A 72089-nucleotide genomic window follows, 5' to 3' on the forward strand; every position below is an offset into this window, starting at 1 on the left:
TTAATGTAACTTCCTAGTCTAATAACCATAGACACTGTCAATATATTTTCGAATTTAGACGCATAGTTTGTCATGGTTCTGCTTTTCGGTTTGTTTGCAACCCAATTTGTTTAACCAATTTTTTCATTCATAAGCGATATGAGATGTATATACATTATCCTACATCTCTCCTATATTTTGTCGATGTGAGATTTTACTAAGAGTGTTACATTTAACGTCAAGGCAAATAAAGAAAGCATGTAAAGGCTGGCAGTGGGCTACATATCACAGTTCTTATGCCATGTTTCACATTGTAGACCTTTACCACTTTGAAAGACAAGTGAAACTAGCAACATGGTGAAGAAATCCAATCCTAGTTTTGCATTCTGTTACCTGAGGACTGTGAAATACAGCAAAGCTAGAGCAACTCCAGGGAGTACAACAGTTTGCTGCATATAGGCTCTCCATGCCCCAATGAAAGGGGCATTTGAAAGCCAATCAGCTATTTTCCTTCTCAAGCTTCTTTCTGTGATTGCTCTATTATCTCCACCATGAGAAAGTAAGTTTTCTGTTTCCTGAGAAGTGGAGCTGCTCTCTTCTGGATCAGTCAGCAAACTTGTAGTTGTCATCTTCGTTTGGCTTCTTTCGCTTAAAGCTGGAATGCCATTATAAACAGACATAAAAAGCCAAAATTCCAACCAAACAGTTGTACAAGTCCATATGGCCAAAGCCATTGCAGATGCCTTTAGTGATACAAAGCTGATAATGAAGCCACTTATAACAGGAGCTATTAACTTGCAGATTAAATCAATCCGTCTGATAATTGAATTTATCTTTGTCAAAACTTCTGGAGCATGGCTTTCTGATATTACCACCACCCTGTTCTTTGAAAATAACGATACCAAAATTAGAGTTGCTGAAAATTTTAAAGTCAGTTTTTTCTGCTTAATATGTCAGGATTACCATTCTCTTTCAATCAGGATGGTACCAGCAAGAGTAGAAAGCGCACCAACAGCTCCAGAGATGTCAGTTAGTAACAACAGTAAGATGAATGCTCCGAAATTTGTGGACTTCAAGGTTGAGAAAACCAGTAAGGCAATCACTGAAACTCCAGCAATGATAAAGGAAAGATTCTGAGACACTAACCAAATTCTGAGAGCCTGCCAATAGGAATTCAACAAGTGAATTTAAAGGATCAAAATTTATCATCAGGATCCAGCACCTCAAGCTGCCCAATTAAATAAAAGCACTAACCTTTTTATAGGTCAACCGCTCAACCCACTGGCCAATGATGGAACCAAACAATGCAGTGGAGGCAGATTCAATGGCACCATAAATAGCAGCAAAGAGTAAAGAGTCTGGCCAAATACTAATCATATACAAAGCGACAGAGAATTCCCACATTCTGCACACAGCATATAACGTTACAAGGAATCACATGCCATAGAGCTGAAAACTAACAAATTTATAAATATAAAATAGTTCCTGGTAGATCAGTCAGTTTAATTAGTGTGCAATTAGGATCTTGTTTTGGCAAAATTTCTGCTTAAGTGTAATATATTGTTATGGAACTCAAAGAAAACAAACAGAAAAGTGCATAGATACTTAAAAGAAGAGCATAAGTATTTATGTGAAAAACCAAAAAGGGAAAAAATCACAAACGCACCATCGAGAAATTTTTTTACTATGGAGGAAGATTCTATCTGCTGGTCATACCCCCTTTACCGTAGATTACTAACTGTTATATTTACTTTAATGTAACGAGAAGTTTATTTGATGACTCTTGTGGTTCATACCATTTGGGTGAAGCCCCCCACACCCAATATGAGATCAGTGGTGAGCTACGAGATTAGACCTATTGGCCTAATCTCTCTGTTGCCATCACAGATCTTTTTGGATTCGGGTCACTACTATACCTCATATATTTTAAGTTGAAACAGATGTATAATTTTGATATATTAGCTGTTGAGTCGTTCAACTAATATATACTGTTCAAAATACTCTGCAACTTTTTAATGGCTGAAATTAGAGCCACTGCGTTTGATGAAAATGGAGCAGATAATTTCTAATTGAAAAACTCGAAATTGCACAAGGCCAAAAAATTTACAAAAGAAAAAAAAATGGAAAAATTCAAATGTTATAAGGGTAAAATAATTTTTACAAAGCATTAAAAAACTCAATGGAAGCTGTTATTGACTATTACCAAGAATTGTGTCATCTGGGGTTGAAAAAGTTCTAAATATATTAACGTAAAATAAAATGGAAGAGAAAAAAAATTAACCTGGCGCCCCATCTGGCTAAGAAATAGGCAACATACAAATATGTGAGTAGAGATGAAGGAAGAGGAGGCTGTTCTTGGACAATGAGTGGTTCTCTCTCCATATGATCTTTCCTTATTCAGTTAATTATTGCACTTTTTAGAGCTTCTTGAAGAGAAGGTTATATCTGCAATAATGCTGTATATACATGAAGATGATTCTATCTCCCAGATGATGGTGACATCGTCACGTGGGAAGCAGAAGGTAAGAATAAATATGTGGTGCAGTTACACTTGCTTTGCCAAAGTATGGCTGACAAGTAGTTGAGTTGAGACTGTTTGTTACTTTGATTTCTTCTATGTCTCCATTATTTTAGTAGGAATGGATACTATTCCAATGTTCTGCAGAGATTTAACTGCAATACATGCTCTAAATAATTCTTATTTTTTATTGAGATATGCAATTCAGTTCGTTGACAATGCTTGCTCTGTTTTTCGTGAGGATTCAAACGAGCTTATGAATTTAATTCGAATTCAAACAGGCCCTTATTAAGGTTCCATTCAACTGTACTCTACCCCTTATATAAGTGAAAATCTTTAAATAATATTCGAGATAGGTTCAGCTGACCAATCCATACACATCAATTTTCATTACAGGCGAATATTTTGTTGGGAAGTGCTGACAAAATTTTCAGATGGGTTTTGTTACCTTCCTGCAATTAAGAGTAGAAAATCACTGTCTAGATAACCTTTGTAGTCGCTGGAACAGAACAAGATGCTATCTGTCACAATGCCAATTTTTTTCCAGCAGCGTCAGTCTACAATTGGCACCTTGTGATGCAACCAAGTTCTGGCAACTTGGTTCAGCAATTTTCTCACACAGAGTTTGGGTCAAGAAGAGCGAGATCAATGGGCAACAATGCAGCCGCACAACAATGGTTCGTAAGCCATAATAATGAAAGTTAAAACAAAGCACAATAAGCCACCATGCACTCAATAACGAGACACAGTCAATATACGGGCAAATCCAATCCTAACCTTTATTAATCTCAATGATAGATTACAAAGGGTAATATACAAGTAGATCAAAGCAGTTGCTGTCTCACGCTTACACTCTCTATATGTGCATAGGATACCTAGCCCTATTTATTGACACATACAAGTACAACAGTTCCATAGAAGATAGGGCAGTTACAAGAAGTTATGTGCTCAAATTCAAACTAGGTAGTTATAAGACTATCAGAGCATATTTCTCTTGTCCAAATAACTGTGGCATCTTGGACATCTCCAACTATCCCTCTGTCACGCTGGCTCCCAGCAATGCTAGCCTTTGCTTGGTCACCCTCATTAGCCCATATCAATCCGCATCACATCTTGGACAAGCAAGCCCACCTAAGCTTCTTGCCTCTGAACCAATACATCTGTTTGGCCTGCAACATCCTTAGCCCAACTTTATGATTCGTCTGCCTTCATTGGGTAGATGGGATGCAACCCAATCTACCAGTGTACTCCGTTTATTAAACAAGTCTGCAAGTCTGTATGCCCACAAAGAAGCCTACAAGCCCTTGCGCAACTCCAACTGTCTAACCGAGTGCCTGCTTTACGCGCACCTTGCCAAGGTCCTGCAGCATGTTCCATTGCTTGGCGCTTTCCGCCCTGCTTCCGAGTCGCACGTGGGCATCGTTACTTGGCGCTGTGCGCTCTAACATATCCAGCTTTGGCGTCACCTTAACGCCTATTCCATATCCCACATGTGCGCGCGTCACTAAGTGCATCCATGTGCGCCTATCATGGCCTCATGCATGCGCACTTGTGGAACCTGTTGCGCACACATTCAGTGCATTGCCGCATGTTCGACTTTAGGGGTGTGACAAACCACCCCCACCCGTTGAACTCAACGTCCTCGTTGAGAGGGTTTGTATTTTGGCTAAGTCATCCAATCTTGGATCCACCTCAGTCCCTCGGATCCAAGCAAAGTCGAAGTTTAGCAAAAATTCAAGGCACGTGTGGCGCATACCCCCACTATCCGGCTCTAAGAAAAATCCATTGTCAATATGGTCTGTAAAAATAGAGAATCGCTTCTCACTCAGGATGCGTTCATGTTCCCTTAAGCAAAACGTTGTGCACAACATTTCCTTTTCTACGTCACTATAGGCAGCCGCACTTGGATTTAATTCCCAAGTATTATGCTTCAATGGTTCTCTATCAAAAAAAAGAACAGATTGTAGTTCATTAGTAGAAACATAGACGTGCATTTTAAAGATATCCTCAAGTATCTGAAAGCCATCTTCCACATGATTACCCAAAACCAAAACAAAATTCAGGTGAACTTGTTTCGCGGTTTGAGTACTAGTGTCTTTCAAGTATTCTACAATTTTTTTCTCAAATTACCACAATGTAGTATCTCTTTCCCAAGTGGTTTTGGTCTCAGGCTTCCCTTTCCATAACACCAAAAACTCTGTTCGTTTGAATTTCTTATGTTGGCCAAGGTTCCTGTGATCTAATATCTTTTCAATGTCAAGATCAAACTGCTTCTAAATCGTGGGTGGCGCTCTAGCCATCTTATTCCGATCCGGATCCTGTTCATCGTCATGGTAAGGCTTCAAAAAGCTCATATGAAATGTAGGATGAACCCTGATTCTATCAGGTAGTTTAATCTTATAAGCCACATTGCCCACTCGTTGTACTACCTCAAAGGGTCCATCATACTTCGGAATCAACCCCCGATGCACCGTCTTGCTATTAATCTTCTTCCAAATTTGAGTAAGTTTTAGCATGACCTTATCCCCAACTTGGAATTCCAAATCTCGTCTATGCTGGTCTACATACTTTTTCATCCGTTCTCTGGCTTGTCTCAAACTGTCCTCTACTTTTTCAAGCAACTCTTGCTTGTCTTTGGCGAACCGTATAGCTGTTGGGCATTTCCCTTTGACTATCCATTGTGTGACATCTAAGGGAGTGATTGGTTGGTGCCCCAAGACAATCTCAAAAGGGCTCTTTCTTGTGGATGAGGATTTGTGCAGGTTGTAGCAAAACTGAGTACTATCCAAGAAGTCCAACCAATTCTTTTGACTAGCCGATACATAATGTCATAGGTATTCCTCAAGTAAATAATTAATTCTCTCGGTCTGCCCATTAGTTTGTGGATGATTGGTAGTAGAGAATTTAAGATTTGTTCCCATCATATTGAATAAGGAAGTCTAGAAACATCCTATGAACCTGACATCTCTGTCGCTTACTATATCCAAGGGTAAGCCAAAATGTTTTACCACATGCTTATAAAACAATTCAGCAGCAACATCCGACGAACATGAAGAAAGGGCTGCAACGAACACTGCATATTTCGAAAACCTGTCAACAATAACTAAAACTGATGTTAGTTTGTTTACCTCCGGGAATTCGCTTATGAAATCCATGGATACTGAGATCCAAGGACCAATCGTGGCAGGTAGAGGCTGTAGCAACCTAGCTTCTTTCTTTCTCTCAGTTTTATCTTGTTGACATATGAGGCACGTCTTTACATAGGCTTCTATGTCCTCTTCCATTTTAGGCCAGTAGTAAGACCTAGCCAACAAAGCCGTCATTTGTTCTACTCTTGGATGCCCCGCCCACTGCGGGTTATGTGTTTCCTTGAGTAAGGTTTTCCTTACTTCATCAGCCGCAGGTACATACACATATCACTCTTTGTATTTTAAGAGACTATCTTCTACCCAATATCTTCGCACAATACCATCAGTGACCTACTGTAATAACCTTCCATAGGTGACATCTTTCCGAGCTGCTTTTTTGATCTGTTCCATCATCCCAGTTTCAACATAGGACACAAAATATAATACAACCATAATTGCTTTCCTGCTGAGGGCATCAATAACCTGATTATGTCTCCCAGCTTTATGTTCCCACACAAAGTCATATTCAACAAGAAATTCTTGCCACCGAGCCTGTTTGGGTGAAAGTTTTCTTTGGGTCTTAAAATAAGTATTTGCCATATTATGCATCTTGACAACAAACCGTGTGCCTAACAAATAAACACGCCAAACCTGAAGGCAATGGACTACCGCCACCATTTCCTTCTCATGAGCTGAGTATTTTTGCTTAGCAGGATTCAATTTCCTCCTCTCAAATGCAATTGGATGTCCATCTTGCATTAAGACTCCACCGATAGCCTTATCTAAGGCATCCGTATGCACCTCAAATGGCATCTCAAAGTTAGGCAATCTCAATACAGGTTCAGAAGAGATAGCCTTTTTTAACCCTGTGAAGGTCTTCTCATATTTCTCATTCCAATCCCACATCTCATTCTTCTTTAACAGATCAGTCAAAGGGGTAACAATCTTAGCATATCCCACAATAAACTTTCAGTAATAATTTGCTAACCCAAGAAACGATCTTAATTCTGAGACTTTAGTAGGGGCAGGCCATTCATTGATGGCTATTATTTTTCTAGGATCCATCCTAACTTGATTATTTCCAATAACATGTTCAAGAAACTTGATTTTCTGTCTAGCAAATTCACATTTCTCTACCTTTCCATACAATTGAAATTCCCGCAATTTTTCCAACACCAATTTCAAATGCATTACATGCTCATCAAGTGAATTGTTATATACAACTATATCATCAAGGTATACCACCACAAAAGCATCCAAAAACTCGTATAAAACTTGATTCATCAAGTTACAGAAAGTAGCAGGCGTATTAGTCATGCCTTTTAGTCAAGCCAAACGGCATGACCAAAAATTCATAAGACCCATACCTTGTTATGCAGGTAGTCTTTGGCTCATCTCCCTGAGCAATGTGCACTTGCCAATAGCCATTTCTTAGGTCCAACTTCGTGAACCAACAAGCTTTGCATAGTCTATCCATCAGGTCTTGAACATGGGGTATTAGATATTTGTCCTTTATAGTGATCTTATTCAAGGCTCTGTAATCTACACACATTTTGAACGATTCGTCTACCTTTTTTTGAAATAGCACTAGCGCCTCGTATGACGCTTTAGAAGGCTGGATATACCTGACTTCCAATAATTCCCCCAATTGCTTCCTTAATTCGGCCAACTCTAAGGGAGACATCATGTATGAAGGTCGAGCAGAAGGCATAGATCCTGGAACCAATTCAATTTTATGATCAATGGCTCTCTTGGGAGGCAGCATTCTCAGTAGTTCAGAAGGCATAACATCTTAAAACTCGTTCAACAACGAAGCAATACTTTCAGGTATCTCCGTGGCATCATCTCCTTTAGTTTCGGTCACTACAACAACGTATGTGTCTAGGCCTGTCTTCAAGCCTTTCTCAATGACTATAGCCAATACTTGCCCCATACTTCCCATTTGTGTTTCCTTCTCCACCTATGGACAACAGGGAATAAAGGAAAAATGTCCCTCTTGCATGAGCATAACATCTCCAAAATGAGGCATAGGTGCAAGTTTGGCTTTTCAGCAAAAGTCAATACCAAGTATCAAATCAAAATCCTCCAGTGGTATCACCAAAATGTTCACTCGAGTAGACCATCTACTCACAGTGATATTTGTATTATAAGACATCCCCATAACCGATTAAGCCTTAGAGTTCACTGTCTTGAGAATGCTTGGGCTTTTACTCACTTGCAAAGCATACTTTTTCACTACTCTAGATGTAATAAAAGTATGTGTAGCCCCCGTGTCTGCCATAGCTTTAATATCAAGTTTATTCACTTGTATTGAAATATGCATTAAGAGTGAATGAGAAGAAGAAAGGTCTGTTACCGTAGCTACATGCTCCATGTAGTTAATCAATTGTAACATATTAACAAGGGTAGCAACATCGTTATTAGAAGGGGAAGCAGAATCATCAAGCATCAACGCATTCAACTTTTCCTTCTTTGGACAGTCCCTTGCTCTATGAGGACCATTACAGATGAAGCAGTTTTCCAGTCCGACTTCAGCTTATTCTTGTCTACCTGGTCAACATACTTCTTGTTATGTTTCTTTTTTTTCCAATGGTTCTTTCCTTTCTTTCCCTTGTTTTTAGGCATTGATGTCTTTGAGTCAGGGCCAGACTTTAAATCCAGCAAGCCTTCCGCTACAGCAGTTGCACTCTGTAGATCTTTTACACACTGCCTTCGCAATTCTAATTGTGCCCAAGTTTGTAAATCGGTCATAAAGTTAAATAACTTATCTTCTTCCGATATGTTCTTTACATCTAACATTAAAGAATTGAAGTCTTTTACATATTCTCTCAATGATCTCGTATGTTTCAAGCGTTTCAAAGCATCTCTTGCAACCTACGAGGAATTGAGAGGAAGGAACTGATCCTTCAATTCCTTCTTGAGAATTTCCAATGTATCGATCTTTGGCCTATCTGCAAGTTCGTCTTCCTGAGTCCTGATACACCACCATAACTTAGCATCATCAGATAAATACATTAACACCATTGCAACCTTCTTTCTATTTGGTAAATGAGTGGTTGCAAAATATTGTTCAACATTCCACAAGAAATTTTCGAGTTCTTTGGCACTTCTGATGCCATTGAAGGGCTTTGGTTCTGGCACCTTTACACTCTGAACTCCCTCGCATCTTCCCTCAATACTGCCCATGACCTTCTTCAGGATGGTCAGTTCTAAGTAGTATTCGGTTTGTTTTTTCCGTAAATGATCAACTTTTATCAATAACGAAAATCGTATTTCAACAATGTCAGTCTCAATGTTAGAAATACACATCATTAGATCAATCGAGTTAGCATCATCAAAAAGTTCAGTCGAAGTTCCCAACAAGTGTTCGAGTTTGGAAACACGCTCACTCAAAGCAGCATTTCCCCTAGCCATAATTCCACCCAACAACTATCTTTGTAATCTAGGCTCTAATACCAATTGTCATAATGCCAATTTTTTTCCTACAGCGTCAGTTTACAATTAACACCTTGTGATGCAACCAAGTTCCCGCAACTTGGTTTAGTAATTTCCTCACACAAAGTTCAGGTCAAAAAGAGCGAGATCAAAGGGCAATAATGTAGCCGCACAACAATGGTTCGTAAGCTATAATAATGAAAGTTAAAACAAAGCACAATAAGCCACCATGCATTCAATAAAGAGACAGTCAATATACGGGCAAATCCAATCCCAACCTTTATTAATCTTAATGATAGATTACAAAGGGTAATATACAAGTAGGTCAAAGCAGTTGTTGTCTCACGCTTACACTCTCTATATGTGCATAGGACACCTAGCCCTATTTATTGACACATACAAGTATAACAGTTCCATAGAAGATAGGGTAGTTACAAGAAGTTATGTGCTCAAATTCAAACTAGGCAGTTATAAAACTGTCAGAGCATATTTCTCTTGTCCAAATAATTGTGGCATCTTGGACATCTCCAACTATCCCTCTGTCACGCTAGCTCCCAGCAATGCTAGCCTTTGCTTGGTCACCCTCATTAGCCCATATCAATCCGCATCATATCTTGGACAAGCAAGTCTACCCAAGCTTTTTGCCTCTGAACCAATACATCTGTTTGGCCTACAACATCCTTAGCCCAACTTTATGATTCATCTGCCTTCATTGGGTAGATGGGACGTAGCCCAATCTACTAGTGTACTCCGCTTATTAAATAAGCCTACAAGTTTGTATACCCACAAAGAAGCCCATAAGCCCTTGCGTAGCTCTAACTGTCTAACCGAGTGTCTACTTTACGCGTGCCTTACCAAGGTCTCACGTGCATGTTCATGAAGGATTTTGGCAAGAAAATTAAAATTTTTAATTTATGTTCACATCATATGTAGCAATGGTATTGAAAAGTTTACATGGTTTTTCAAGAAATAAAATGTATAAACATGTAAACTACTTTGTACCTTGTAATTTGATTTGAAGTTTGGAAGCTTGAATCACTAAAATAAGTGATCTCTTGACTTACACCATTCAAGGAAGAAAAATGGAGAAACGAGAAGCTTTTCCCGGCAAAGAAGAAGAAGAAAAGAAAAATGTGCATTTTTCTTTATTTTCTCTCACATTTATTGCATTAAAACTTGATAATTATCAAGTTAAAACACATGCTTAATTCTCATTGGTTGATAAATAAGAGAAATGAGAATTTGACACATGTTAAGTCATTTGTGCCCAAAATTAATCATTTTAACTTTCTAAACAATTTAAAAGGTGTAAAATGACAATTTTGCCCCTTTTCTGAATCTTATTCGAAAAGCATAATTTTTATCCTCGGAAAGTGCTAGCCAACCATGGATAAATATTTTCAGCTTCATAACACCATTTTCTTCCTTGAAATATAGGTGTGACCTTCAAAGTTCATAGTGACGTAGCTGTGGACCCCATATCGGACGATACGTTTCATTATATCATTATATAACCTAAAACTGTCATTAACCGATATACTTCATTTTCCGCTACAAAATGAAGCTCCCACTGATCATGTGGTATCATCTAGCAATGTCCCATGACCCCTACATCACAATGAAATACAAGCTTCACATAATATCAAATGAACCTTTCTTACTCACACTTACCATGTAGTCCAATCCTTCCGTCATTACATCCCGATTAAACTTGGATTCATGGAATGTCAAAATCCAATATTTAATCTTTTCGAATATCAAGCAATACATCATAACGTGTCACATCGAAACTTTTTTCTTGTGGTCTTTTATCTACACTGACCAGTGTCTTAGATTTTCATGTTTCTCGATATTCGTATAGGAACTCGGGTGCAGTCGAGCTGACGAATCCTTGCATGATCATCACTTGTCCTCTCGCTCAAGCAACATATGATCAAAACGGCTTCTGAACGAGATATGATTAGCTTCGTGGTATACACCGTATGAACCATACGTTCCGGAATGAAGCACAACTGTGATATCTCAAGTCAAAGGATCTATACACTAGTATGATTCACGATGTATCATTGACTACATATTAATGTCCATGTGATCATCGTTCAGCGGTCACGTTCGATAAACAATATAATAAAATAACCTTTGATCAGTTCTCTAACCATCAAATGGTTCCATTGTTTACCCATGTGTATATCCACCATGTCTAATATCATCCATTGATATACTATGGTGATATAGCACACACCCACTATGTAATACTATTGCCCAAACAGATTGCCTATGTAGGGAACGATTTGATAACGTTTATTAAAACTCATCGGGACCTTTCACATGTCGTATGCATGTAGTTAATATGGATGTAATATACAACTACAACATATATATATATATATATATATATATATATATATATATATATATATATATATATATAAAGTGACGTTGAAAACATGTGAAGTATAACATAACTTTTCTTTTATTAATAATGTATATGCAAGATATACAACCCTTAAAACCAATTAAAGCGATTGGTTTTTAGGACATATTCTAACAAAAACTCCCACTTGCACTAAAGCCAATCGCTGTAGTACCTAATGCCCATCTTCTCTAGATGCTGGTCCAACAGTCTTTGCGTCAGTGCTTTAGTTAGTGGATCTGCAAGATTGTCTACCGAAGCAATCTTCTGAATGACAATATCTCCAGCTCCAACGAATTCTCTCAAGATGTGATATTTTCGTTGAACATGCTTTGACTTTTGATGCGCTCTTGGTTCCTTTGCTTGTGCAATGGCACCAGTATTATCACAGAATAGAATTACTGGTTGACTCATCTGAGGAACCACGCTCAACTCTGTGGTGAATTTACGCATCCAAACAGCCTCTTTTGCAGCTTCTGAAGCGGCAATATACTCAGCTTCTGTAGTAGAGTCTGCAGTAGTCGATTGTTTAGCACTTTTCCAACTAACTGCACCTCCATTACAAACAAAAATAAATGCAGACGTAGACTTTCTATCGTCTACATCCGACTGAAAATCAGAATCTGAGTATCCTTTGAGCGTCAACTCTGAACCCCCATAACCAAGTATCAACTCCTTGGTCCTTCTCAAATACTTCAGGATGGCTTTTACTGTTGTCCAGTGTCTTTCTCCAGGATTTGACTGATATTTGCTTACTGCACTAACTGCAAAAGTAATGTCTGGTCGTGTACATAACATGGCATACATGAGACTACCTACTGCCGAAGCATATGACACCTCACACATTCGTTGTCGTTCCTCATTAGTCTTTGGACACATATCTTTTGATAGATGTGTTCCATGAGGAAACGGTAGTAGACCTCTCTTAGAGTCTTGCATGTGAAAACATTTCAACACTTTCTCTATGTACAACTTTTGAGATAAACCTATTAATCCTTTCGCTCTATCTCTATAGATACAAATACCTAAAATATAGGTTGCTTCTCCAAGATCCTTCATGGAAAAAGATTTCGCTAACCATAGCTTAATGTCAGTCATAGTGCCAATGTCGTTTCCAATTAATAATATGTCATCTACATACAAGACTAGGAAAACGACAATTTTATCTCTATCCAATTTATAAACACATGGCTCATCTGGATTTTTAATAAAACCGAATACTCGAATTGTTTCATCAAATCGAATATTCCAGCTTCTTGAAGCTTGTTTTAATCCATATATAGATCGATGTAGTTTGCACACTTTATGCCTCTCGGTAGCGGATACAAAACCGATTGGCTGCTCCATATAGATATTTTCCTCAATATACCCATTGAGAAAAGCAGTTTTAACATCCATCTGCCATATCTCATAATCATAGTGTGCTGTGATGGCTAGGAGAATTCTGATGGATTTAAGCATCGCGACTGGTGAAAAGGTCTCCTCATAATCCAACCCTTGTTTTTGAGTATAACCTTTAGCTACCAATCGAGCTTTATAAGTTTCAACTTTTCCATCCTTGCCAATTTTTCTCTTGAAGATCCATTTACATCCGATCGGAACTATTCCATTAGGTGGATCAATGAGCGTCCATACTTGATTGACATTCATAGATTCAATTTCTGAATTCATTGCCTCTAGCCATCTACCGGAGTCAATATCCAATATTGCCTCTTGGTAAGTTTTTGGATCCTCTAGATGCTCAGTTTCTCCTATTAGAAGAGATTCAAAATCTTCTTCTGTCAGAAATCCATATCTCTCGGGAGGTCGAGACACTCTAACAGACTTTCTTATTTGAGCCGTTGTAGTTGGTATAGGTGATTGTATACCTGGAGGATTTACCTGAATAGGCTCGGTTACGGGCTCTCCAAACTCTTCTTTGAGCACAATTTTTCTTCCTGCACCACCTTCCTCTAAGAACTCTTTCTCAAGAAAATGTGCATTTCTACTGACCATAATTCTTTGATCAGAGTGAAAGTAGAAATAATATCCTAAACTTTCTTTTGGATACCCGATAAACCGACCCTTTTCTGCTCGGGACTCCAATTTATCAGTTCTAACCACTTTGACAAATGCAGGACATCCCCAGATTTTTAGGTAGTTTACACTTGGAAGTTTGTCATACCATAATTCGTATGGTGTCTTTTGAATGGACTTCGATGGGGCTTTATTCAACACATGCAGTGTTGTCTGAAGAGCATATCCCCATAAATAAACTGGCAAATCAGTAAAACTCATCATAGATCGTATCATATCTAATAAAGTACGATTTCTCCGTTCAGACACGCCATTATGCTGTGGTGTGAATGGCGGAGTCAACTGAGATAGTATTCCTTTGTCTTTTAAGAACTCCTGGAATTCTGTACTCAAGTATTCACCTCCATGATCTGAACGTAAAGCTTTAATATTCTTCCCAGTCTGGTTTTCTACTTCCTTTTGAAACTCTCTGAACTTTTCAAAAGCTTCAGATTTGTATTTCGTTAAATACAAATACCCATATCGAGAATAATCATCGATAAAGGTAATGAAGTATGAAAAACCTCCTCGAGCCATTTCATTAAAGGGGCCACACACATCAGTGTGTATCAACTCTAATATATTTTTGGCTCGCTCCCCTTTATTCTTAAACGGAAGTTTGATAATTTTTCCTCGAAGACAAGATTCACAAGTAGGATAGGGTTCTGAACCCAATGAACCTAAAAGTCCACTTTCTCCTAATTGTCGAATCCGATCCTCTCCAATATGACCAAATCTGTGATGCCATAGAACTATTGGATTTATATGATCCCTAGTTCTTTTAGATGACTTTGAATACATAGTGCTATGTAAATCAAGCTCTACAACATACAAACCATTTGTATTGATAGCATTTCCTACTAATCTATTCCCAAAATAAATTAGACATTCATTTCCATTAAAGGTAAATTGATAACCATTTTCACACAAAACTGGAATAGAGATGATATTCCTGGTGGCATTAGCAAAATACAAAGTTTTATATAAAGTTATTACATGCCTAGTAGGTAACTGTACATTACATACACCTATAGCCTCTGCGGAAACTCGTGTCCCATCAGCCAGTCTCAGTGTGATCTCATCACGTTTCAAGGCAGAACTATTCTGCAGATGCTGTAAACAAGCACAAACATGTGAAGTTGCAGCAGAATCTAATATCCAGGAATCAATGTTTGAATTAACATTTAATTCAAATTCAATTACATAACACTGATATGTACCTATTTTGCTTTTTCTCAGATCATCAAGGTATAGGGGACAGTTCCTCTTCCAATGCCCCTCTTGGTTGCAATAAAAGCAATTGCTCTTCTCCTGCTTCTTTTCTTTCTGTGGAATAGATGGTCGTGGAGGCTGAGAACGTGATGCCCCAATGCCAAAACCCTTCATCCTAGAAGGTCTGGTAGTGGTTTTCTTAAAACCCTTTCTTTGTACTTTTGGTCCACCAGATCCCATCTGTGAACCTCTCCACCAAGGCTTTTGAGCTTGCCTCTTTTTGCCTCTCGTGGCAAAAGTAGCTACCAACTCAGCTGGTGTTTTCCCTTTCTTCTCATTATTGTAAAATTCTTGAATATCATTGAGAAGATCAGGGAAAGTGCGCTCAATCCTATTGAGATTATAATTTGTAATAAACAGCTTAAAAGTTAGAGGGAGTGAATGGAGAATCAAACTCACCCGAACATTATGCGGCAAATCTGTGCCCATAACTTGTAACTCCCCAGCCTTATTAATCATTTTAATAACATGATCATTTGGGGAAATACCCTCCCTAAGCCGCATGCTGAATAGTGAAGTCATCAAATTATATTCCTTCACTCGAGCATTTTCACTATATAATTGTCTTAAAGTAGTGATAATTTCATACGCACTCTTCACGTTCTCAAACCGAGTTTGAAGTTCAGAGTTCATTGATGCCAGCATATAACTGCGAACTCGTAAGTCAGCATCTACCCATTCAGCATAAGCCCTTTGCTCTGTCTCAGGGGCATCAGGGTCCACTGTTGTTGGTAAAGGTGCCTCCAAGACATAAGCTGACTTTTCAAGATTGAGAACGATGGTCAGATTTCTCAGCCAATCCTTAAAATTTGGACCAATAAGCATATGCGAGTCCATCAATTTCAGGAGTATATTGTTTGCTGTTGACATTTTGAGATTCTAGATCATAAGAGAGAATGCTGCAAGAAATAACAAATTCATTAGAAATTACCAATAAACCTAATCTTATTAGCTCCCACTATTTTATTCAAATCTTATACTTCACCGGTTGAAGATTCGAAAAGTTCATTGGATCACTTTCTAGTGGGGAATCAAATTCTTATCAAACTTGACAAACCGCACATAATAGATCTAAGTCCGTCAAGCTCAATAAGTAGGAATCGATTTCCTTTTACATTCTAAATGCAAGCTATGATTCATATGAGCCTCTAGCTTTGAGCACCGCACATAATAGATCTAAGCACTCTAAACTAGTCAAATTCAACCCATCGTGCTTTCCAGATATAATACCCCATCACTCCCGCACATAATAGAATCTAGGGAATGACAGAAATAGTACTCTAGACACCAATCGACTAATTTTACGTCATATGACATAGTATCCGTCACATAATAGAAATCTAGGATTTCTAGCCTTATGACGTAACCCTAATCAACCCACAATGGAAGGCTCGAATTTGATATTGAAAATTTAGGGAAGATTTTATTATTATTGATAAGAGTCATTTTATATCTTGGGTAATCTAGTATATATCTTTGGATACGTATTTGTCACCCAAGACATATTACTAAATCATATTCTTACAATTTATGCCATTGAAAACTTTTCTAATATCCTAAATGGTATTGTAAGAATATTTCATGCCTAAAAGTTTTAGTTCTCTAAAACACAAAACTATGTGTTATATACCATAAATAAATTACATGATAACATAAAACATAAAACTTAGGCATGCTATTGAACACATATCAACTATATTATTCAATAAACAAAAGAAATCATATTTTCATATAACTTAGCATATCACATATCTAAAATGTACATTAGGTTGATCTTGCATATAAGACATCCAATATCTTATAATTTAATCCTAGATTAGCAAACTTGAGTTTTTATTTATGTATCTAAGACAACAAACACATCTAACATGTTAAGTTTATTTCAATCTAGCATACATAATATTAAGCATTTAAAAGCATGATGTTGACCATGTCACTATGTCTCATATATATAGCATACACATGTCACACATTAATACTATCACAAATTCCTTTAATGACATGACATTTTGGGCATCCTAGTCAAACATTCATACATATAAATTAAATTTGTAATTTGGTAAACTTAACAAATAATTTACCATATTTCATGCTTTTCATTCAAGTTTGCTAAAATACAAACACATCCAATGTTTGGTGTCTACAAGATCAAACCATAACAAGTAAACAAAGTAATTTAAACCAAAATTCTATATTACATTTTTCTTGAAACCAACCATGAAACCCTAACTCTTGATGTTTCCAAAACATATACCAAGTTCACCAAAATCTCACTAACCATGTTTCAATTCATACTTAAACATGAATATATTTTAGAATGACAAATTGTAATATAAATATATAACACATGCCAAATATGAGCCAAATTCACAAGTGTCATGCATTTCACCAAATCATGACATATATGAATCATTCATCACTCAAACATAATTCATCTCACCATATAATAATTATTCAAGCATGAATATGGTTACTCATAAGTAATTTATCCAATCCAAGCTATTAAGAATTCAATTCTCAATCAAACCAAGTCAAGCACTAGTTTAAAGAATTAATAACAATTCAATCAACATTAAATGTTATTTCCATCAACCAAACACATGGAAATCATGTCAACTTGTTCATGCCCTTCACCAAGTCTCACAAACTAAGTTTCTTAAAAAACACATTCCCATGTAAAGTCAAGATTAAAATTCATGTGAATATCATGACAATCATGTATAAATCATGATTAAACCATTAATTTAAAAATCACCCAAATTTCTAAAATTAGGGTTTTTTTTTTTTTTTTAAATTTTAATTATGTCAAAAGTTATCCAACACAATTTCAACAATTTAAAGCTTCTCCAATGCTATTAAGACATTCCTAATAACATATGTACACTTGGTTTGAACCAATCACACATAACAAAAATTATAGCTTAGGTTTTGATCACTAACACTTCCAAACACCTAAAATTATGGCATGTTCTTGTCATTCAAGGATCAAACTCTTGCTCTGATACCATTTGAAGGATTTTGGCAAGAAAATTAAAATTTTTAATTTATGTTCACATCATATGTAGCAATGGTATTGAAAAGTTTACATGGTTTTTCAAGAAATAAAATGTATAAACATGTAAACTACTTTGTACCTTGTAATTTGATTTGAAGTCTGGAAGCTTGAATCACTAAAATAAGTGATCTCTTGACTTACACCATTCAAGGAAGAAAAATGGAGAAACGAGAAGCTTTTCCCGGCAAAGAAGAAGAAGAAAAGAAAAATGTGCATTTTTCTTTATTTTCTCTCACATTTATTGCATTAAAACTTGATAATTATCAAGTTAAAACACATGCTTAATTCTCATTGGTTGATAACTAAGAGAAATGAGAATTTGACACATGTTAAGTCATTTGTGCCCAAAATTAATCATTTTAACTTTCTAAACAATTTAAAAGGTGTAAAATGACAATTTTGCCCCTTTTCCGAATCTTATTCGAAAAGCATAATTTTTATCCTCGGAAAGTGCTAGCCAACCATGGATAAATATTTTTAGCTTCATAACACCATTTTCTTCCTTGAAATATAGGTGTGACCTTCAAGGTTCATAGTGACGTAGCCGTGGGCCCCATATCAGACGATACGTTTCATTATATCATTATATAACCTAAAACTGTCATTAACCGATATACTTCATTTTCCGCTACAAAATGAAGCTCCCACTGATCATGTGGTATCATCTAGCAATGTCCCATGACCCCTACATCACAATGAAATACAAGTTTCACATAATATCAAATGAACCTTTCTTACTCACACTTACCATGTAGTCCAATCCTTCCGTCATTACATCCCGATTAAACTTGGATTCATGGAATGTCAAAATCCAATATTTAATCTTTTCGAATATCAAGCAATACATCATAACGTGTCACATCGAAACTCTTTTCTTGTGGTCTTTTATCTACACTGGCCAGTGTCTTAGATTTTCATGTTTCTCGATATTCGTATAGGAACTCGGGAGCAGTCGAGCTAATGGATCCTTGTATGATCATCACTTGTCCTCTCGCTCAAGCAACATATGATCAAAACGGCTTCTGAACGAGACATGATTAGCTTCGTGGTATACACCGTATGAACCATACGTTCCGGAACGAAGCACAACTGTGATATCTCAAGTCAAAGGATCTATACACTAGTATGATTCACGATGTATCATTGACTACATATTAATGTCCATGTGATCATCGTTCAGCGGTCACGTTCGATAAACAATATAATAAAATAACCTTTGATCAGTTCTCTAACCATCAAATGGTTCCATTGTTTACCCATGTGTATATCCACCATGTCTAATATCATCCATTGATATACTGTGGTGATATAGCACACACCCACTATGCAATACTATTGCCCAAACAGATTGCCTATGTAGGGAACGATTTGATAACGTTTATTAAAACTCATCGGGACCTTTCACATGTCGTATGCATGTAGTTAATATGAATGAAATATACAACTACAACATATATATATATACATATATATACATATATATATATACATATATATATATACATATATATATATATATATATAAGTGACGTTGAAAACATGTGAAGTATAACAGAACTTTTCTTTTATTAATAATGTATATGCAAGATATACAACCCTTAAAACCAATTAAAGCGATTGGTTTTTAGGGCATATTCTAACAGTTCAGTTGCTTGGCACTTCATGCCCTGCTTTCGAGTTACGCGTGTGCACTGTTACTTGGTGTTGTACACCTCGTTACTTGGTGTTACGCACTCCAACATATCTATCTTTGGCTTCACCTCAATGCCTATTTCGTATCCCACATGCGCGTGCATCACTAAGTGCATCCGTGCACCCCTATCATGACCTCATACATGCACACTTGTGGAACCTGTTGAGCACACATTCAGCGCATTGTCGCATGTTCAACTTTAGGGGTGTGACACTATCTTTGTAACAGAAATTGATTTTTTTAGGGAATAAATTTTTTGTTTCAATATCTAGAATTGGAGTCTGATGTAGGTTTTATATCAAGGATGGATTCGATTCAAATTGTTCAACCTTGGATCACTATTTAGCTAGACTCAAACCCTTTTACTACACTAAAACTTGTTTCACTAGCGATTCTTCTTATTCTTCTCTAACGATTGGAACAAATCAATTTGAATATCAAGCTAACTCTTGCCCAACCATTCAAATTCAACTCAACTTAAAACTATCTCTACTTTGTGTTAGAAAATTTTATAACGTAGACAAATGTTAATTATAATTTTGGTTGAATAAAATTAGGTAATTAAATAGAATAATAACAATTTACAAATGAGTTTAAAAAATTAATAAAGATAGTATAATAATATAATACAATTAAAACTTATGCGTAGTATAGATCTTACGATTTATAGGACCTTTCATGAACTTAAATGACTTTAAAGTTTTAAATTTAGTATTTTATAGCTTATTAAAAAACCTTTAATAACAAATTAATTCTAAAGGAGGGTGAATAGAATTATAAAAAAAAAAAAAATCAAATTTACCAAATTAGATTTTTACTCAAAATTTTATAAACAATAATTAAATGAACAACCAAAGCATAAAGTAAAGAAGTAGAGTTTAGAGAATGCTCAAGATTTTTAGAGTGGTTCAGAGCTTTTCATCCCAGACCTCCTACGTCCACTTCTTCAAGCCTCCTACGTTCACTTCTTCAAGCCTTTTACATCCACTTCTTCAAGCAACCGACTTTAAGTTTTCACTCGAATCATATTCGGATTATATTAGTTAAATTGAGATTGCACCTTTTTACAATAGAGATACCAGATTTTTTCCAAGTGTAATTAAAAGGAAGATTTACAAGTAGAATATGTCTCTAATAAACTGATTTTACTAATGTGTACAAGTGTTTCTTTTAAAGATATGAGTTTTTGGTTTCTAGAGAGAGATTAAGAGCTTAGAGATTGAGATGATGATTCTTGAATGCTTTTGATATGTTCTCTGTCCCTTTTGATTTCAATCCAACATGTTTATATAGTTTTAAGACTTGAAATATCTGTTGGATTCATTTTAGTAGCTGTTGACTTGTGAAAGTGACATTTTGGCCTTGAAAATGCGATTGGATGGACGTTCTATCTTGAAAGATGGGCATCCTATTACATATTTCACTCGAGAGATGGGTGTCCCTTTTTCTGAGACAGACATTATTCTTTGCACCTTAAAATTTTAGAAGACTTTAGACAAGAGAGGATGGGTAAGGGATAGATGGAGGGATGGGCATCCTATCATGTTGACTTTGTTGACCATTCCAAATTTGCTTTTGAATGAATTTGAAAGGGGACGAGCATCACATGGTCGTCTTCTTCCAATGTGAGACAAGATCCCTTGATTGAGGACAAACATCCTTGTCCATTTGGCAAAAATTTTCAAAAGCTTTACACTTCCAAGGATAGACATGGGATGAGCAAAAGGACTGACATCCCATTTGGGATAGGTGGCCTACACCTAAAAAACTAAACATCTATATTTTGCTCATATTTTGGTTATAGAAATTTTATGTTATGAACTTAATTAACTCAATAAACATTAATTAACAACTTTAAACTTAATTTTGACATAATCAAAACACCTAGGGGTCCAACACTTATTTGTAGATTCAATTCATGTAAATTTACTCTAACACTCTATTCTTATAAGTAATAATGACCGTCTATCAATCCTAAGAGTTAGCAAATATAATGGAATATTAGAACTTTTAAGGAGAATACCTTGGTTCGAACCTTTATCATGCTTGTGAAACTCTGACTTATTTGATGTAATGGTTACAGTTCTAGTCACTGTGCCCCAGGATTCACCAATTTTAGACTAATTTACCTTTTTCTTCCCGTTAATGTTAGATTTTTATTTGAAAATAAAAAAAATTGGAAAAATTTCATTCAAGGTATGTAGCTTAGTTGCAAGTGCATATATAAGCAAGAACTAAAACCCTAAACCAATGAAATAGATTCATCTTCTTCGACGACTTTTCATCTTCTCTAACGACTTTTTATTTTTAATGACTTTTATTCTTCTCTAACATATTCTCCAATGATTCTTCTTTGTCATATCTACAATTTCTCTAGAAAACTCTTGTCAGCTTGAACAAGATAAGCTAAAGCTGACCATTCTAAATTTGAGTCAAACTCAAATTCATCCTTATTTAATGATATCTTAATTCAAATTCAACCTTAAATACAAGTAAAGGTTTAATGGCCATTTATAAGAGTGTTCAAAATCAGTTTACTAATTTTTTTAAATGAACTGAATTTTAGGTTTAGAAAAAATCAAGAACCCAACCCTAACCAATTCAAAGATTAATAAATTTTGAACCGAACAAAATTTTTTATTAACTAGTTTCGAACCGAATTTTAAATAATTATCCAATTTTATTATTTTTTAAATTTTTTAAAAAATCGTTCAATATTTATTAATATTTTATTATTTTTTATTCAACTTTTCTAAAACTAATTTGGTTTTAAAAATTAGACAAACTAATAATCGAACCAAAAAATCAATTTTTCTATATTATTAAACCAACATCCAAACCAGATTTTCAAATAACTTATTTTTTAGTTCAACTTTCGGTTCAAAAATTGGATTAATTTGGCCACCAGATAATTTTGAAAACCCCTTACGATTTACTTACCGGTCTAATCTTCATTTCCCCTTCAAGGGCAGACGATGACTCTCCAACAGATTAAGTCTAGGTGGCTGCACACTCAAAACAGACTCAAAATTTCAGAAACTACAAACCAGTATTTTGTTGATAAAAATAGAAAAGGATTACTTGTTGACAACAGTAGAAATCGCATCATCACTATGTTAAATTCAAAAAATGAAAAGAACACATAATATCTCAAGAAAAAATTCTAGCCACAAAACCTTGTTGCCTGTAAAAAGTACATATTAACATTGTTTTATGAAAATGACATGATTGTTTACAAAGTTACATCTGGTAGAAACAAACAAAAAAAAAAGAAAGCAGAAAAGAAAAAGAATATCACAGGCACATTTAAGATGTTGAAGAACAGGGCGAGCACAAATCCACCCTGCAAAAAAAAAAAAAAAAAAACAGAGATCAATTAATTTAGAAGTGCACTTTATGGCAAAAATCATGCATGTCCTTACTGGCATCAAATATATGGCAACTAAATATACCATCAATGATCTAGCAATGCATCAATGATATAATTATTCTACTGCACCACAACTACAGAGCAGAATGAATATAAACTTATCCCGCTAACATAAATAAAAGAAAATATCTTTAAACTATCTAGTGCCAAAGGTTACTGCATTACATTATTAATTCTGCAATGGTATAAACGCAGCACCTGGATAATCTACAAAGTATGGAAGAAATGCTAAATTACACATACAAACAACTACCATTTAAAATTACACAAATATTATAGATGATTAAGAGACATAGGGGAAATGATATGAAACAACAAACATTAAATCAAAAAGAAGTCATGGAAAAAGCAATGAATGAGCAAATGCAGATGAGAAAGTGTTAAAAGTCTGAATATCTTTAGAATAATTCGATGAAAAGACAACTGCAGAAGGATATTGTGATTAACAGAAATATGACACAACAACATTAAAATTTTTTTATCCAGAAAACACACATCCCAAATGAAAAGGCAACTTGGGATTATCCAATAAAGGTATGAATGCCGAAAGGTCCCATGCACAACTTTAAAGAGAAATGTATATTCTCTTTTGTGCGGGGTAGATAAAGTTATCCAGTCTACCTTAGGCTATATAAGAAGCTGAAACAGTTAAGAACAATCCCATTAATTGAGTCTGTTGATAGTGAAACAAAAAGGACTGTAAATTTTCTTTCTAATAGGAGTAAAATAAAAGTCTTAGGCTATATAAAATTTTAAAACAGGTCCACAAGATCCTGTCCAAGTCCCTTTAAAAGTAACAATAGTCAATGGCCATCTCTATTTTACTAACCCAAGCCAGGAAATACCAACTGTAAGCTTTCTCTTTCTTTCCCAGTATCACAAACCGTTCAAATTTGATTTTTATTTTTGGTTAATTTGAATAGATTGACTGGACTATCTATGTTACAATTTTCATTTTAAACACAAAAAATGTAAAAATAATGATTAAAATATAATCTCAGATGTGAGCATTTGATAGTAAATAAAATAAGCTCACAAATTTTCAAAATACGAACAAGATTCTTTTACCCTATGCCACTCAGTTCAAACAGAAAAATAAAGCCTTTGGCTCATCCGACTAAAAATGGAATGATTCAACAAAAGATCTTACTTTAAAGCAGCAAAATTATTTAATCATTGTTTGCTAGGGTACAAAGAAAATTTGTGAAAATAATGCAATAACCTGCTGCCCTAACAAGATGAGATATTCTAAAATCCCATAACAGATGCTCTACACAAAGTCATATAAACTACCACACGCCAAATTTAACACCGTAACATAAAAGACATACGATTTTTACGTGGTCCCAAAAAGGATCCATCGCAAGTATGGGCAATCCTCCACAGATGAAGGAACCAAACAACATTCAAAGAAACACAAATACCATCACCACCAGGCACCAAACTTTTTCCCCACATGTTAGGTATGCTTGACAGGAAAAAAAATTAATTTCCTCAAGAAAATTACTTGAGCAAGAGAACAAAATGAGAGAAAAAATAGCACATGGTTTTTCTTTTTTTTCTGCTTCGTTTTATCCAGAGTTATAAATCAGATGCAGAAAAATTTTGGAAAATATACTACTCTTATTGGGTCTTTGTCTCGGAGGTGTCTAATCACAAACTAAAATTGTCTATGTGAATGATCCAATCTCCCCTAACTGGATCATTGTATCCTGCCTTCATGACATAGTATCGACATCGTATAAGATGACTCAAAATATCTTGTGCTTTACCATATCCACCAAATATGCTTTTAATGTATGATTACAAATTTGCATGTGTAAAGTAGCATTTGGAAGGAGAGGACAAGAGATAGAAAGTAAAAATTCAAATATTCACCAATTTGATGATCGAAGCAATGCAGAAATTAAATTCTTAGCCTTAAAAGGAAAACCAACCACCTAGTATATGACATACAACAAGTCATTCTAATTCATAACCGACAAAACAAAATATAACAGCTAGTGATAAATTCTCACAAACCACAAACTATATGAAAAAACACAAATGACTAGGACAACACTGCCCAAGATCTTTGCAGCCATTGAAGATTTTACCCAACTAAAATCAAATGCAGCATGGCAAACACAAATTAAATCCCAAGGCCATTAACTCACATATCAATTGTTTTAGACATGAAGCCTACTTCAGTATCTAAGATTCTCCATTCAATTCATCTGAATCTGAATCACTCGCATTATAACCTGACAAAGGCACAATGAATAATAATCACTACAAGCATTAGCCGCAGAGATATTAAAGATAATAACAATAACAACAAAAAATACAGCACTAAACATCAACCTGGATGCTTATAACTAACTTTCCAAACCGCCGCTCGAGTCCTCGATGCTCTTGTCATCCACACTCTTCCCTGAAAAGTCCAACCCACGAAAAGCTTAAGGGAAAAAGAGCCAACAAACTTAACCCAAACTAAACCCTAATTTCCACAACTCTAAACAAAATTTTAATAATCCAATCATGAACCACAATACCCACGAAAATAAAATTCTACCTTGTGAGCGTCTCTTGCAACACCGTAACCGCTAAAATACATCTGGCCCACCAAAACCTGCATGTTGATGTCACCGGCTTTTGCTTCTTTCAGCGTGTCTTTAAACCACCGCTTGACGCAATCGGAAACGACTTCCGATAGCGGCACGCGGGTGTTCTCATCAGCCTTGTTGATGATATTCGGGTCGCTGGTGCTCTCCATGTCCTTGAAGTTGTTGTTGATGTTCTTGTGCCGAATTGTGGGAGTGGGCTTCGTTTGTTTTGTTGAAGTTTTGCTCAGGAGTTGTGATGCTGTCTTTGTAAGCTGGTGTAGACTGGTTTTGTTATTGGGGAGCGATTTTCCCATAAAAAAGATAAATTTCAGGCCAGAGTTCAAAGTGTTTTGTCTTTTAACTCTTTTTTCTCCTATGATTTTTATTTGTATTATATGGATATTATGAGATGTGATAATGCTTTTATTCAAATTTTATATATTGGGAGAGATATGATATGATGGAGAATTTACAAGGGTTTACAAATTTACAATTACAAAGCGATAAGACCTTGCAATTTCTCAAGAGAACTTCTTGTACTACTGCACATGCACTTCAGAACGATGTCGTTCCAACAGAAAAAAAAAAAGGGCCAAAGGACTATGTTCCACCCAAAGAATCTTTTTATTTCAAATTTTTATCTTTTTTAATTTTGAAAATCTCATTTATCTACTTATGAACAGTTAAAATTAACAAAACTCTAACTCTTTAAAATCCTATTTCTTTTTTCCCCCCTAAACCCTAAAAACTAACAATTTTCTTCATAGGCCAAGTTTAAAAAAATAATATTTCTCCCCCCTAGGGTTTGGTTTTCAAAATTCGATGTTATCGTTGACAACATCTCATTTCACTTCCTCTGGTAGTCGTTTCCTCACTATCTTCCCCTTCGATCAATGGTCCTAAACCCAACAAGAGACGATATTTCATCGGGAAAGACAAAACATCATCTCCTCGATGAAGATGTGATCTCTTGTCTTCATCGGATCTCGTCTTCATCTTCATCGGGGAAGATGAAGTCAGCTTTGTCTTCTCGACGAAGCTAAGTTATTTTCAAGTCAATTGATGCAGTCCAAACTTCCAAACAAGAGAAGCTTGACCGCCAGAGGGAGAGGAGGCATTGAGAGATTTTCATCGTCGATGATAGCATCAGATTTGATGTCAAAGATTTGGAAACTAAATTATAGGAGGGAACTATCATTTTTTAAAACTTAGGTTAGGAGAAAAATTTTAGTTTCTAAAGTTTAGGAGAGGAAAAATAGATTAAATTTAGTTTATTTTTAATATTATAGATAAAATGACGATTTTACTTTTAAAATAGTTAATTTTATCCACTAATAGGTAGATATTTAAAGTTTTCAAAGTTAATAGATAGAAATTGAGATAAGAGGATTCTTTGGGTGGGGCAAAGACGTTTGGCCAAAAAAAGAGAACCCAATCTTTGACTTTTCCTGTTGGATTGTACTGATTGTCGACTTAAATATTGCATTTGATTTGAGATGGTAATCTTTTTATTAATGGGATTAGTTTATCTGGTTCGTGAAGATAATAAAGATCACAGCAGAGGGACTCGCCAGGTAATTTAAAGGCAATTTTCTTACGGTACCAAAAATTCGATATGATATTAATTTGGCTAAAAGATTATTTCCCAATACAACAAGGTTAGTTTACTTTCAAATACTTATATGGGAGGTTTAAAAAATTTAAAATATTATCTATAAGTCAATTTTTAATAAAATTTTTATTAGAATTAAAGATAAAATTATCATTTAATTATTAATATTAAAAAAAATATAAAAATTTATATCATTTTACCTCTCTTGGTTAAGAAAACCAATCATTTTTTCTTATATTAAGTTTTAAAAAGTTACATTCCTCTTCTAAGAGTTCAAAATCGTCCATCTATTTACCGACAATTATCCATCTCTATCCGATTACCTTATCTTCCTATGACAGGCGTAATCCGTCTCTGACTGCCTTATCTTCTTGGCCTTCATTGTTTCTTCTCAGCCCATTGTCATCAAACGGAGAAGGACAATCCAAACGAATCATCTGTAGATGACAAAAAAGATGAATTGTCTGGGGTTGGACGACAAAGAATTCATCATCTAGATTTTGAAATGTGTCGTCTCGATTGTGTGCGTCGTCGAAGGGAGAAAGAGAGATGCTATCGTCCATTGTCTACAGTGGAGAAAGAAGTCAGACGGAGATTGACATAACCTATAAATGGATGGACAATTTTGAAATCCTAGAAGGAAAATGTAATTTTTCAAAATTTAATATTGGGGGAAATGCTTAGTTTTCCAAACCAAGAGAGTAAAATGATACAAACTTTTATATTTTTTTAATATTAATGATTAAATAACTATTTTACCCTTAACTTTAACAAAAAATTAACTCATGAGTGAGACTTTGAGTTTTTCAAACCCCGCGGGTGGGAATTTGGAAATAGACTACATTTTGGGTGGGAATAAGTCTTTTGGCCTACTAATTTTATTATAATTTTAGTTTGAATAATATTAGACATGTAACTTATATACATAACTTTTTATATAAATAATGATATATTATTATTGGATTGAATAGTTTTAAATTAAAGATAAAATAACACATAATAATATGATAATATATTATTATTTATACATAAAATTATATACATAATTTTATTATTTTAATTTAATTTATTAAAAATTTATGAGAAAAATACCACTCACATTTATCTCATTATGAGTGTTTTACCCATTAAAATAACAAGTGACTTAAATCTCTATGATTATTTTACCGTTACTGAAATAATGACAAAAATGTTATCATTTAAAATTGGCAAAAGGCTTAGTCCCACTTAATTTTCAGTTAACAACAAAACCTCATTTATTAATTTTTTAAAATTCAAATATTTACCGTCATCCAAATTTATTAGTTAAATCTATTAGTTTATTTGTAAACCACTAATTTATCCTTTTTAACATATATGTATACATACACATAGAAAACCAAAATTTATGGAGTGCATTATTAAAAAAATTGGCTTTTCCCCATGTCCTAAGGTTTTCCTTTTACAATTGCCCCAAAGTTTTGAAAATCACACTTTCACCTTATCTTCAATGATTTTTACAATCAACTCCATGAGAAAACCGAGGAATAGATCTTACCAACTAAGAAAACCAATGTTGCTAACAAAAAATTACGAAATTGAGTTGATAAAAAAACAGAGGAATTGGGTCAATACTCTTATGCGTAAATAAAAAAAAGGATGATTGGAATGAGATATGATAGAGGGAGGGAGCCAAGTTGACGTGACGAGCATTAATGATTGAAGGAGAGCGTCAACAACATTACAAAAACGAGCAAGAGATCTTTTTGATAGAAAAATCGTGATAGATGCACCAAAAATATCACTGGAGAGAGAGAGAATGCCAACAAGATAGTTGGCAACTCGCATTAGTGAATCACTAAAAAGAATGGTCATTAGAAAAAGAGAATATAGTTGCGGAGGGTATAATTGAATATTCTGAAAGGTAAAAGGGGTGACATAATAAGTGAAAAAAATATAACCATAACAAGAGGGAAATGTAAGTTTTAAAAACTAAATTGAAAGGTAATTTCTAGTTGTCAAAACTAAGTTATGGAAAAGAGATAAATGTTTATGTTTTTTAATATTATTAGTTAAATAACATTTTTATTTTTATAATTAATAATTTTTTTGAAGAGTAACAATTGACAAATGAATATTTAGATTTTTGAAAATTAGTAAATGAAACTATATTAATAGACTAAACCTTTGGTTGGAATAAGTCTTTTAACGTTTAAATTAAAACTTCCTTCCACCACCATTGATTGACGCCACCATCGCACTGTCACAACCAACAAAAATTGCATCACCCATGCTGCTAGCACCCACCAACCACCACCATCTATTGACACCATCACCACCCTTTCCACAACCCCCAATAAACTTGTCCTCTAGTAATCTGTCTCGTCAAATTTGCCATCTCTAGTAACTCCTCCATGCTTCGTCTAGCCACCACATCAAATCGGGTTGAAAATAAGTTGTGGGGGTTTCGCTGCCAAACACACGTCGTATGGACCTCATAAGCGATGACCCCAAACCTTGAATTTGCTATAGTTTTCCCCCCTCTTCGCACCTTTGTCTTGGTTTACTATATTTTGATATTTAAATAGAATAATAATTCAATATCATTTTATTACTATCAACAAGAATTATTAATACATATAAATCTTCTATGTTATATATTTTTATAATAATTTTTCATTTTTAATAATAAAAAAATTACTCAAAATCAATCTCCCCAAAGGTTGTTTCCACCTAAACTAAATAGCATATAACATTCATCTGTGCCAAAGAATTGCGTAACAGCAGCATATAACAGCTGCAGAGGAACATTTCTCTATTTTTGGCTAACTCATCAAATTTTGAATATATTTTCTCCAACAGAGATGGAACTTGTCCACAATGGATGAAAACACGATGACAATCCCTTCAATTTCAATCCAACTGCAATTAAGAGTGATTTTGGCATACATTGTTGAGCTTGCTTTTGGGATGCCAATAAAGATGAGAAGCAAAATCAACTGTGCTAACAATTTTGGATTTCTGAAGGAAACCATAACTACTATTACAATTGTATTACATACAAAGTGCCAGCCAGTCATAAGGGCTAGAATCTGCATGGAAAAGGCCAGAAATTATGCATATTCAGAACATTGCATACAAGAATAAAAAATTTCAACATATACTGCTAATCAAAATCTATACCACTTGACACAATTTACACCTTCCAAGATCATAAGATAACAACATAAAATTTAATAATTGGTACAGCGCTTTCAAGCTGCGCCCTGAAGCTCATTCTTGTAACGCACCTGACATTTCATGCCAGCCTTTTGTAGTTGTAACAGATCCGTGTATTGCCATATATATCATGATGTGTAAGAGATTGGGGAAGGAAGGGGGATCATAATACATATATTTAGTGTAGAGAAAAAAAGAAGCCACCAGACCACAGAAATTCCTATTTACTATATGAGGGAGAGAAAAATGTTCCCAACCAATTCCTGAAGCGCTTTCTAAGGTAGAATCTTTCAAGAATCACTCCAACTATCATCATCATCTTCGTCGCTTCCAGCCGTGGCCTATTTCATGATTCATCACTTTTAACAATATGTAATAGATATTAAATACTCAAGACACAGTGAGGGGGAAAAAGATACCTGGCGAATCGCATTTGCTTTCTCCAAGATGGCAGCAACCTTTAAATTAGTCTTAGGAAACTGAATGCTCGGTCTTGACAACACAGCAGGCTTCAAGTTGAAGGACTGTAAGGACGGAAAAATATAGCCATTAGATCATGTAACACTGTATTTCAGTTCTTAAAAATGGGGAAAGGAATTGTTTGATAATGATAACAACAAGAGGTTTAGGTTGAACCTTGGTTCGTATCTGTTCTAGCAAAGAGTCTCTTTCATCTAATTTTGGTCCATTTTGTGTCCGAACCCGCTCTGTTACCTTCCTTAACTGCAAAAAGATTGTTATAGTTAACAAGCAGTAGTTACTAAGAAATTGAAGTGTGAAATGTACACCTTAAATTCATCGTTACCTTGCTTTTGTCAAGAGCAACGACGTCATCAATTAGAGGATTCCTGGGACGGGGAAGCTTAACTACCGAACTTCCATTTGGATTTTCAACTTCAGATGTTGGCAAGAGAACAAATGGATTAGATGGCCAAGCTGATTCTCCCTCTGAAGTTGGCAAACAATGCTGAGGCTGCTCTTCAACCTTTCTTAGTGGCAGCACCAACGTACAAGAACTATTATCATGTCCAACTTCTGAGTTTTGTGATGTGGATTGAAGTGTGTTGTGCTCTAAGACTGTATCTGGTATCAATTGATTATGAGAGTGGATTAGTTTCCCCTGAGAAAATACAGGTTCATTATCAGAAGCTGTGTGTGTTCCAGCTGGTTCTGATAAGAATGCCTTTGAACTTGCATGAACTACTTGGCCCCCTGAAGCAAGGACACCATGTTCACGCTCCTCAATAGGTAATGCAGCTGATGTTAAGAATGGGTTCAGGAAGTGGTTTCCCTCTAAAGCAACACTGTTCTGTTCATTATTTTCATCATTAATCTTACTTGACATTTGCATTGAAATAGTAGGCTGCCCCGTATCACCCACTTCATGTTCAGACACATGTAACTCAACTGCACCAGCAGTGAGGGGCAGAAATGGGTTCCCAGACAGCACAAGGCCTCTCTGTTGATCTGGAAAATCAAACTGAGCTTTCTCATCATCTTTAAAAGGCAGAACCAATGGGAATGCTTTGTTACTATGACCAATGGATTCTTGCAGTGAAATTAGTGGAGCATCTAGAATCTTCCCTAACCTCCATTGCATTGGTGGTAGAGGTGGCAAGGGTGGCAACTCCTCCATATTTACTTGATTTGCCTCATGGAGAAGGCCAGAGCTTGGAGAGACAGAACCTGATGGATCCATTGTTTGTTCAACACTGTTGATTTCCTGGCAAGTTGATTGTGCTAAATCTTCAGAAGGCGATGACTTGTTTGGCAGTTCTTCCTGACAAGATTCAGAAGCATCATTAAAGAGTCTTTCATGATCTGTGAGATTTGAAGAATGTATTACTTCAGACAGATGTTGAAGTGAAATAAAACTTGCTTCTTCTTCTTTTGACAATTCCACATCAAATTGATCAGCTTGCAGAGCCGGAGACTGTTGAAAAATTTCTGGATCTGAGAGGTGATCAGCAGGTGAAGATGTGGCACATTCAGCATCTTCTTGAAGATTATTCTGATGGAGACATTCCAGATCTTGGTCATGTAGGGCTGAAGATGCTTGCGCAATAATTGCATCACCTTCTAGCATTCTATTTTGGGTGCAATCAGCTAAAGATGAACCATCATCAATCACTTTCAAATAAGAATCGTCATCAGAGGCCAACTTGCAGGATGTTGAGTCAAAAGCTTCAGGCTCAACATCCAGTTGATTCATTTCCTTTTCTGCCTCTGATCCTTCAACACATGCTGGAGAAATTGGCTCATTAAATTCCAATCCTTTCTGACCTGGATCCTCAGTACCAAAAGGAGATTCTGGCAAATTTTCAAGATTACTAAATGGAGAACAAATTGAATCTTGTTGCAGAAAAACAATATTATCAACATTATCATGAGCACTTGTGGTGGTAGGCACATCATCAACAGTAACAGTAGGCGCAACCATGTATTCTGCTTGAACACTTTCAGCTACTACATCTTCTAAGCCGTCATCATCCTCAAGGGCAGAAGAATCTGTCCACTTAGATGGGAGTTTAAGGACCTCATCTCCTTTAATATAATCAGCCTCACATGATAATACACCTACGTTCTCAGTGTTTGCAGTGCTACAAATATCTTCCAGATTTGATTCCTCAGAATACAGAGCAACCATGTATTCTGCTTGAACACTTTCAGCTACTACATCTTCTAAGCCGTCATCATCCTCAAGGGCAGAAGAATCTGTCCACTTAGATGGGAGTTTAAGGACCTCATCTCCTTTAATATAATCAGCCTCACATGATAATACACCTACTTTCTCAGTGTTTGCAGTGCTACAAATATCTTCCAGATTTGATTCCTCAGAATAAAGAGCTGCCTTTTCTGTTGAGTTAATCTCAATACTGGGCGTATTATACTCAATATTTGATGCTTGCTGTTCCTTGGAGCTAGAATCCTGTGGAGCATCAGCCATGGAAGTTGAAGCTTCTGGGGAGGCTCCACTTTCTGGGAATGCATCATTAACTTCAGAAACTAAATCATCAGGCTTCACAACATTTGAACTGGCAGGCCATGATGCAGAATCAGAACATAATTCTACTTCTTGCATGGTTGAGAGAGTGTCCTGTTCCTCTCTAGGAGAGTTAACTGACTTAGGTGAATCAACTCTAATATTGACCAACTTTTCAGGACAACTGTCATCTGCAGAATCATTACTGCTTTTCTCTTCATAAGCCAGACCTGCATTGTATGATGAATGCAAAACAGAATCAGAAGAGACATCTGGATCTCCACCATCCAAATTATCTACAGGATGGCTCTCAGCACAAAAAGTAGAGACAACACCATCCCTTGTCTGTGAAGACATATCAGAGACAGCTGCTGAAGAATCAACCAAATATGTCTCGCATTCTTCAGCATATGATGATTCAGAACCAGGTTTAGTACATTCAGACAGTGTTTCACCTAATTTGTGTAGCTGTGAACTTGCTGCAGGATCAAACTGCAGAAGGGAAGGTTTGGAATTCACAAGACAGGAACTAGAAGCTGCGTCTCCAAGATCACAGATGTTATCTTCATCAACACTTGTATCATTTGATAACATGAGATCATGAGATGATGGAGTCTCCACTATTTCAGCCGCAAAAGCTTTAGAAGAAGGAAACAGTTTAGCTGACCCTTCACCATCGGATAGCGTATTTTCAGCCAAATTGCTTAAAGCATCAGAGTTAGAAAAGCTAAATCTTCCCTTCTTGAATGAACTGTTCCCATCATCTGATGCAGAAAAGTTTCCAATTGACTGATTATCTGAGAAATGAGCTTGGAAATTCAGCCGTTCCTCAGTTTTACCAGAATCCATCCCCCGTTTTTCAACATTCCAAAAGCCCATACCAGTTTTAGGTCTATTGTCATTGTCTGTTTCCATTTCTGACTCCATGGTAGTAAGAGCATCCATGTAATTGTCAACCTCACTGTTGATATCATCAGAAGTATCCCCATCTACACTTCCATTCATTTTGCCTTCTCTATCAACTGCTATTTCCTTTTCGATCATCACTTTTTGAGGAACAGAAGAAATTGCTTCTGTCTTATCATCAGCACTCAGTTCAGATGTCTTCACAATTTGTCTATAAATGGCATCTCCATACAACTCATCCAAAGATGGTTTTCGTACTACTTCCTGTGAATTACGTGTATTTTCCTTTCCTTGAGTTGATTTTTTCACAGGACTCACTGTACTTATATCATGTATTTCAAGGCCCGATTCACTAGAATTATCTGATGTCGGTTTCAAGGCCAGTGGAGAAGAAGAAGTCTCATTAACAACATTGTGTTCAGAAGTCTCCAAAAATTTCTCCATGTAACTTTTCCTGGATTTTGCATCCAAAAGAGATGCATTTAATTGCCTCTTTTTCAATTTCACAAGACGTGCAGGATTGCTGTGGCCCTTCTCAACCTTCTCCTCCAGAAACAATTGATGCAGTCTGCAGTATTTGAAAGCGATTTGAGTCATTGATTCACTTCTAACAATCAAAAGTTAAGCGTAAGTATGTAATAAATGGTCTCACTTGGCATGTGAAGTAGACACTAATTCTGGAGATTCACAGTTCCTCCAGCGTGATCCTTTCTTCTGCTAGAAATATAAAGACAAAGTAAAATTTTAAACATACACGGCAAATCTTTGAATCAAGAGATAGCACTACTACGAAGAATGCCAAGGTTATAACTAAATATAAAATCTCAAAACAATAATAACTACACTCACAAAAAGCTTTAAAACAAAATTTATATTCACTACAATTGGAAAGGAAAAAAGTCTCATACACAGAACATAAACTGAAATTTCCTGATGGATGATTTACATGTACAGAGCATGGACAAAAGAACAGAAAACAATGCTGTAATAACATGAGCAATGAAAAAGATTTCACTTTATGATGAAAAGACTTTAACTGCAATACCTTCAGTTTGCGAATTTTCTTTTCCCTCTGGACTCCCACTGCTGCTTCAAGTTTTAAGAATGATGGATCAGTGTAACGCTTCAAACATGCCCCAGCCCCCGCAACATCAAATCTGATAATTTCAGATATTAATGATAAAGATTTCCTTTTTTAAAGCAAATCCTTTTCAACATTTTCATCATAATTTCTAAAAAGTCAACAGAATTCAGGTAATCATACTTGTCTAGAAGAAACAACCGTGGTGGACCACGACATTCTTCATAAGAGTCCATTACACAACGAGGTAAGTCGCCATGAGTTATCAGATTCTGTTCCATACGCAGATTCGGCTGCCATTCAACTCCTGAAACAAAATTAGAGTCTTTAAACAAGTATGACCTTTTACCATTCAATTTAATTGAGTATTTCTTGAAAAAAAAAACCCTAAGATAGTGATATGACAAGATTTCATGAACTAATACATTCCATGACACCAATACATCCAGTACAACCTTGTAAGCATGTGATCAATTAAAATACAGAATCTTGCTTTCAAAATTATCCAAACATGTGTTAAATTAAATGCGAGAAAACAACTTAATATCAAATTAATACAATAGCACTCATAATATATACTTCAAAGTAATGCAACTTCCATCTACAATTAGATAAAATGTACTTTCAAAATTTGTCAGAGAAGGACGTAAACAAACCTGTACTAGTATAGAATGATGAATGGTTAGTTTGGGAAAGAAAAGCCTTCTCAATGGAAGGGAATTCAACCTCAAGCTGTTGGACACGAACCATCAGCCCATGCCCTCTTGCAGCAGTTGCCATTACCTCTTCGTGCAAGTCATGGAATATCTCAGCAGCAAACCTGAAACAACCACAAGAAGACATAATATACAACAACTCTCTCATTATAGCTCTCCCAAACAACAAGTAAAAGACAATTCACAATCCGTTTCAATGTATAAGGTAAGGCCTTCAGCAACTTCATTATTCACATTCAACATATAATTTTTTACCGTCAATTATTTAAACTAACCTCTGAATTTTGACCACCATAAAGAACAGTTAACATGAACGTATATGTAAAAATTCAAAAGAAGAAAAATCTCGCACTCAAATTCCAACATGAATTCTTGAATCAGTATACAGTTTGATAATAAATAAAACCAAATTATAAAACTGAATCAAAAATAAAATCCAAATTCAAAACTGAACATATCCACCTTCAGCACAAATTCAAATCGGTTCATTTCAAAAAATCTAATCCCTCCAAACTCAACATTCACTCAAAAACCACAATTCGAGCAAAAACAAAGCCAAATCGAAGCTAAAAACTCACTCGGCAAGGTCGCCCAGCTGGCGCAAGACACCGACCAGACCAGCCATTGCGACTCCTTCAAGAAGTGCTTCAGGATCATCTCTATCTGCAGTTTTGTACACCTCCGGATCCGCCAAACTGAACTCATTCCTTATCTGATACCTTGTCAACGGCATTCTTGTACTTCAAAAAAAAAATCAGCCACTAGGAACAACCCTAGCCTTGACAAGTACTACGCTCTACGCTTGCATTTCGAAGTTCGAACGCAGGCGAGTTGAGTTGAGAGAGAGAGGAAGATCTTATATTTCTATTTTGGATTTTTGTTTTTCTCGGTGTTTGGAATTTGGAAAGAAGAAATGAATATACTGCAGTCAGACAGACGTGAAGAGCAGCTTGTGAGAGCGAGACAGTACTTATTTAATCTCATAATTGTTTTTTCGGTCAAGACTCCAAAACTCTTAAATTCGATTATATTTTACTGAGAAGATTTGCTCTTTTTTTAAATTAAATTAAAAAATATTCAATTCAGTTTGATTGTTAATTAATTGAAAAAAAATAAGTTTTTTTTTTTACTTCCTATTATAATTCATTTTCATTTCAATTTTTTTTTAATTTAAGAGCATAGTTTTTAAAAATTAATAATTAATAATAAAGTTTAGAAAAATCTATGAACTAGACTCAAAAACTCAAACTTATTTTTGAACTTGACTTTTTTGAATCCAACAAGCAAATCTAAACTTAAATGTGACTCTTTTCGAGTTCATTTTCAAATAATAATTAATAATTAATCTCTGTTTTTTAAGCGTGACTCTACGATTAATTATAAGAAATCTGTCGCTTTTGGTAATTTCACTAAGATCACTGTTGAGGGCCCCAAGAAAAGAATGTCCAGTTTTTACTTCTTGGGTCATGCTGTCATGTCATGGTATGGTCCCCATAGATTCAGTAAGAGGTCGAATGAACAAAAATTAGGCATCACTTTCACATATTAACGTGTTCTCATACTATTATCATACACTTAATTACATGCGATAATTCAGAAAATCGTGGGTCCCATGTCTGGAAAATCAGGCGGACCAGACGATTCGCAGCACTTGATGATCAATCATGCAGCGAGTGATTGGAGAAGTTTTAAAAAGTTTTTAAGAGATTCTTCTATGCATTGTTTCTTTTTAATTTTTCAACTTTTACGCAAGTTTTCAACATTGGATTAGATAGGTTAGTTGAATCGGATTGACCTAGAGTAAGCAGTAGTTACCGAGGTATCTCTAGAAGAGTACGAAAAAAAACCTTAAAATTAAGGTTAGATACGAATCAAATAGTTAAATTCGAATTCAAATTTGAGTTTGAGTTTATTGAACTCGTGAAAGCCAAACTCGATTTTGAGCTCGAGCTTGTTGAGCTCGTAAAAGACAAACTCAAACTCAGCTCAAATTTGACTCAATTCGTTTTTTATTATTAAAATGACGTCGTTTTAATACATATTAGTCAAAACGATATTGTTTTGTATCAAAATTTTTAATTAAAAAATTTAACAAGTAACTCGAGCTCGTATAGGGTAACTTATTTTAGATTTATTTGAGTCAAACTCAAATAGGTTTGATTCGAATCCAACCCTAATTAAAACCAAATATGAACAAAAAAACATCCATTTAAATCTCTTAAACTTAAATTTTTAGTTACTCTTTGGTCTATATTTACTTTATTGTTTCTCTTAAACCTTACTTTTTTATAGGAACCAGGGCAAACTTAAACAGTTTTTTATTCTATTAAGTCAAACACAAAGTATACTTCTGAGTCAGAATAGAGTTAATTTGACCATATTAACCTCAGTATGACATAGACCAAATTGTTTTATAAAAAATTTATAATTATTAAGCCTTGAATATAAATCTGATTGTATAATGGCAAAAATGTCATTAAGTCAAATTTTGTTTTGGATTAATTTAGTTTGATATAAATTTTTTTATGCTGTTGACATATTGATGATCTCAACAATTCAACCATTGATTGGATTTACCCTTAATTGGGTCAACATTCGTCCGAACCTTAAAACAATAAGACTATATTTATATATTTTTTAGGATATAATTTCGTATATAGATAATATATCATCATATGATTAGATGATTAAGGAATTTTGAATTATAGATAAAATAACGTTTAATCGTATAATAACATGTTATCCTTTTAAAATATTGTTTCTATAAATGTGCCGGTGAATGACACGGTGAGTTTGGGCATGGTGGTTAGTGGGTAAAGATGGAAGATGTGTTTGTTTGTTTATTGATTGACTTTGTTTTGCTTTCTGGTGAAGCCTTTTTCCATGGAAGATATTGTGGTTGAGCTTCCATTTTTGGAGTTGGTTCAAATTGATGGTCCCGATCATCTTCATTCATTCATAATTAATGTTCAAGTGCCCACTATTGTGAATAAATAATTGTTTAGTTACAACCATAATTGTAAGTAAATTATAACGAACATGACTTGTAAAAATTATATGTTCGGAAATAATAATGTAAACTTTGCTTTAAAGTTTTGGTTGATTGATAAGAGTGGGGTTCCTACTTTCAACTCACTTTCAGTTTCCATATCCCAACAACTCCTTTGGCACAACCTGTTCGTTAATGCTGCTGGAAAAAAATATTCGCACATCCTGTCCTGTCCAATTATATTTGCTTTTCTATGATTTATTTTTATATTGTATACACTTAGAAGTTAAGTATATAAAGAAAATTATTATGATATATTTAAGGATGGATCTGAATCATACTGATTTGATCTTAAAAGTTAGTGTTATTTAATTTGATTTGGCTCAAATTGTTAAGATAAGTTTTGTTTTTGAAATCAAATCGAACTTTAGTTATAGAGAGATCAATTTGGTCAGTTTTCTGAGTTAAAAAATTGTTTGATTCGATTTGAGTTTGACCAATAATTTAATTCAAATCATCTTAATCAATTATCAAAATGACCTCATATGTTTATTATTGGGTAAAACAATACTGTTTTGTTAATAAAGTCATAAGCTCGAATCAAGCTTCAAACTTTAAACTTAGAGAGTCAAATCCTATCCTCTAAATTCGTCCTAATGCGATGTCCTCATAATACTTATATGGCAACCAAGTAGAAAGATATCTTCTAATTCTTCTAGCGAGGACAAAAAGGAGATGAGGATGTGTCTTACTCTATTTGGACAAGGGTGGGGATGATTTGTCATCTCCATTATCTATCTAACAACATTTAACGTACAAAGATTATAAGTAGGGTTGAATTCAATCCAAGTTAAGTTTAAATAAGGTTTAACTCAAAATTGGTTCAAAATCGATCAATGGAAGTTCAAACTTGATTTGAAAATAAATTTATTTTGGATTTGATATAAGTTGACTTGAACTTGAATATTTAGATTGATCAAACTTTGAGTAATCAATATTGAGTTTGAATTTGAGCTTGTGGAATTTAGACAAATCTAAGGATATGTATGGTCAATTTGGTACGGTTTGAGTATTTTTTCAAGCCCAATTGAAAAAAACAAGTTTTGAAAATTTCTAAACTAAACCAAATCAATTTATATTTTAAATTAAACCAAACTAAAAAATAACGATATTGTATGTTTTGGATTACAGTTTGACCATATTAAAATGATTCATTTCTAAATATATTTTATTAATTAATAAAATTAATTGAATTATAATTTTTCAAAATAAAATATAAATATGTAAAATAAATATGAAATATATATACAATATACATATAAAAAATGATAAAATAAACATGAACAAAAAATTATACATATTACTTATTGAAAAATTATATAAAAAATAATTATATAGGTATTTTTAAAAATTATAGTTTACGTTTTGATTCGATTTAAAAATTATTCAAATCATAACTTAAATTACAAACTATTTATCAATTAAAACTAAACCATTTTATAAATTAAATTAAATTAAATTATAAGTTTTAAAAAATTTAACCTAATTTTATAATTTAAGCCGAACTATATCCATCACTAAACCAATTCAACTGTAATTATGAAAATATTGATTTAAAAATTGGTAAAATTACCTAAGATGTTGATTAGGATGATTATAATATGAAACTTACGTTTCATCTAATCATTTCATTGAAGGCCTGCCCGCCACGTTCAGGGCGAATTGACAAGTTTGGGGCAGACCAGCCATCATATTGTGCACAGGCGCCAATAAGACTTGTGCTGTGATTTTAACAAATGCACCGCATAAGCATGTGCTCTCATTAATTTCTTCTTCATGCAGGATATTAATTAAAATCGACAACTGTTTTTTCACTTAAATATTTTTTTTTATAGTAATTCATACGTTTTACTATTTTAAAGAAATTAAATTTTTTATTCTAAAAATACCCTCATTTAATTTCTCAACGTTTATCATATTATTTTGTCAATTAATTACTTACATTTAACTATACACATTAAGATTAATTTATCTATAATGAATAAAATCTATAGATTAAAAAACAGATATACTACAGATTGAATAAAATCTACAAATTGAAAAATAGATTGAAAATCTATAGATTGAATAAAATCTATAAATTTATAAAATAATGGATATTTTCTCAAAACGGTGTGTTTTCTCACAAGGGGTGCAGGAATCTAGAAAGGGGTGCAGGAAGGGAATGGGTGCGGAAATTCTGAAAGGGGTGCACGAATTTGAAAACGGATGCGGGAAGGGGCGCGGGTGCGGGAATTCCAAAAGGGATGTAGAAATTTGGAAAGGGGTGCAGGATTTCGGAAAGGGGTGCATGAATCTGAAAATGGGTGCGAGAAGGGGTGCGGGTGTGTGAAAGGACACGACAAAGTATTGCGGGTGCCTGGAAGGGTGCGACCATTTCTGATAGGGTGCGACAAGCATTACGGATGCATGGAAGGGTGCAGCAATTTCTGAAAGGGTGCGACAAGTATTGCGGGTGCGTGGAAGGGTGTGGCAATTTCTGAAAGGATGCGGCAACTCACTGCAACGCACGTGTGTGGGAATTTAGAAAGGGGTGTGGGTGCGGTAATGGGTGCGTGAAATCCCTAATGTGTGGACGTGTGCATGCATGCACAACTTATCATCTGTGATGAAAACCCCTTTATTAAAAAATTAAAAAATATTTAATAATTAAATTTAATAAGAAGAGAATTCAATTCTCCATTAATATTTTAGATAGGGTAGATTTGCAGCAGATAAAAGTATTTACTGCAATATTAATAAAACTACGATTATCTACTTCTTTTAGAAATAAATCCTTATTGTTATTTCACAAAGATCTTTTTCTTTCTTCAGTTATTTTCAATAGTCCAAATCTGCTTTATTCTAGACTAACCTCATATTTTTGTTCTTGAATCCATTCATGCTTGGATTCGGTGGAGAATGGCACAACGAAGAGGGAAATAACCTAAAATATATCGGTGGATTTCAGAAATTATTTTCAGCCGATAGAAGAATCAACTACGAAGGATTTATAGAAGGAATATGTTCTCGTTTAGATATCAATCAAAGTTTCAATGAAATTAAAATTTATATGTCAAATCCAACCAAGTTTAGTGATTTGTCTTATTTATTGAAAGATAATTATGATATTCGAATGCTGATGCAGTTATGTAAGTCTCGCAAAAGGTCTTCCTTATTTCTTGAAGTGGTTATACAACAAAATGAATTTCGAGACAATTATGAACAATAGTCACAACCATATCAAGAGATTCACCAAGAGATTCATCAAGGGATTCAACAAAATCCATCAACTGAAGTTCATTCCATGGATAACATATATACACAACTAGAAAGTGTACCAGAAAATATACCAGGAAGTAGCAGACTAAATATAAACTATGATCATGATGGTATTGAGAATGATGTTGGTCGAAATTTTTTTTCTCAAGATTTGACACATGGTGAAAGAGGCCCAGAACCAATATGGGATACACCTGAAGGTTGTTATCAAACAGATGATTTATCAAGAAATGATATTCACTTTCAAGACGAAGATGAATATTGTGGTTGTGATAATAAAGGCGATAAAGATTATAATAGTGGCAGTGATATTTATGGTACGGAAATGTGTGATGATGTTATTGATGATGCAGGGGTTAGTATGTCAGTGACAACACTTGAAAGTTTAGTTAACATTGCTCTAAGACATCGTAGTTGCAATCCATTTTTTGATGGTCCAGAGCCCTACAGAGATGTTGAAAATGAAGGAATTAAAATTCATAATGTTGCACCATTAGATGGCAAATTCAAAGTGACAGACCAGTTTGCATCTAAACAGGTTTTAATAGATACATTATGTAAAGATGCATTAGAAAATGGTTATCAATTCAAAGTTACGAGCTCAAATAAGAGGAGATGAGATATAAAGTGTTTGCATCAATAAGGCAAATGGAAAACAGGAGGGGTCAAGTTAAGTAATAGCAATATATTTGTGTTACCTAAATTAGGAACACATACTTGTCCTCGTGATATCATAAGACCTCACCATAGGCAAACAGGTAAAAGTACACTTGAAAAAATCTTACAGACATTATTTACTGCTGGTGGTCGTGTGTATAGGCCGAAAGAAATTATTACAGATATGACATATAAGTTTCAAATTGATATATCTCATACATAAGCTTAACGTGCAAAGAATTGGGTGTTGAATGAGATAAGAGGTTCACCCTAAGAGTCATTTAGAGTATTATCGATATTTTGTCATAATTTTCAACAATGAAACCCTGATACTATTACACAAATAAAAACTGACTCGGATAATCGATTCTAATTTGTTTTCATGTCTTTAGGATGCTCTATTAGAGCATTCCGTGAGTACTGTCGTCTTGTTATTTGTATTGATGGGACATTTTTAAAAGGTCGACATTGGAGTACACTTTTTATTGCTGTGGGTAAAGACGAAAACAATCAAATTTATTCGATTGCTTTTGGAGTTACAAAAAGGGAGGAAACCATGACTTGGACCTTGTTTCTTCGAGCACTACACAAATGTATCGGCGATCTCCCAAATCTAGTAATTATCTCAAACAGGCACTATGCCATCACTCGTTCTGTAAGAGAAGTGTTTCTGAATGCGCATCATGGCTAATGTAACCATCATATAAAAGGAAATATGTGTGCTAGATACAAACAAACAAAACATATAGAGGGATTATTTTGGAGAGCGATGAAGGCTTATCGAACAGAAGATTTTGAGGAGGTTTTGCATATGATTAAAGCTGAAAACCCTATTGTAGCATCTTATTTGGAAGAAATTGACTACGCATGGTGGGGTCGTGCTCACTTTTCCAGTATTTGATATAACATTATGATCACAAATATTACTGAATTGTTTAATGCTTTGGTGTAACATGCACGTAAATTGCCAGTGGTGATGCTCATTGAATTCTTACGTTCGACTTTACAAAAATGGTTTTTTACTCGTCGTAATATGACATGTACAAACCACCCATACTGAACATAATTTGACACCTCTGTGAATTCAGTATTAACTAATTTTTCAATGGTTATATTATCTTTCAGATACTTGCACTCATCCTCTGACTCTGTGAGCTGAAGAAAAGTTAGCTAGTCATATTTGCAAATCGGTTAATATGATTGTCAAACCAATAACTATTGATAGATATGAAGTGCATAGTTCTAGTAGACCAGTCGCTATAGTCAATCTTGTAACAAAAGAATGCAGTTGTAAAAAATTTCAACTATCACAAATAGCATGCACACATGTTGTAGCAATTGCCAGATTTCAAAACCTCTCAAATTGTTATCCATGGGTGAATAAATATTACTCAACTGAATATTGAAAAACTGTTTACTGGGAGACTGTTGAACCATTGGGTGATCCTTTCAAATGGGTGCAACCTGAAGATATACGTATAATTAATTCACAACAAATGGAACAACGACGTTCTGGTTGTCTCTCATAATATAATAGAAGATCGTCTGAAGGAGAAGAAGTACGTCAAGTTGAATGCAGCAGATGTCATCAAAAAGGGCACACACGTTTAGTTTGTACAAATCCCTTAATTGAGGCTCCAATATCTTCACCAGGTATAAGTTTGTTAGGAATAATATAAATTCAGATAATGTTGAATGGATATATTAAACTGCTTTTGTGCATATGGTATGTGTTGACTGTCTTGCGAATGATTGCAAATTCCGTTTCTTTGATGTTTGAAGGGATCGATTTATGGTTTTACAAGCTATTATGTTTGCTTTGATGTAGTGTTACTTTTACTTTGACAATTCTTATTAGAAGTTTAAATTCTACAAAGCATGCCAATTTTTATAAGACTTAAATTAGTCCAAAGGGGTAACAAGCCACATATTAGTGTAAATAGATATATTATCCAGTAGAGGTAGACATTATATTAAGTCTTGGACAACCAAATCATCTTGATTAAGGGAAAAAAAACAAGCAATAATAATGATATGGTGGATGAGGCTATGAAAAGCATTATCATGCTCAAACAATCAACTAGTTTTATATGCAGAATAAAAAATCTGCTTCTAACTCATGTAATTCAATTTAACAAAACAAACAGCCAAAATGAACAGGTAAAATCAAACAGTTCATCAAAGCAAATTAACCCCATAGGCAACATTATAAAAACTCATCGACATCTTCGTTTTGCCTTATACAATATCATGTAAAAAATTTGGCAGCATTTCCTCTGTAGATTCAATAGTTCCCAACCTGTATATACCAAAATCAAAGAAACAACACTCCAATATATATATATATGTATATATTTCAAACTCCAGCCACATCAACATATCAAATTGCCAGATTTCAAACAGCTAATGATGATATACATTATGCAAATAAAAATATGTAATATAACATTAGGATGTGCATTTAATCAACTGATACATACACCTAAACCTTAATACACCTTAACCAACCAATAAAAAATAAATATATAAATTGACATATTACACGAAAAAATAAGAATATACATAAGTTTAAATATAATACGAAAAATCATGGAAAAAGTGAATTCCTGCCATGCTTCCATATCTTGGATACAAGAATGCAACGCATATAGGAAGCATTTTTGGCATTAAAATTTAAATTCTTGCTAGTGGCGAGATACTCTAAATATATAATGAGAATATCCCGCAATCACCAGAAACAGTGCCTTGTTGTGGTACATCCACACATTTCGTAATGATCAATGGTTCTAACTTTGGCTCAAGACCCCGGGACTCCTAATAGTTCGTCGAACTAATAATAGACGGAAGATAAGAATAACGTGTCATAGCCTATAGGAACCTCTCTATAGAGGCAAAAAATGCCTTGCATGAGTCATACACCGTCAAAGTCCACACATTTAGGTCAAGTTCACCGTATGCCTAGTGTTGAGATTCATAATTAATCGGAATATAAACCTATAATGCAATAAAATGAATCACATCAATAACATTTTTTTCTAATACATTTAAAAAATAATATATAAATATCAATTTAAATGTTACAAACCCTGTCAACGTCAGCTTATGAGATATAACTTCGATCTAAGTTTGAATCATTTATCCCATCGATCGGGACTAATAATAATCGTGGCCACTGAAAATTATCTAATCCACATTTTTCTCATTCTTTTATTACATGCGGTGACCACCTATCAAAAGAAGTCTCCACACAAGTCCATTTGGCTGATGGAAACGCATGTCGTAATACCACTAAATAACAATCAATATGCTGAAAAGTAAAATATTATAATAGTAGTTAGTAAACATTAGCAAATAAGAATATAATATAAAAACAATGTCACTTCTGCCTTTAAAAATTAATATACCTGATCTAGTAGCCATTAGTTATCTTCACATAACAATTTCCACCACTTAATTTTATCACGTGGTCCATACAAATAAGTGTCTCCCGAACTCGGTATGGGAGGGTCCTTGTACCATTACAAATATTCATACATATTATTTTCTGCTTCATTCGGATGTGATGGCTAGTACATCTCTCGTGCACGACGTTGTTTGAAAGGATCAGTGTATGGGCTCCGAAGTGCTTTACCCTTCTTCATTATCCTTCCATGTAATGTCCTCTGAGTATTGGAACGGTGTTGTGATGGAGTTTCATTCATGACATCCGTTGTTTATTGGATAACCATATCATAATGATCAAAATACTCAAACACTACTTATGTTGACTCATCCTGAAAATAGACATACAAAACACTTCTCAATTTTCAAAATAACATTAATCACTTATTCACAAATATAATAAAACAAAATATGGAGTTGAAAGACCTACCACTTCCGTTGGGTTTGCATGGTATGTACGTTAAAGCTCTGTCAACTTGGCTTCCATGGATGCTTGACGTGTTTCAAGTAGTGCTTGCCGCTCGTCGATGTTTCCAAGTCGTTCGTCAACTTTTTACGTGAACCCTTGTAGAAGCTCTTGAAGTCTATCAAATTTATCTTCATCTATCTGGGTAGATGCACTCGTATGCATGCAAGTATGTGTTTCTTCTGCCGACCGAGACGATGATATAAAAGGACTACGCTCAGGTAGCTGCATAGTTGATGGCACAAGCCTATTGACATTTGTACTCTATCGCCTACGAACATGAGTACTCCAACTGACATGCGAAGGTAGAATCTCTAGAGGGGATGTTACCCTAGGTAAGATATTCGGAGGGGATGTTACAGCGTCAAGAGAAGTATCACATTCTTCTGGATCATCAATGTAATCCATAACATCTTCATAATACGGTGATTGTCTTTCAACTTTGGATGCAATCATACGAGAGGTGACAACATCCTAAAAATATTCAAATTAGGTTTATTAAAAGTGAATCTAGGGTAAACTAGAAATAATTAATGTGGAAAAACATAGTTATTACATAATAACTTACTTTAGAAGAGTTCAAAATACGATTAATCTCCTCCCAACTTGGACCTTCTAAACTTCTCCACCTCAACATTCGAGGTATCCTCTTCAACGATTTACAAATCACAAAACTTTCCAAATTATTAAGTGTCTTGTAGATCTAAATCTGTCATTCAAAAATATATATATTGTCAATAAATAAAATAATAAAAAATATATACATATTAAATATTACAAAAGGGTTAACATTACTTGAAATGCTAAGCTACATCCTCATATCCCATAAGTTAATATTGAGATATCTTTTGAATATGGTGGATACAATTTAGAAACTTAATTATATTGTTTTAATAGAGCCTTGACCAAAGATTTAACGATCATCCTCCAAACAAGCGTATCCCAAGGATATGAGTTAAAAGTATCCCAATCATCAACAATACGAAAAATATGCTCAGAAACAGTTTTTCTATTGTTTGATCCCAATAATGCATAATAAAACAGGTATAGAGCAGATATTTTTACAACATCCTTGTCATTGTTTACCCATGCTCTTTCTTTCAATATTGCCGCTAGATCACCATATGTAACAGGTTTTTTATCGGTAAAATACTTAGATTTTAATTGTGATTTTCCAATAACCTTGCTTTTACCCATCTCCTTACTGAATTTTAATCCTATAATAAGAGAAAATTCAATAGGGCTAAATCTACAGTCCACCCCATTAAGTCGAAATTATAATTTCTCTCCCACCATTCCTTTGTTGATTTGTTGGAATAGCATAAAATGCAATAAACTAGAACTATGCTTTAAAGTCTCCATCTTTAAAAATCGCCCGAAACAACATATTTTGAACAATTTTTTTCTAGGCATGAGTAAGAGTATTCCTGATTTCTTTGACAGTTTCCACATGACCTCTAACTTTAAACTTCGCGAAAAAATAATGGACGTTATTATACCTCCTTTCCCCAAGACGTGCATTAACTCCAATTTTCTAAAAAACCAGAAACATGTTCAAGAAATAAGGACAATGTTAAAAGGTTTGATGCTAGTCAAATTACAACTAATATAATCCATCAAAACTGCAAACAGGTGAGAAAAAATGTGAACGAATACGGGAAAATGTTAAAGGGTACATAGAAGTGAAGAGGGTGCGGGAAAGTATGAAAGCGTGCGGGAAAATGTTAAGGGGTGCAGGAAAATGTGTAAGGGTGCGAGAAAGTGTTAAGGGGTGCGTGGATGCGTGAAGGGTACAGAAACGTGTGAACGAGTGCGGGAAAATGTTAAAGGATGTGTGGATGCGTAAAAGGTGCGAGAAAGTGTGAACGGGTATGGGAAAATCTTAAAAGGTGCATGGAAGTGCTAAGGGTGGGTGCGTCGATATGTGAAAAGGTGCGGGAAAGTGTGAGTGTGGGAAAATGTTAAGGGGTGCGTGGAAGTGCTAAGGGGTGCGTCGATACGTGAAAGGGTACGGGAAAGTGTGGGTGTGGGAAAATGTTAAGGGGTGCGTGAACGTATGAAAGTGTCAATGGTGGTCAGTGGTGTGAATGTCTTAATGGTGTGCAAAGGGAAATGGGCGCGGCCAAAATAACATGTCGTCCTCCCTTAATGATAAACCAACACAATCAATCCGACGAAATCAATCACATATTCTAAACCAACACAGTCAAACCGGCAAAATCAATCGTATAATCTAAACTTTAATCAACTAATCGACATATATACGTCAAACGAAAATAAAACCTAAATGTCATCCAATGTCCTAAAGCCGAATCAATGTTAACTAATAAATATGTACTTGAGAAGACTCAGATGACTAGGACAATATTATTGTAGTTTTCCGATGATGGTTTCTTGACAGTGAATCGAGTGTGAGTAATTTTGGCTTTGGCGAGGCTGTCGATCTTCATGGTTTGGTTGACGTTTTAATTTTGCATGTCAAACAATTATTAGTAATTTTCTCACTCAACACAGTGCGTCAAGTGCGCTGTAGTGAGTTGTTGCACCCTTCCACGCACCTGCAATGCTTGTCGCACCTTTTCAGAAATTGTCGCACCCTTCCATGCACTCGCAATGTTTGTCACACCTTTTCAGAAATGGTCGCACCCGCAGTACTTTGTCACGTCCTTTCACACACCTGTACCCTTTCCTACACTCGTTTTCAGATTCCTACACCTCTTTCCAAAATCCTGTACCCATTCTCACACCTTTTTCCAGATTTCTGCACTCCTTTCAGAATTCTCGCACTCGCACCCCTTTTCAGATTCTTGCACCCCTTTCAGAATTCCCACACCCATTCCACCACCCGCATCCCTTCTTGCACCCCTTTCTAGATTCTTGCACCTCTTTTAGAATTCTCGCACCCGCACCCCTTTCCAGATTCCTACACCCCTTTTAGAATTCCTGCACTCATTCCCTTCCATCGCCCCTTCCTGCACTCGTTTCCAGATTCCTGCACCCATTTCAGAATTCTCGCACCCATTCCATTCCCGCATCCCTTTTCAGATTCTTGCACCCCTTAACACTTTCCTGCACCCCTTTTGAGAAAATATCCATTATTTTTCATATATATCAATCAATTATAAATTTAATTATTTTATAAATTTATAGATTTTATAAAATTTATAGATTTTATTCATAAATTTTATTCAATCTATAGATTTTCAATCTATTTTTCAATTTTATTCATAGATTTACATTTTCAATTTGTAGATTTTATTCAATCTGTAGTATATATGTTTTTCAATCTATAGATTTTATTTATTACAGATAAATTAATCTTAATGCGTATAGTTAAACGTAAGTAATTAATCGGCGAAATACTATGGTAAATGTTGAGAAATTAAACGAGAGTATTTTTGGAATGAAAAATTCAATTTGCTTAAAAAGGTAAAACGTATGAATTACTGCCGAAAAACTTTTAAACGGGAAAACAGTTGCCTATTTTAATTAATATTCTGTAAAATGTCATTCGAATCATTACTATTGTCCATAATTTGGATCTTAATGTCTGTTTTATTTACAAATCAAGATTATCATTACAATGCATGAAAACAATTGTGGTTACAATTTTACACATCCAATTATTTTTTAGCCTGAAATTAGTATTGTCTTTGTCAGTGATGACTTTAACATAGCCCTATTGCTAGGTATCTCGAATTGGCTTTTTTTTTTTTTTTAAAGCTTTATAATTGTTCATGCCTCAAAATTAGGGAAAAGGACTATTTTTAACCTAAATTTTAGGTCATTCTCAAACCTACATCCATGGGAGATGAAAAACCCTTTCTCCCACCCATAGTCAAACTTCTATTAATTTTTTCTGTTAAAGAGAGGAATAAAATAGTTATTTTACTATTTATATAAAAAAAATTATAAAGTTTATTACTCTCCGCCCCCAGGTTTTAGAAATTAACATTTCACCTTTACCTAAAGTTTTTAAACTTTGAAAAATAACATTTTCACCCCCAAACCTAGGGTTTCCATATTTTTTTAAAACTCAATCACCCCCATAACTTTCAAAAATAGCAATTTCACTCCCATTCATCAACTTCATCTTCGGCCTCCTCCTTCTTCTGGTGCGACAACGGTGGTGCGATGAAAAGATCTCCATATCCTCGTCGCACGGTGCGGTGAAGCACGATGTAACGAAGAGATAGAGATCTCTTCGTCGCACCACCAGGACGACGAAGGATGACGCTTTGTCACCCTTCATCACTTGTCTCGTCATCCAAACGCGACGACAAAGAATGATAAAGTGTCGTCCTTTTTTGTTCTTCCAGATCTGGATGACGCTTCGTCATCCAAATCTAGACAATGAAGGGTTGTCCTTCATCGTACTTTGTAGTCGGAGATGGGAGATCGGTGGAATACATCGACCATCGGTGGTGGTCGAAGAAGGAAGCAAACCCTAGGGGTGAAATCTAAACTTTTCAAACTTTGAGAATAGGTTGAGGTGTTAGTTTTTAAACCATAGAGGGGGGAATGATAAAATTTTAAAGTTTCAAAGTTTATAAGTAAAATGATAATTTTACCTCCGTCTCTAACTAAAATTTTGGACGGTAATTTGACCATGGGTGGGAGAAGGGGTTTTTTATATCCCGTGAGTGCAGGTTTGAGAATGACCTAAAATTTGGGTGGAAAATAGTCCTTTTCCCCTCAAAATTACATAAGATTATAACATGCTTCCCTCTCTCCACCACCTCCTCTTTCACGTAGAAAATATGAGTTTTGGGTATATAGTTTATATGATTTGAATTCGCCCAACAACTATTTTTTTGGATTTGGGTATCACAAAATTCATATTTTTTAGTATTAGTATTACCATAATGTCTTTTAATTACAAATGTAAAATACAGGTGGTAATATTGATATTATAGTATTTGCTCAAGACTAGTAAAAAGATAGTGCACATTTAACCCATATGAGTGTCAAGATTGTGAAGTGTGCTAGTATATTTTGATCTCATACCTTTGTATTAAAAGTTATTATCATGTTTTCCAATTATGGTCGTATGCTACAAGTGATAACACTGACATTGCATTGTCTATAAAACGTGATGGTATATTCAAAGCTTAAATGCAAAGTATGAAACTATTTGTTGCGAAAAACAAAATTGTCTATAAAATCTCTTTAAAGATATGAATAAAAATATTAGATTTAGAATGTTTTTTAACTCAAACTCACAAACAGTTGGTCCAAAATAGAGGGAAACCAACCAAGTGGCTTTTGTAATTTCTTGCTAGATACCTTTCAACATGTGGCTGTAACTTTGACACGGCAAAAAACCTAACACAATCGAAATTCAAACTCAAACACCCATGTAACAAAAAGCAACTTAATCTTGTTATTGTTTCATCGTCAACTAAACGTAAGTCTGCAAACCTTAAACAGATTGAAGAATCGACAGTCTATGTGTGTCACATTTTGTCATCTATACTTTGAGAAAATATTCCTCATCGTTATCAATAGAAGTTGCTAGAAAGAATTAGGACTGAATAATTGAAGAGTGAATTGAACAAGAGCAAAACAATGTTGCTCAATTTTTAGTCATTTTCATGTAACAGTTGGATATGATTATAAAGTTCAACGGTTTTTTTCACACTTCTACCTAAATCTGTCCATGTTTTTGGTAATTTGCTGAAGTAATATATGAGTTAGGTAACGTGGCAGCGTGTCAGTATACTTACCACCTTTTCCCTGGGGAGAATTAGTGTAATCAAAAGTGAGGGGTTAGATTTATTTTAACCACAATTTTAAAATTCGGCCCAAGCAAGGACGCTAGTCTGGTATTGAGTTGAAGAGCATCGATGCTAAGGATGATGCAGTGTAGTTAAGTTGGGCTTTCGGCGTGACCCATTTTTAATCGGTGAAGAATCTTTGATAAATGAAGCTGAACTTGCAGATTATAAGTGTTCAAAACTGATTAGTCAAACCAACTTGACATTGTTTTAATCTGAACCAAAATTTTAGTTTGAATAAAATCACAAATTAAAACTAAATTAATTTAAAAATTAACTGGTTTTAAACTAAATAAAAAATACCAGTGATTGAAACCGAATTTTCAATTAACCAGTTTTAAACCATATTTCAAAGTTTATTAATATTTTGTTTAATTTTTTAAAAATTGCTTTAATATTTTATTATTTTTGCCAATCTTTGTGAAAATTAGTTCTATTCGGTTAACCAACTCTCAAAAATAGGCAAGTTGATAACCGAACTAAAGAATCACATTGATATATTCTTGAGTCGGTATCCAAATAAATTTTTTCAAATACCCTATTTTCGGTTTAGTTTTTAATTCAAATATCAGTTTGTTATCAGATAATTTTAAATACCGCTATTATAGATAAGGGTTGATTCGAATAAGAGTTAACTTAAACTTAATTCATATCTAAAACGAAAAGTTTGAGATTGAGTTTAACTCATTCGAATTATTAAATAAAAGAGAAAAATCGTCCAAATTCAGAAAAAAATTATTAAAGAAAATGAAAAACCATCCGATTACGAAGGAATTACTGAAGAAGAAGAATCATTTTAATAATAATAATAATAATAAAAGAAGCCATACATGAGTGCGATGGTTACATTACATGGGACCAAATTCAATTGAATTATTTTGACCATTCAACAGATTTGAGGTTTGAGACTTTTTTCAATCAAACTTGATTCAATTGATTTGCACTCTTACCTAACTTAATATTTATCACTCCTTCCCCACCCTCACCTAGGTCTTGAGTTAGGTCTTGTTTGAGTTTAATCTTTGATTGAATTTTACGCTACTCATCCATTACAGTTTGTAAGAACCCTTTTATGTGAAGAGAGACCTAGATGGAACAACTTTGGGGTGTAATCGAGATAGACTAAGTCGAGTGGTGCTTGATAGGTAAAAGGTAGAGTTGGAGCTGGAGACATGATTGGTTAATGTGAGTTTGACTCAAACAATCTCATTTGAACCCCTTAAATTTCAAACAAATACTTCAAACTTCATAAGTTCAAATTTATCAATTAACCTTTATACTCTAGATCAAAGAGTAAAATTTTAAGAGTGTATATACAAAATTTCAAAATTTTAATTGTTTTTTTAATATTTTACTTTAACCAAATCGTGAACTTGTAAACTCGCTAAAAACAAACTTGAGTATAATACAAATCAAGCCAAACTCAAACATATTTGGTTTAAATTTGGTTCGAATAAAATATAGAGTGACTCAAGTTCATTAAGACAAAGTTAAAAGTAGTTTGAGTTTGGGCTTAGTTACAAAATTTGAAGTTTAAAACTCGATTCAGATTTATAACTAAGATTTTTGGCTTAGATTCGTGGGTTGAGTTTATGATTTATTAATAAAACGACGCTATTTTATCTAATAATGAGTAAAATAATGTAGTATTGATAATTTCTTTTTTTTTAAAAGTAAAAGGATATATTAACATAAAAAGAAGCATCGGCCTTTTAAAAATGATTTGAGAACAACCTACATTCATCCTTCTTCTTGGGAAGGATAGTCCAAAAAACCAAGCTAAGGTTTACCTAGGCTTGCACTGTAAGTTAAGTTTGAACAAAATCGAGTTATTCATCCAATTTGTGAGTTAAATCGAATCAAATATCTTTTATTTGAATTTAACTTGGTTTTAAAGACAAATCAATTATTTGAAATTAAACTAGATTTGAGTTCTATTTAAATAAATTTAAACTCAATCAAATTGAATCAAACCAACTTTCAAAATCATACCAAATTTGTTGTCCAACCCACGTTTTGATATCAACTAAACTAAACATCTCAATGTTCTCATTAACTTGTTTTGGAGTTTATGGAGGAACCCACGTTTCGGGTGGCTTCAATTTCAATTCCCAGCCTAGCATTCTTACACCTCAAAAATTGTAACCAACATAGTCGGTACAAGGGCCACCTTTTAATGCGCTATCTACAAATTTATTCTTGCTATTTTGAACGACCAAGAACATAATATTATATTGCCTGTTTAATAAAAATATTTACGCATACTTATTTATTTTAAAAACAGAGAATAATATAATTTTCAAATATATATATGTGATTGAAATGTTGAATAAAACTGAAATCCTCTCACTCTAAAATCAGCTAAATCTGGTTCGTATATCACTATACAAGAAATTAACATTAGCGAGAGAAAAATAAATAATAAAAAAATATTTGATTGTTATAAGTATTATTTTCATGTGATTAATTATTTATACTCTTATTAAAATAAATAAATTTATGATTTTAATGAAAAAAATAGTTGTTAAATGTCTATTTCTCATCGTTAAAACGACGGTAAAAATTTTGTTTTCGCCTATCATTATAGCCTCTTATGTTAAAAGTATTCTCATTGTTATTGCTTTTAACGAAGAAAGAATATGTGATGAAGAGATTTTTCTTATCATTAAAATTTTTTAACGTTGAGAAATAGACTTTTAACAAATATTTTTCCCTTGTTAAAATTATAAATTTATTTATTTTTAATAAGAGTATAAATAATTGATAACTCAAATCATAAAAATAGCACTTATGTTGATTGAATATTTATCCTCTTATTAATTTTCTCTTGTTAATGTCAGTTTTTTTTCATAGCACATTTTCTAATCACAAATAAATATTTAACTATGCCCATTTGCTATTAAAAAAGGATTCAAACCAAGCCAATTTGACTCAATTTAATGTTCAACTCAATTCAAAATAAAATTTTAATTAAATAATTTAATTTAAGTTTTATTTAAATCTCTTTTTAATGATATTATTTATTTTATCAATATTATTATTTACCTTGTCAGTTATACCTACCCTTTTAAATGAGTTTGAGATCTTATCTACGAGCGTGCACATGGTTTGACAGGGACCTTTCTCCTACCAGGAGTGTGAGAAGACCTCTATATTAGACGATTGCAAATAGTGAGTGGATGAGATCGAAATGGATGTGCATGCATGCATGCAACGCTATTAATGCGAAATCTCATTTATGGGATTCTTTAAATCCTAGTACATCAGACAGCAAGAATCAAAAACTTAGAACCATGATTGCTAAACGACGTATTAAAGTCAACTTCCATCCATATATTTTGATGATGATGACGGGTTTCCTGGTTGGATTCAACTGGCATCTTCATTGCATTGCTACGTACACAATATCATTTTCCATCTGCAGCTTAATGATATTTGTGTACGTAGCAATGCAATTAAGATGCCAGCGAATCCAACCAGGAAAACCGTCGTGTACATTGCATGAAGCTTCAACAATCATTCTCCAAACCAGCATTCACAAATTAACTCTCTCTCTCTCTCTCTCTCTCTCTCTCTCTCTCTCTCTCTCTCTCTCTATATATATATATATATATATATATATATAGTCTATTTGTTGTTTTGATGTGAAGTGTTGTCATATGGTTAGGTTCCAAAAAATAAAGATTGAAATCTCAGACTGGGTTCCACTTTGATCATGGGAAATTCGGAGGAATTAGTGGCCTAGGGCCACGCTGCTTTAAGTAGATTAATAAGGATAATAACGAGTAAATAACATTTTCAAATAACACCTGCTCATCCAAAATAAAATTTGCTTTAAAAAAAATTATCAGTATAGGAAAAATAATAATTTTATCATTAATTAATTTTGAAAAACAGAGATATAGAAAACAACTTTATATCAAACTTAAATATTTTAAACATGATAATTTAACTTTTAAAAATGTTTTAAAATTCACTAATCAATCTCTACAATTTTTTAAAATCTTATATATATGAAAACTACTTATACCCATAATTTGTTATATAATAAGAGATTTTTTATATAATTTAAATAATTAAAATGTTATTTTTAATTTTTGTTAATTTAAGCTTATATGATAATTTTAAAAATGAAATAATAGAGATAAAACGATAATTTAACTTTCTAATATTATTATTTCATTAGCTGGGTGGAAATGGGAAGAAAAATGTTATTTTTGCTAATTAGGGGTGAAAATGGGTTTTAAGGCCAAACCTTGGGTGGGAAATGTAATTCACTCTATACTAATTAAAAGCATTGCAACAGGGTTATTAGCATATATTCATAACTACTATCATTCTAAAGTTATTGGTAGATAGGGTAAGATAGGGTGGTTTCAATTTGAGTTAGTTCATGTTCATATTTATTTTTCAGATGGAGTAAATTGAATTTGACTTGAGTTTGGTTTGTTTGTTTATTTAGTAATATTGATCATCTTCTCATAATATTGTAGTCCTCTGTTAATATTGCACACTAATTTGAATGAAATCGAATTTGATTTGAGCATTAAGGATTTAAGTCAAGCTCAAATCGACTTTTGTTTGGATTTGATTTGGTACATCTAAGGCAAAATCAAAATAATTCTGAGATTGCATTTTAATTGAGTAAAAAGACAATTTGTGGGTTTGCTAGAAAGATAAGTTTTTGTAGAGAAAGATGAAACACTTGTTTTCTCCCAACTGATGCAATTTGCAAGGAGAGGTTTATTCTAACAGCCCATCTTTTACACTGGGGAAAAGAACTATTTCCCACCCATTTTTTACCCCATTCTCAAACCTATACCCACAGCAGATCAAAAATTACTTTTCCCACTCATGACCAAACTGTCGTCCATTTTTTCTGTTTAAAGGAGAGGTAAAATAGTTATTTTACTGTTTATATTAAAAAGTTATAAAATTTATTATTTTTCACCCCCTATAGGATTTAGAAACTAATATTTCACCTTTACCAAAAGTTTTTAAACTTTAAAAACTAACATTTTCACCCCTGAACCTAGGCTTTTCATATTTTTCAAAACTTAGCCGCCCCCCATAACTTTCAAAAATAGCAGTTTCACCCCTATTTTTCAACTTCATCTTCTGACGTCGTCACCGACCTCCTCCTTCTCCTGGTACGACGATGGTGGTGCGACAAAGAGACAGAGATCTCTTCATCGCACCACTGTGCGATGAAGAGATCTCTCTTCGTCGCTCCATCCAGACGACGAAAGACGACGCTTCGTCGTCCAAATGAGATGACGAAGAAGTGTCGTCCTTTGTCTGTTCGTCCAGATCTGGTCGATAAAGGATCGTCTTTTGTCGTCCTTTGTAGTCAGAGATAGGAGATCAATGGAATGCGTCGGCCGTCGGTGGTGGCCAGAGAAGGAAGCAAACCCTAGGGGTGAAATCTAAACTTTTCAAACTTTGAGGATGGGTTGAGGTGTTAGTTTTTAAAACTTGGAGGGGGGAAATGGTGAAATTTTAAAGTTTTGAGGTTTATAATTAAAATAACGATTTTACCCCTGCCCTAATTGAAAAAATGGATGGCAGTTTCGTTATGGGTGGGAAAAATAGGTTTTGATCTACCGTGGGTATAGGTTTGAGAATCGGGTAAAAAATGGGTGGGAAATAGTCTTTTTCCCTTTACACTTTGATAAAGGGTCATGAAATAAATATTTTATCATTTGCTAACGAGAAGCAAAAGTTGTCTTCTTCATAAAATGTTGTAGTATAATAAAGGAATTATTAAGGGCTACGCATGCTGAAAGAGACTGGGTGGCGACCTTTTTCTGTCACTATGAATAACGACGACAGTCTTCGAACGTCAACTTGTTTCCTCCAGCCTGGCATCTCTTTGGCCACAGCACAAACTCTTCACTCAAATGCCTCAAGTATCTGTCCTTCTCCATCTTCATCTATGAACAATGACACCTCAACTACTTCTCCAATGAATGGACGGCTTTGCTGAAACGACAGAATTATGAATGGATAAACCTGCTGGAATATTATTCATCTTGGTTGATCTCTTGCAGTACCCATTCGAAAATATTCACAAAGCATTCGCATCTACGCCAGTTAAAAGACTGTATAGATTGCTATCTACTCATCATCATGGTTTATATACTCCACCCGGGGTTGATGTGATGAAAGAGTCGGCTCAATTGAAGGTGGATTTAATAAACCATTTAAAGTTAATTTTATCTCTTTAATTTTGTTTAAGGGTTAAATAATATATACTTGGGGGTGATTTTGTTATTTTCAATTTGTACTAAGACGATAACAATATTTTTTGCGGAAACTATAAAAAGAAGGTGAATGTGAAAAAAGAAAACCTAGCTACAGACCACATAAGCCCCAACTGTTGATCTTCTTTTCGGCAGCTCTTCTTGGGGTCGATTTTGTCATTTCCAACTCCACTTGATGCCGAACTCCTTTTTGGTAGTTTCTTTCAATGTCGATCTTAGGAGGCGTTTAGTTTGAGTAATATTTTATTATTAAAATATAAATATTACCTTAAAGATAAATTACTTAGAAGATTACTGAGTATAAATGATTACTATATTTGATAAAATTTGGTAGGTATAAATAATTATTGTGTTTAGTTAAAGGTAATAAAAAATTACTAGTAAATTATTTTACTTAAATGTCCTTAAATATAATTATTTTTAAATATTTTTTTAATATTATTTGTTATATTAATTAAAAATAAATTTATTTTTGTCTCAAAAAATTAATAAATAATAATATAATTATAATAAAATCAACATTATCTTGATAATCTTTAAATACCTAAGTTAAAGGTGGTAATCTATTATTTGTCATATCAACATTGGTAATAAGAGAATACTGTAATATTTTATTACTGATAAACCAAACAAGAGAATAAAAGATAGATTATTAAAGTAATCTTCAAAAACTAGAACCAAACAACCCCTTAACATTTTCATCTTTTCCAAGACTTGATCTTGTTATTTTTAACTTCTTCTAGTGTTGATCTTGTCACTTTCGCGAAGTCATTCCCACATTTAATTTGATAGTTCACCTATGATTGGGGGTGACTTTTCCAATTGAATCCTGATTCAAAAAAATCTAATGTCTAAAACTATTCAATCATCATCCAAAATTGTTGCTGCTTTTTGTGGCCTATTCAAATTGAATGGATCAATCCAATCTAAATTTTAAAGCCACGTACGTCATATTTTTGGTGTTTATGGAAAGAACACCGATATATTTACAAATTTTAAGGTAACTTCCAGATGGTCAATTTGTTTGCAGAACTTCCCATATATAATTTGATAAAGAAATGTCACTTTTTTTTAATCATCCATATTAGGATTATTTATTTCTATAAATAATAACACGATCTAACAAATCAGTTACTTGAATAATTACCAAATTGGTTTTTTTTTTTTTTTTCAAACCAGGATTTCTCATTCGTTTACCAGGATTATATATTTCCCAATTTCTTGCAGACAAAATAGAAACCACCATAAGTGACAAATTCCGGAAAAGTCAATTTTTACCTGGAGATATAATCCTAAACAACCAAGGAATAAAAGATATTCCTGACTACAGCGAGGTTAGCACTTAGCATGACACTTAACATGAAGTCAAAAAGTTATCCCAATAACTTTTAAAAGGGTAAATCAGAATTTGTAGCTATCTGGCACAGGTGCTAAACTACAGACCTTCAATCGTTTGTCCCCAGAAAAAAGGTTCATTTACATAATTTTTTACATAATTGGAGCCAAAGATCTGCCATGTTATTAGAGGTGCCAAACTCCCAATCTTCCCTCTCAGTTTTCAGCTATAAATAGACATAGCCATATAGACGAATGAAGTCAAGCAGAAGCCTGGAGAACAAATTTATTCTCAGCTTTCTTCCGTGGAGTTTCTTTTGTTAACTTGGCAGAAATGGCCGTCAATTCCAACAATATTGAAACTCAGGTGCTGGAATCTGACACTGATATGAACGTTTACCCTGGAGTCCAAAACCAGGCGATTGTGCAATCACTCTACAGGGCATTGGATGACGGGGACATGGACGCCGTGTCCAAGCTCTTAGCAAGCGACCTGGAATGGTGGTTTCATGGCCCTCCAAAATGCCAACACATGATGAGGGTTCTCACCGGAGAGTTGAGCCTGCAGGCCACTTTCAGGTTCGAGCCAAGAAGCATAGAAATGGTTGGTGATTCGGTCATTGCCGAGGGATGGGAAGGAGCAAAAGCTTATTGGGTTCACGTTTGGACTGTGAAAGATGGTCTGATAACACAATTCCGAGAGTACTTCAATACATGGCTCACCGTAAGGGACCTGCGGCCACCGCGTTGCGAAGTTAGACGAGTGAACCACACTTTGTGGCAGAGCCAGCCGAGGGATCTTGTACGCCGCTCGTTGCCTGGCGTTTTGCTAGCAATCTAGCTAGTGGCTGAAGAAGACAGGCCCTGACATTAATTAATGGACGGCCAAAAAACACTTGTTCCCACGCAAGGTATATTGTAATCCACCTTATAACTACTAACTTTCAAAAATTTAAAGTCTCACCTATCAACCAATTTTTGTTAAAATTTTCAAGTTAGGATTAAGGATAAAATCATCATTTTAATAATAATATTAAAAACACTAAAATTTTATTTGTTTCCTACCTTAGTTTTAAAAATTGATAACTTCCTCATTGATCTCATATTCTAGTTTTGAAAAATGACATTTTTTCTCAAATTCTAGGATTTTATACTTTTTCAAGTTTTTCTTGCAGCTACCCTCAAAACTTTTTGAAACTTTCATTTCACCCCCAAAATCCTATCCCTCTGTTGGGTCTTTTTCGGTGACCTCTTCTCTCCATCTTTGGCCACCTATCTGCCCAAGATCAAATTGTCATTAGCCTAACATCCTTCTCAGGTGAGATAGTGAGGTGATTCTTCTCTGATGAGCATGATTTCTCTGCGACCACTTCTCTATGATTTCTCAGCATTGCTGACAGACAGAGGAAGAAAGTGACGACTTGGTTTCTCTTGGAGTGGAGATCTCTTCGTGACATCATTCAGACAATTCATTTGGATTGAATCCAGATGAAATGACGAGTTTCCAAATTGAAAGATGATGGGTTCTTGTTGGATAGGTGAAGAGATGACAATGACGACAGTTTAGGATGGAAAAGAGAGGTCACTGATGGCCGGAGAGTGAAGAAAAAAGAAACCTTAGGTTTATGAATGAAAATGCGACTTTTCAAAATTAGAAAACCTTTTCAAGGATAGTTTTTAAAACTTGGGCAAAAAAATGTAATAAATTATATATATTTTTAATAATATTATTAAAATGATGATTTTACCTTTAACTCTAATTGAAAATTTTAATAGAAATTGGTTTATGGGTAAAATTTTGGGTTTTTGAAAGTTAATGGATATAAGTTTGATTATACTATACCTTAGGAGGGACAGAGTGTTTTGGCCATTAATGGACCTATCTACCTGACTAAACTTTCTATATTAATTTTATGTGAACGTAAGCAATGTATTATTTTGCACGTGGGCATCTAGAATTATTGTTAAGAAGAATTAGTGATTATCATTTTATAACTTGAAAACCACAAGCAATTGAAGAGAGTTATCGTGGATACAGAGGTTGTATAATTCGGTTCAAATTATAAAATCAAATCAAATCATTTAAATATTACGGTTTGATTTGGTTTGATTTATAAAACAATTTGATTTGAGTTGAAAAGTTTTAGAAAAATGATTTACGGATTGATTTGTGATTTGGATGGTTTCCAAACCAAATCAAACTATATTTTTTTAATAAATATATAGGTCGGATAACTATTTTTCACCTAAGGTTTGATGAAATGAAAAAATATCATCATTTATGCTTTAAAAGACAATTTTCTTGCCCATATGATAAATTTTTATAAAATTGTTGAAAAGAGAAAAAAGGCTTTCAAGCTAAGTAACACTTTATTTCTAAAATTTATAAAATAATTTTCACATCCCTAATTTATATTAATTTCAATTAACAATATGAAGAAATTTGCATGTACAGATAGTGGTCAATGACGAATAAACGCATGGTTGGAGGTGTTTTGTAATTTTTGAAAAATTTACAGTTGTTAATGTTTTCTCCAATGGGTTTTTGAAAATTCAAAAAAAGTTTGAGAGTGTTTTTGAAATTTTAAAAATTTAAATATCTCTTTTAATAATTTAAAAAATAATAATTACACTACCGAATGATTGAATATAATGGAACAAGTAGGGTTTATATAACTTGTTTTTTATATTTATTTTGTATATTTTATATATGTATTTTATTTCCATTTTATATGTGTATATCATAATATTTGAAGTAAATAATTTTTAATAGATTTAAACCGTAGTTTAAGTCTAACTAAACTGTATTTTTTTTAGTTTGGTTTGGTTTGATTCGAAACCTAAAATGGTTTTGTTTGGCTTGAAATTTTTTTAGATTATTTTTTTTCAGTTTGATTCGAAAAAGTCTTTAAACCACACTAAAATGGATAATGCACACCCCTACATGGATATATTAAGGACTAACAAGTTGATTCGCTAGTTTGGCGGGATGAAGTTCAATTTAATTGTTTTGACCATTCAACAGATACTGAGGTTTGAGATGTTTCAAACCTGATTTAATTGATTTGCACTCTTACCATCTTTTATCTTTACTCTTTCCCACCCTCACCTAGAGTGTTAGATTCGATCTGGACCATTTGAACTCAAATTCAGTTTTGGATTAGATGAGTTGAGTTCAAACTAAATATTAAACTTGTTTTCATATAACAAATTAAGTTTAAGTCAATCCGAACGATTTGAGTATTTGAGTTTGAATTAATTCAGATCAAATTTAAAATTAAATTATTTTCTAATTTAAGTCATCGACTCAAATTGATCTCAAGTTAATTTTTTGAATTCAACTTAATTTTAAACTAAGTTTTATTTGATTTTGATTTGAATTAAATCGTTTCTACTCATCCATCACAAATTTTAAGAACCCCTTTATGTGGAGGTACACTTAGATGGTACAACTTTGGGGTGTAATTAAGACAAGTTAAGCTAAGTAGTGTTTGACTCTACTCGATAACATAAAGGTAGAGCTTAAGACAGGATTGGTTAATGTGAGATCAGTTCAATCAATTTTATTTAAACCCTCTGATGTTAAAACAATTACGTTTAAACTACATAAATGATATATTTATCAATTACCATTTATATTCAAGATAAGAGAGTAAAATTTTAAGAATGTAAATATCAAATTTGAAACTTTTAAAGGTTTTATTTTTAAATATTTTACCTTGACTAAATTGTGAACTCCTGAACTCATTGAACCAACCAACAACAAACTCAAGTAAAATATGAACTAAGTCAAACTTGAGTACCCTTGGTTTGAATGAAAATATGATGACTCAAGTTTGATTTGAGTTTGTCAAACTAAAATTAATAATAGATCGAGTTTGATTCAATTCCTAAGTTCGAAGTTCAAAATTGATTAAAGCAAATGACTCGAATTCATAGCTCATATTTTTTACTTGTATTTGAACTTGATTTATAATGATTTTGATGTAACAACTCTCTTAAGCATAAGTTCAACTCAATTTAAAATAAATTCTCATAAATTGAACTATACTCAAAGTTGACTTAAATGAATTCAAACTAAACTGAATTGAGTTAAATTGACTTTTAACACTAAGTTAACTTTGCTTGAATATACCTTTAAACTCGAGGTTTGAGCCACGAGTTTACACTCCTATGATATTGACTAAACTGAAAATCTCCATGTTCTCATTAACTTGTTTTGGAGTTTAAGGAGGAACCCACATTTTGGGTGGTTTCAATGTCAATTCTCAGCCTAACATTCTTACTTTGAGGCTGATTCAATTTCTATAATAGTACACCTCAAAAATTGGAACCAGCGTAGTCCATCCAAGGGGCCACCCATTAATGCGTTCTGTACAAATTTATTCTTGCAACTTTGAATGACCAAGTGTGTGTGTATGTGTGTATGTGTGTGTATATTATAGGAAAATTATTTAAAATAATATTTTTTAATTATTTATATATTTTTATCCAACTTTTCGTATGTATTATACATATATAATTAACATCTCAACTTAATACCATTTTTTTCTCATCTCCCTTAGCTCTCCTAACTTATTTTCATCATAAATCTCACTTAAAAATCACTTCAAAATGAAAGAGTTTTTACATCAAAATAATCATAAATCAAGTAAGAAGCATTTTATTTAGTGGCGGCTCAGAAATAAAGCTTAGGGGGTTACAGTTAAAATGACACAAGTAAATTTTATATTAAAATAAAAATAAATATTTGTATTAATAAAACATTCATTAACTAATAAATTCATAATTGTTTTCGATGTGATTTCATATTTTGAAAATATTGTAGAATGATTTCATTATCAGTACTATCAAATACATCATTCTCTATATAAACAACCAATGTTGGATTCAAATTGAGTTAGTTCAGTCTCAAAAATTGATTTGGCTCAATTCAAATTTATTTAGTTCGAATTCAAGCCAAATTCGAGTAGAAAGATTCAATTCATTTTTTAAATCGAGTCTAACTTGAGCTTAGGTGTACAACTCAAGTTTGACTTGAGTTTATAGTTCAATTATGTAGTTTGGATTTGTGACTCAAGTTTGATATGAATTCATAGCTTGAATCAAATTAAATTTGTGGCTTGAATTCGTAATTCAAGTTTGTGACTCATTAAGAAAATAATATTGTTTTACCTAAATAATAAGAAAAATAATGTTGTTTTGCACATGAGCCATAAACTCGAACTATGAATCCAATCCACAAATTTGAGCCATTATAAATTTAAACTAAACTTAAGCTGAACCGAATCAAACCATTTTTATTCGAATCGATCTCAAGCTACTCTTAATTTTGACTCGATGAACTCAAGTTAAACTAAAACCGAAGTATTTTCATTTGAGCCAATCTTGAACCAAGGGGTGTTTACACCGTGATTTCATCGAAGTGATTTTCTTTCTTTTTCCAAAACAACCTTGACGTGATTTCATCTTTAAGGTGTATTGTAACAATTGTTTAGTTGGAATATGTGATAGAGGTGTTGAAATTTTAAATAATTAGTACTAACAGAAATTGAGAGAAAAGAAGTGCTAGCAACAACTTTCGTTTTTATTAGAGTGAGCAAGAGTAGAACTCTTTATTTTTTTCAAAATGGAGAGGGAGACATGTTATAATATACAATTGAAATTGATATGAAGAGTAAAATTGAAAAATTTTCTCAATTTGTCGATTTTTAAAATTGAAATTGATATGAAGAGTAAACTTGTGGACTTTTTTGACCCTACCTAAATCTGCCACTGATTTTATTATAATGTTTATTATTTTCTTTGAAGATTTGAAATTGAAAATTTAACATTTCATTATGTAATGATAGAATTCCACTTTGTTAATTTGCAAATTGTTGTTGTTTTCCTTCTTGTATTGTATTTAATTTAGTTATAAGAATGTTTATTTACATCAAATTTACATTAAAATGAAAGAATGTTTGAATTTGAGTTATAATTGGTGGAAAATTGAAAGAAAAGGAATTGTATTATATTTCTAGAAACAATAGGCAAGCAAGCGAGGGTTGGTGGGTAGGCAAAATATTTTTAAAATTTAAATTTTAAACAATTTGGGTTTATTTTAAAATATATAAAATTCTAGGGGGATTTTAAAATATGATAATTTGGGTTATCATAAGATGACAACATAAGGAGATACAATGGTGAAGAATCTACGTACGAGAAATTGGTTGAAACAATTTTTTCTTCAATCATTAACAAGTACCATATAGAAAGGGATGATAAAATGCCTAATTTGGAACAAAACGTTTTGGTTATTATAGAAAATTTAAGTTAGAAGTTTGTATATATTCAAGACTAATACATGATTAAGTGTTTTGTAAAGATTTAAAGTTTTACTTTTTTGTGCATGGTGACCTTTTCGGTTATCATAACCCTTTTTAAAGCTTCATGAACTTCCATAAACTTTACTAATGTACATTGTAGTCATTTTTAAGATTTAGATGACAACCATAGACCTTGCTTACATCATGTTAAACTTGTGCTATCCTAAATCAAGGAAATGCCCAAAAACATTTCCCTTAAATAACTGTCGTTGTGTAATAAATAACTTTGCATGATGTTTCCTATCATCTCTTTGTGTCCCCATACTGTTAATCACACTCTGAATTTATATGTATAATTGAAGTTCAATTCTCCTTCACATTAATTTATGATAAATATCTAAAAGAAAAAACAAACACTTTAAAATGATGAAACAAACATAAAACAAATAAAATAAGAAATTAAAGTCACATAAAATGAAAAAACAGTTTACTATATACAGTAACTTGTGAACAATAAACAATATTAGGTGGAGTTTGGCAAATGTAACTTTGTCCTTGCTAAGCATTTTACCAATCATTTTGTGCCCCAAACAATGGTAGACACAGTGGCAAATATTACTTTGCCCTTAACTAGGCATCTGGCTTATTATTTACCCCTTAAATAGAACCCAGGTATGGAGTAGATGTGACAGGCCTATTGTGTTTCGACATCAACAAAGTGAAAATTGTCCCATTCTTGACAAAAATCATCATTTCAGTAAATAAATCAGTCAAAAGATTAACCAGAAACAATATTTCAACATTTTACAGCCAATTTAAACTAAAAAACCATCAATTTGTTAATCAAAATTTGAAATGTAAACCTTACCAATGAAAAACCTATATTTTGCAACAACAATAATAGTTTCTACACTTAAATTACTTACTAAGCTAACAAATAAACCTATATTTTGCATCTAATTTTTGCTCAATTCTCTTGGTTGTTTGACTAATGTCCATAAGAACTTTGTTCTACGCCACGACATTTTGGGATTGCCAATTTAGATTAGATTTAGTAGGACTATCTTGCTCGATGCTACCATCTGGTTTGACAGCCTGTGGATTTTTAAACTTCCAAGCTTGAAAAATCTGCTAAGTTGGATTAATAATTTTTCCAAGGGTCCAAGATCACTGAATTCAAACATCTGAATTTTTGATAATGGCACGTACTCTGATTAATTGTATTTTAATAAAGCAGGTGGCAAAATAGGCTTCTTAGGATTCCATAGGAACATCCTTCTAGGTCGTCATTATAATGAGACAGATGGTTGTCATTTGGGTTTTGGACTTTTGGTTTGGATGCTGTGAAGACTGGAATAGCCTTTTTTTGTGGATCGGCAAACAGCAGGTTGATTGAATGACCTCGTAACTTGGTCAAAGTCAAGAGAATCAAAACTATCAGGTGAGAACCATCCTAAAGGAGGTTATTTAGAGATTTTAGCTAAAGGATCTCCTTTACCATAATAAACCATGAAATTATACTTTCCAAAAAGATTACCAAGTAAATCATATCTTGGAATGTTTGTTTTATATCTTTGCCAAAAAGGATCTTGAGTAGATCTTTTTTGGCTTTGGAGTCGGTTGTTGTTGGCATCGAGATAATCAAGACCGATTTGTGGGATGATTGGGATCAGATTACTCTATACATGAAATGCATCTATAACCAGAAGTGTCGGGATCACAAGGCTGGAATAGATATATGGTTTGCCCTTGAGGAGTAAAATCATAGACCTTTGGTTGCTCTTCATTAGACACTTCTTTACAAGAAAATTGAGTAGGAACACATAAAGTTGCGTTGCTATTGGCATCTTGTGAAGATGCAAAGGAAATAAATAATCTTCCACTTGAGGATCGATAAAATGTCGGATCAGTTGACTGTGATAGGATAGAAGCTAAAACACTTTAAGATTGAAGCTGCTTATAGGTAGCATACCATTTTTTGGGAATGAGTTCTTCTAATTTGTCTTTGGGCATCTACTTTGGGACCAAAGTGCAATATGATTTTCAGTAGTGTCAACATTAAGAAAAATGATATCATGAGTGTTTTTTGGTGTAGCAATGTCTAGGGAATGATTTTGGATTCGATACGCCATTTGGTAATGAATAGTAGCCATCAGTGTTTCACCTTGGGGAACAACGCTAGTAACTTGGACTTGAAATTTCAAGGTTTTACATAGTTGTGAATCTTGTAAGAACATACAAAAATTAGGAAACAGTGTCATCATGATTGTGCTAGCATTTAATGTAGTTCGAATAATGTCGAGATTGACATGTTCGAAATTAAGAAACCTGGTGTCGAGGAGTGTAATTCAGGAGGTTGTAAGGTGCCTTTTTTTTTTTTTCCATGAAATGTAAGAGCAAAATGGATAGCTCCAAAATGGAGGTGTGTGCATCCTTTAGATAGCCACTACTAGGTGAAATGAGCTAGATAATCAAGAATCACATATTGTTCTATTATTGAAGCTAAGAGTTAATAACTATTGAAAGAGGTACTCTGAATATACTCTTTAATTTTCACAGAGGAAGGATGGATAATAATATTAATGGTACGTTTAAAAACTGTGAGTGGTTTTAGATAAATATGGTGGGGATTAAGAAAAGTGAGATTGGTAATAGGAAGATGAGACTTAATATTTAAGTGCTTAATCTCGTAAGGACTATCCCACTTATACGAGAAGTGATGAGAGACGGTAGAAGTAGTATTATTAGGCAGTATCTATGTTTCTAATTGAGGATAGAGGGTTTTGCAAGCCATATGAAAGGATGCTTTTAGTTTCATGCCCACCTAGAAATACTGTAGAACCTTCCTTACAAGATGTTTACACAAGATTTGCACAATTTGGTTACTTTTGACTTCTTTTCACAAGATCCGGATTCTTGTTTGTCTTCTTAAAGATCATATGTTTCATATGTTTACTTACGTGTTATTTATATTATTAAAGCAACTTTACTAAAGTAGTCTCTACCTATCATATGAATTATTAAAAATATTTGTATTATTAGTCTATGTGTATGTACTATTGTCAACTCTTATATGCTTTTGCAAATCTATATAAATTGCCTCCCTTTCTTGTAGAAGGCAGAGAAGGAAAATCAAATAAAAAATCCTTTGTGTTATAAAATGTTTTTTGAGTAAACTCTCTCTCTTTTGGTTTTTTATGCAGATCTAAATTACTATCGTTCTCTCCTTCATATCCTATTATTCTTGGATATGAATATGCTTTGTACTTGTCTCTTATTAAGGATCTTATAAATCAAAAAATGATTCGTCGATCCTTTCTGGTTAATCCTATGAGTAGTCTAAATACAACGTCATGAAAGGATAGAGTGAATACATTCCAAACGGGACCGTAGGCTTCATAATAGGACCTCTCCAGCCTATTGAGTTAAAGAAAGGCACTGTTGGTCATACTTTGAAACCTTGGTCATCTCTGTTTCGATAATAAACTCTCAAATATACTTCGGCCTTGGTCTGAGTTGGGTTACCCATGCATGGATGTACGAGTTCTGAACCTTTTATTCATTTTATGACAAACGTGCACACATTTTTCACTTCGGAAATTATATATACTTAAAAGAAAACCTTCCAAATGACTTACATGCTTTTATCAAAAATGAAGGAACAAACAGACAAATACAGAAATGGCTGCACAATGGCAGTGGTGAAAGGTTTCTATTTAATTCAAACCATATAAATTACACGTTACTGATTATCCAAATTTCCACTAGAAAATGAAATCCAAACATAATTACAGCTTGTAATTTATTTAGTAACCAGATATTATAGCCACTCTGGAGACATGACAATTATTTGTTCATTTGCCAGTTGCGGAGAATGGACTAAGCCACCAATGTCTCCATAATAACCAGATCAAGCAGTCTACAAACTCACATGTACCTTTCTGATCCCAGATCAAGCAGCGTACGGAAGAACTGATGGGGATACATGGGAGGTTGCTCTGCTAGTGCCTGAGATGTGTAAAAACAATTATATATATGTTAGAAGCCATGTCAGTGGTATCATTGTGGGTTATATCTTTGTAAAAACTAACTATTACACTGTTATCTGAACCAGAATAATTTATCTCCGTAGTTGATTCTCATCTTTGCTAATTTCTGTGTAAGGTCACACAAGCTTGTGTTTACAAATAGAATGATTGAGACCAAGTTGAATCCCCGTTGGAACCAAACACAAATCTAAGATAATGGGACGTCATTTGAATTAGGAATCATAATATTACCTGATGTATCAGGACAGTCGAGGGAGTCATTCCAGGAACAGTATTCACCTCTATAATCAATACCTGAAAAAATGAAATTCACCAGAGCATAAATATGAAATCATTTCTTACAAATTATACACAAACAGATAGCTGAATCTAGATTGAAGTATCCAAGTTGTTCATCAAGAAACAAATTCACTTAAAAAATCTTGTCTTATCCAATCAAGCAGGTGCAGAGGAAGATTTAATCCACAGAGAAAATGATGGGGCTAGCATCCTTTCATTTGGACACAGGGAACATGGTATCTTATAAGAAATCTAGACCTAACCATATGGCCTATTAGCTCAGTTGGTTAGAGCGTCGTGCTAATAACGCGAAGGTCGCAGGTTCGAGACCTGCATGGGCCAAACTGACATATTTTTTACTTACCAAACATAATAACCCACATTAAGAGATGACATAAACCATCTCGTACACATTCATATTTCCTAATGTACACACTGGAATTATGACAATGGAGACCTAAAGCATATTGAAACTCCTAATTAGGAAAATTTGAACATAGCTTGTGACATACTATAATAATGCAAAGAATCCCATTGTTCCTTGAGCTAGTTATTGGGGTGGGAGAAACCCAATAAAACTTCTGATGGGCCAACAGATAATAAATAAAGAAGATAAAACATAAGCTTAGATAGTGCTCTAATTGTTGAAGTAAAAGGCAAACAATCGTCTTATCAATCACAGAAGTCAACATACCTCTCCACTATCAGCATTGACAAATGCATCAATTCTTGAAAATCCTTCTAATTGCAGAGTGTTGGCAATCAGTTCGATGTGTTGTTTACATTTCTCCAGAGTGTCATTACTAAATCAAAAAGACCAAAAAGAAGAAAAGACCATTCAACAACTGATCAAAACTTAACAAATTTTAAAAAGAAGGAATATAACCGAATGGAAGAGCTCACAACAGGGCCTTATACTATATAAAGCAACAAGCAGGAATTTATAGGACAAGATTTTCTATCTTGACAATCTATCCTCACTCAAGTTAATATGGGGAAATGAAAATTAACCATCTCAATTCAGTTTAAAATGATAGCACTAACATTGTGATTCCCATCAACTACAGAATGCATATCCTCTGTTTGACAGCCTAGAAGGAAATTTATGAATTCATACATTTTCAACCAGCCGGATCTGAGAAATG

The 72089-nt window shown here is 33.9% G+C and overlaps 5 protein-coding genes and 1 non-coding gene across 11 annotated transcripts in view; 2 read left to right on the forward strand and 4 right to left on the reverse strand.

Annotated features, from left to right (window-relative positions):
* Positions 1-2439, reverse strand: part of LOC123207771 (solute carrier family 40 member 2-like) — a 4062-nt gene extending 1623 nt beyond the window's left edge. The window contains exons 1-4 of one of the 3 annotated variants that reach the window (XM_044625240.1): positions 2261-2435; positions 1234-1384; positions 943-1139; positions 373-858 (exon numbers count right to left, since the gene is read on the reverse strand). In XM_044625240.1, coding sequence (XP_044481175.1) covers positions 373-858; positions 943-1139; positions 1234-1384; positions 2261-2361 — 935 coding nt within the window. In that variant the 5' untranslated portion in view covers positions 2362-2435. Of the gene's footprint in view, positions 1-372; positions 859-942; positions 1140-1233; positions 1385-1645; positions 2094-2260 lie in introns of those variants that run through there. The other 2 variants (XM_044625242.1, XM_044625241.1) reach the window with 2 other exon arrangements.
* Positions 2440-22696: 20257 nt separating this feature from the next.
* On the reverse strand, positions 22697-25995 carry LOC123207765. Of its 2 annotated transcripts, none has more exons than XM_044625228.1 (4): positions 25533-25995; positions 25322-25391; positions 25164-25221; positions 22697-22891 (listed from the first exon to the last, which is right to left on the reverse strand). In XM_044625228.1, the coding sequence occupies exons 1-3, from the start codon at positions 25875-25877 to the stop codon at positions 25172-25174; spliced, it is 465 nt and encodes a 154-aa protein (XP_044481163.1). In that variant the 5' UTR covers positions 25878-25995; the 3' UTR covers positions 22697-22891; positions 25164-25171. The 2 variants fall into 2 exon arrangements, with proteins under 2 accessions (XP_044481163.1, XP_044481162.1); XM_044625227.1 differs by having other exon boundaries at positions 25135-25221; positions 25533-25991.
* A 4144-nt stretch (positions 25996-30139) lies between these two features.
* Positions 30140-37017, reverse strand: LOC123207769 (protein SCAR2-like). 3 transcript variants are annotated; one of them, XM_044625238.1, is made up of 10 exons: positions 36638-37016; positions 36000-36163; positions 35527-35650; positions 35308-35419; positions 34915-34979; positions 33021-34830; positions 31179-32813; positions 31010-31096; positions 30793-30897; positions 30140-30714 (listed from the first exon to the last, which is right to left on the reverse strand). In XM_044625238.1, exons 1-10 carry the CDS (start codon positions 36790-36792, stop codon positions 30664-30666), a joined length of 4308 nt encoding a protein of 1435 aa, XP_044481173.1. In that variant the 5' UTR covers positions 36793-37016; the 3' UTR covers positions 30140-30663. The 3 variants fall into 3 exon arrangements, with proteins under 3 accessions (XP_044481173.1, XP_044481170.1, XP_044481171.1); XM_044625235.1 differs by having other exon boundaries at positions 31179-34830; positions 36638-37017; XM_044625236.1 differs by having other exon boundaries at positions 31179-34830; positions 34915-34976.
* Positions 37018-60421: 23404 nt separating this feature from the next.
* Positions 60422-61318, forward strand: LOC123207770 (wound-induced protein 1-like). The gene has a single exon (XM_044625239.1). It carries the CDS (start codon positions 60643-60645, stop codon positions 61147-61149), a length of 507 nt encoding a protein of 168 aa, XP_044481174.1. The 5' UTR covers positions 60422-60642; the 3' UTR covers positions 61150-61318.
* An 8882-nt stretch (positions 61319-70200) lies between these two features.
* LOC123207768 overlaps positions 70201-72089 on the reverse strand; it is a 9261-nt gene continuing 7372 nt past the window's right edge. The window contains exons 22-24 of the mRNA XM_044625234.1: positions 71639-71747; positions 70897-70959; positions 70201-70624 (exon numbers count right to left, since the gene is read on the reverse strand). Coding sequence (XP_044481169.1) covers positions 70544-70624; positions 70897-70959; positions 71639-71747 — 253 coding nt within the window. The 3' untranslated portion in view covers positions 70201-70543. The remainder of the gene's footprint in view (positions 70625-70896; positions 70960-71638; positions 71748-72089) is intronic.
* Positions 71213-71286, forward strand: TRNAI-AAU. The gene has a single exon. It is a non-coding gene; the product is annotated as a tRNA-Ile (tRNA).

This window comes from Mangifera indica, unplaced genomic scaffold, assembly GCF_011075055.1.
Source record: "Mangifera indica cultivar Alphonso unplaced genomic scaffold, CATAS_Mindica_2.1 Un_0102, whole genome shotgun sequence".
Lineage (NCBI taxonomy): Eukaryota > Viridiplantae > Streptophyta > Magnoliopsida > Sapindales > Anacardiaceae > Mangifera > Mangifera indica.

What these genes read in the sequence shown, in the direction of transcription:
- LOC123207770 (XM_044625239.1), top strand. Translation starts at nt 60,643, where the DNA reads ATGGCCGTCAATTCCAACAATATTGAAACTCAGGTGCTGGAATCTGAC.
- LOC123207765 (XM_044625228.1), bottom strand. Translation starts at nt 25,877, where the DNA reads ATGGGAAAATCGCTCCCCAATAACAAAACCAGTCTACACCAGCTTACA. An exon ending in TTGCAAGAGACGCTCACAAG is followed by an intron (nt 25,392 to 25,532) that starts GTAGAATTTTAT and finishes TGGACTTTTCAG; the next exon opens with GGAAGAGTGTGGATGACAAG. An exon ending in AGTTAGTTATAAGCATCCAG is followed by an intron (nt 25,222 to 25,321) that starts GTTGATGTTTAG and finishes TGCCTTTGTCAG; the next exon opens with GTTATAATGCGAGTGATTCA.
- LOC123207769 (XM_044625235.1), bottom strand. Translation starts at nt 36,792, where the DNA reads ATGCCGTTGACAAGGTATCAGATAAGGAATGAGTTCAGTTTGGCGGAT. An exon ending in CAGCTGGGCGACCTTGCCGA is followed by an intron (nt 36,164 to 36,637) that starts GTGAGTTTTTAG and finishes TGGTTGTTTCAG; the next exon opens with GTTTGCTGCTGAGATATTCC. An exon ending in ATCATTCTATACTAGTACAG is followed by an intron (nt 35,651 to 35,999) that starts GTTTGTTTACGT and finishes ATTTTGTTTCAG; the next exon opens with GAGTTGAATGGCAGCCGAAT.